The sequence below is a fragment of the Doryrhamphus excisus genome, chromosome 16, assembly GCF_030265055.1.
Source record: "Doryrhamphus excisus isolate RoL2022-K1 chromosome 16, RoL_Dexc_1.0, whole genome shotgun sequence".
Classification (NCBI taxonomy): Eukaryota; Metazoa; Chordata; class Actinopteri; order Syngnathiformes; family Syngnathidae; genus Doryrhamphus; species Doryrhamphus excisus.
The window spans coordinates 9,357,649-9,429,737 of NC_080481.1; the positions used below are offsets into that span (position 1 = coordinate 9,357,649).

At 41.5% G+C, this 72,089-nt stretch overlaps 3 protein-coding genes across 12 annotated transcripts in view; 2 read left to right on the forward strand and 1 right to left on the reverse strand.

Moving 5' to 3' along the window:
- Positions 1 to 368: 368 nt before the first annotated feature.
- Positions 369 to 7,501, reverse strand: LOC131103957 (male-specific lethal 3 homolog). Of its 3 annotated transcripts, none has more exons than XM_058050544.1 (14): positions 7,057 to 7,501; positions 6,529 to 6,611; positions 6,360 to 6,455; positions 6,169 to 6,263; positions 5,993 to 6,090; positions 5,636 to 5,761; positions 5,103 to 5,260; positions 4,867 to 5,025; positions 4,559 to 4,788; positions 4,396 to 4,485; positions 4,012 to 4,121; positions 3,333 to 3,432; positions 3,138 to 3,222; positions 369 to 579 (listed from the first exon to the last, which is right to left on the reverse strand). In XM_058050544.1, exons 1-14 carry the CDS (start codon positions 7,153 to 7,155, stop codon positions 480 to 482), a joined length of 1,629 nt encoding a protein of 542 aa, XP_057906527.1. In that variant the 5' UTR covers positions 7,156 to 7,501; the 3' UTR covers positions 369 to 479. The 3 variants fall into 3 exon arrangements, with proteins under 3 accessions (XP_057906527.1, XP_057906526.1, XP_057906528.1); XM_058050543.1 differs by having other exon boundaries at positions 5,636 to 5,764; positions 7,057 to 7,495; XM_058050545.1 differs by lacking the exon at positions 7,057 to 7,501 and adding an exon at positions 6,771 to 6,926 and having other exon boundaries at positions 5,636 to 5,764.
- A 928-nt stretch (positions 7,502 to 8,429) lies between these two features.
- Positions 8,430 to 50,153, forward strand: LOC131103955 (rho GTPase-activating protein 6). Of its 7 annotated transcripts, none has more exons than XM_058050536.1 (15): positions 8,443 to 8,552; positions 10,859 to 11,371; positions 39,422 to 39,581; positions 41,573 to 41,644; positions 43,273 to 43,421; positions 43,507 to 43,635; positions 43,723 to 43,918; positions 44,038 to 44,093; positions 44,525 to 44,675; positions 44,740 to 44,888; positions 45,127 to 45,306; positions 45,920 to 46,011; positions 46,084 to 46,259; positions 46,353 to 46,436; positions 46,851 to 50,153. In XM_058050536.1, exons 2-15 carry the CDS (start codon positions 10,922 to 10,924, stop codon positions 47,420 to 47,422), a joined length of 2,616 nt encoding a protein of 871 aa, XP_057906519.1. In that variant the 5' UTR covers positions 8,443 to 8,552; positions 10,859 to 10,921; the 3' UTR covers positions 47,423 to 50,153. The 7 variants fall into 7 exon arrangements, with proteins under 7 accessions (XP_057906516.1, XP_057906519.1, XP_057906520.1 ...); XM_058050540.1 differs by lacking the exons at positions 8,443 to 8,552; positions 10,859 to 11,371 and adding exons at positions 25,864 to 25,921; positions 26,010 to 26,093; XM_058050533.1 differs by having other exon boundaries at positions 8,430 to 8,552; positions 46,084 to 46,436.
- Positions 50,154 to 57,234: 7,081 nt separating this feature from the next.
- The window catches only part of LOC131103956 (E3 ubiquitin-protein ligase Midline-1-like), a 21,656-nt gene continuing 6,801 nt past the window's right edge, over positions 57,235 to 72,089 (forward strand). The window contains exons 1-3 of one of the 2 annotated variants that reach the window (XM_058050542.1): positions 57,235 to 57,391; positions 66,713 to 67,506; positions 70,935 to 71,030. In XM_058050542.1, coding sequence (XP_057906525.1) covers positions 66,781 to 67,506; positions 70,935 to 71,030 — 822 coding nt within the window. In that variant the 5' untranslated portion in view covers positions 57,235 to 57,391; positions 66,713 to 66,780. Of the gene's footprint in view, positions 57,392 to 61,544; positions 61,780 to 66,712; positions 67,507 to 70,934; positions 71,031 to 72,089 lie in introns of those variants that run through there. The other variant, XM_058050541.1, reaches the window with a different exon arrangement.

The window sequence follows — 72,089 nt, forward strand, 5'->3', positions numbered from 1 at the left end:
CGGAATGCTTCCAGCAACCAAAACGGATTCAGTGTGAGCCCGGGTAAGACCATCTGGATTCTGGTGTGTAACAACTTCAAAGACTAATTGGTATGGACAAACAGATTCTAAGCCAGACCTCTCACCTCATGCTTTACTCAAATTCCCCCAGAGAAAAAAATGTAGTGGAAGCTGTTAAAAATGCATAAGGTACCAACCTCTATAATCTTGCTTATATTTTCACTTCCTGAAGGTGCAACGGGTTGGCCAAACGTGGCAATATTTTTGCTGATATGCTGAAGCACTTCTGAGGATCAATGCATGATGTACATGATAAATACAACACATAGTTGAGCAGCTACCTGAACAAAGAGATTTAACATTACAAGGAAGATAGGTATTTTTTATTCCTATGGTTATAACAACCAACGTCATGCTGAGAGGGTACAGTATGTTGGTGTGACGACAAGAAAAAGATGGGCAAAGAACATTCGCCACCTTCAGTAAGTAGGCCTTGGTTGCTTCATGTTATAGTGAGCCTCAGATGCCGACACATAAGCAGACTCGGGAAAGAAATCCTCGTGGAACTCAGCCAGAAACCTACATGACAGAGAAGAGTAAGAGAAGAATAAGGAGTGAGGTATTTGTAGCGATTGAACATGGGTTGTTGTTGCTGAGATTCAGAGGGGTCACAGAAATATTTCAAAAGCAACAATCTAAAACCTTTGGTAACCTTTTCCCTCTATATGTCTCATTACACAGAAATCCCAGACCCAATGCCCTCCATCTGGATATACATGTCAAAGACACAGCCTCCTAAACCATATCCATACCACTGGCAGAAACATAATACACAATGCGTCAAAGAAAGACGGAACATGACTGACCAGCAGTCAGCATAACCCCACCCTTTCCCCAGCCCTCCTCCCTTCCATCTAATCATTTGCGGGGAAAACTAATCCGGAATCTTCTTAGTATCCGCTACTCGGCCAAATCCTCTAAATCTTGCCATCTCATCTTAACTCCACCGTTCCTCCTAATCTCAATGCAAACAAATTATACTTATCAGAAAGAAACTGAAGGCCGCTTTGACAACGACAAGGCAAGCAAATGATGAGGATAGGATGGCAAATGCACACAAGACCTCACCCCATTTGAAAAAAGGGAACCCCTTTAAAAAGTCTCTTTGATATAACAAGAATTCTTGCAATTACTTACTCTGACAACCCCCAAACTTTTGACACTGAGTGATGAGTTTTACCAAGAACCACTAATGCAACGTAACCTCTTAAGAAACAGTGTTTAATATGGTGACTGTCACAATCTCATAATGAGAATGCTACATTTGAGTCCTTCCATCCTGTAAATGAGGAGGTACATGCTCGAGATGTAATCCTTTCATGTTGCACAATACTGTCAGCTTAAGCGCTGGCTATTTTGAGACCACCCATCTTTTAACAGTCTGGTTCATTCTAATCTAACATCTTTATTGTTCAATTGGGGACCAGTGCAATCTTTGTGGGTTTTGGTAGTGCTCCACAGCACAACATGGCGGCAGAAAGCAGTACTGCGTGGGTTTGATTAGAGACCGAGGACCAAATCCCTCAGGTTTGGGAGCGGCTCAACTGAAGATCGCTAGGGAGGATTTAAAGATTAGACTCCCGCGCTTGTGTAACACCCACTCATCTCCCTCCCGCTAACACATGCTCTCTCTCTCCCTCCCGACGAACCACTCATGTTCTCATTTACTTATTCCTCCTTGACATTTTTGTCATGTTTCAAAGCTTTTTTCTATTGCTTTACTGATTATTTCCCAATGATTCAAATATGCTCCTTTTTACATCTGGATTCACTGGTTGTTTCATGAATAGAGACCAGCCTGTCATTGTGGTCTGTGACCACCAACCCCATAGAAATGTCATCACTATGGCTGTACTCAACCCCTCAAAATTAATTTGCCCCTGTAGTAGTCTCACATTTATAGCGTTTGCTCCCATTTAATGATATTGTCTGACTCAGTACTAGGGATCGACATATGTTTTTTTTCGGGCTGATGACGATTTTTTCCATCACCCTTAGCCGATGGCCGATTTTGCTTGGGCCGATACTGCTTTTGCTGCCTCAATTTACATGAAAAAATGACAATGATAACAAATCTTACAGGTCTGAAGTTTAAACAAATATTTATTTAAATGTAAACACAGAAGGATTCAGCTTTCTTAAACACACATATAAACGGCATTAACAACTTTAAAAGGAATAAATATTCAACCATGTGCAACATTTCTGTCGTAGTTTAAGTTTTATCTAGCATCAATGATCGATGACTGCTCCTCCGTAGTGAGATGCACCCCCCACCTCGCCTCCACACACACAAACACATCACACTGACACAATTTAGTACGATATATAAAACATTTCTCTCATCATTAAAGTTTGTGTTGTGCACGCTAAAGACCTCTAATAGCACACACGGCTGCTCCTGTCCGCTTTGTGTGCGCGCATGCTCAGAGAGAGCGCGCACACATAACGCGACACGCATTTCACCTCAGCTCGGCGTTCGCTGAATAAAATTCCTACAAACACCATGGGACTGAATTGACAACGTTGACATTAAACCTGTGTTGGTAACAGCTGTACATATTAGCCTCCAACTACATCAACAGCTCCCTAATTACAACGGTAGGCACTTTTAAAGATGAAGCATTCAGCAGCATTCCTGGTTTTCAGACCCACAAACTAAACTATATTTTCAAGCACGTATATTGCATGCACTTGCCGTTCATGTTTCCTATTTCAATGCAGGTGGAAATATTTCAACCAAGTTTAACTGTTAGAGGCTAATTAAAAGTTGAACACGGACCCTTGTTGTGATTCACCACTGTTGCGGTGTGGGAGGGGTACCGCGTCTGCGTGTGTTGCAGGGTCCTCCGGCAACACAAAGCTGCCTGGCGGATGCCTGTGTGTAAATCATGCGGCGGAAAAACACATCGGCGAAACCCTGCGTATACCGGCCAATACCGATTCAAGTAAAGAACGCAAATATCGGCCCGATATATCGGCCGTCCAACGTATCGGCCGTCCCTTACTCCTTACATTGTGAAGCACTTGCTTTGGGTCAGTTCACACCAGTAAAATAATTTGGTTGTGTCTATCACCTGAGAAAAAGCTCCAAATGTTTCACCAAAGCTCTGAGATTTCTTTCAGGGATCTGCATCTTTCCAAGGATCTCGGGAAGCTTCACTGGTTGAGTAAATGAGAACAGAGACACGCGATAAACATGTCAGTCAAGCATCTGGAATCATATTATTGCTGCATGGATTCACCTATTTATGTAGGAAGAAGTAACTCACCAAAAAGCCGAAGAAGGTGCTGCACACCATAAAGGTAGGAAGGTGGAGGAGGCTGGTCATTCAAAGGATAGTTATCAGGGGTCAGCTTCCAACTGAGGACCTGACAATCAGGATGGAGGAAAGGGTCTTACTGTATGTAACAGCAAATAAGAGTAATATTCTCACCCAATAAAAAAATTCTGGCTCCGCCACTGCATAAAACTAACATATTGTTAGCTGATGTTCATGAATCCACCTCTCTGTGAACATTGAATGTTGCCAGACCTGTGTGTATGAGCAGTGTTGGAGCTGAGTTCTACTGTTCAAATTTAGCTTGGTAATAGAACTGCAAAAATAGTTATCGGGATGCTCTAGTATTACATAGGTGTTCATATTGACAAACTTTTCAGTGAGACAGTCTTCAACTTGCTCAGTTTCTTTTGTGTGGGACTTTATGGTGCTGGTACTAGAGGGAAAAAAACTGAAATGTACAAAGGAAAAACAATCACAGTTCTGTTGTCTGTGTCACCGCTGATGTTAGAATTTCCTGGAAGGGCACATCCGGGCACAGGAGCATAATTCAGACTTTACACGACAATTGTGTCTCACACAAGCTAATACATCTTTCATTTCATTATACCATTTGTGCAGTAACAATTAATTTCTATTTCATGCTAAAACAAACACACTGGTTTGTCACCTCATTGAGCTCGTTGTTTCGCCGGCTCTCAAGTCCATGAAAAGGTCCGCTTCTTTCTTTACTTGGAGTCAAGGGCAATGGGGAGGATGAGCCGCTGTGAACTGGAGTTTCTGTACAGAGACGATAAGAGATTCCTTTGGAGCTCATCTCAAACAGAACAGGTTAAGCGAACAAAGCAAAACTTAATTCTACTGACACACCCACAAAGGGAGCAGCAGTATGTACTATAGAAATGTGGCAACAAAAGCTTTCTTGCCCCATCTACTGGACCAGACATGTTATTACTCTATCAAATCAATTAACTCTTTAAATATGCAGAGTTTCTTAAACTTGGAAAATAAATCTTTCGTTAAAAAATATATCAAAAAAAGACTTGACCCTGACTTCTGTCGAGGTTGAGGATGAACTTTGACTGGGATGCGGTGTCGATCAAGCCGCGTTTAAGCTGTGGCGACGCCGTGGCACTGCCTCCACCTGTCAAAAAGCATTCATTTGGAGAAAATGTACAACAATCAATGCTACTAAGTCTCAACTAAAACCCCTTTACCGCAGCTGCTGCCTTCAGCTGGGCGCTCCCCGCCGGGTGTGTTCCTTGTGGAGCGCCTGAGAGACTGTGACTGGTATGAGATACAGTCCATGTCAGGGTGTCGGCGCCGTTTCGGTGTGGGGGCAGTGGGCGTCGCAGCAGAAACGTCACTCAGGGCAGGTTGGCTGTCGGTTGATTGAGGTGTCGGAGGGTTGTGACCCACTGGGCTGGGACTGCGTTCTCGCTGGGCACTGAAAGGACAGACAAAACGCCTCACATGAAACTGATCCTGCAGATCTGTGTACAGACCCTTAGTCATTTCCACTTACTTGCTGGGGCAGGGGGATTCTTCATTGATGGCCAAGAAAAGCCGAGAAGAGCTGACCTTCTTGAACTGAGCTTGTTCACACGGGTAGAGGAGGATCATGGGTAAAGTGAAGTCAAAGGTGATCCTCAGGCCATCCGCCATTTCCTTACACAACTCCTCACTTTAATTCAAAGACAACAGTTAACGCTTACTGCTTTAGGCAGCTGATGCTGTTTTTCTTCCTTTTAACATACTCACTTCTTCTCTGGAGGGATAGGCTGAGGGCTGCTGCTCTGTGTCGTATTCTGTTGACGCCTATACCGCTCGTTGGCCATAAAGGCCTTGTTGATGGCAAAATGCTTCACATAGGATTCCAGGATGTGCACAACATTCATCTGACAAGGAACCATCACCAACTAGAAAGAAATAAAATGGTCATAATGGAAGCTAAGGAAAGGGAGGAGGTACAATTTAAAGTTCCACACTCAACAGCATAAACACAACAAAAGCTGCTCAAGAGGATGAGGAGTAGAAAATGAATATTAATAGATGTAATGTCTGCATGTTTTACTATAGCCTATACAATACTCCATTGCCACTTCACTGCCGCCCTAATAAACTAACACAGGCTACTGTTGCGCCCCAAACCACACCAAGCTATAACTGAATGCTGAACCACATTTTTGGTGTGAAACAAACTCATAAGCTTAAACCAAAACATAATATTTAAAAAATGTCAAGCACCCTCCTTTTCAAATACAAATATTTCCTTCATCATAGCATCAAAATACCTTCTTCCTTTTATTGATGTAAAAGCAGTCATCCTCCAACTTCTTCTTGAGAATGTCCGGGATACTGATGTCGACGTGGACAATTTTGTCCTCATTCTCCCTCTTGACATTGATATCTGGCTCAACCTTCTGCAACAAATACATATTTTACAAAGAAAGCTCTCTGTGGAAACTATATGCCGAAATCACTGATAAATATGTGCAACCAGACAAAGTGAGGAATGTTTACAACCTTATTTTGACTATAAGCAGCTATAAGCAATTTAGACCAAACATTGTGCTCATTATTATGGCCATGGATGTGCAATGTTTGTGCCAAGCTAAGGTCAGTGGAGTTACCAATGGAGGATCGCTCACCATTTTGTTGACGTCCTCAGAGAAGGTGCTGTCTCCGCTATTCGAAGATTCTGCTTCAGAGTCCTCGCCCTCGCTGCTGCCAGAAGATGAAATCAAGCCTAATGACAAAATATGCAGGAGAATATTATTTCATGACTACCTGCAATGACAGAAAACACAAATAGAAGATTCCTCACATGTGTCATCACTGTCATCCTCCTTAGGAAGAATCTTCACAGAGGGTTTAGTACCAGAATGACGACGCCGTCTCTTTGCCCATCCCTTTTTCTTCCTATCACAGGGAAACGAGACACATGCTTCATGCACTTTATCATCAACCATATGCCCTCAAGTGAGAGACTTGAATGTGCCTCCAATATCAACTCACATGCGACCAAGAGCTTCACGCGCCAGTTTACGTTGCAATTTACGGCTTTCCTTAGTGTCCCTTAGGACATGGTCCTCTGCTGCCCAACGATCCCAGCTGCACATACACATCCAAAAACAATAAACTGAATACACCATACAATGTTAGCACACGTCTGCAATATGCTTACCTTCGGCTCCAACCGTTAAAATGAATCAAGTACTTCGGGATTCGTCTTCCATGTTCATCTTTGCCTATCAATACATCAAGGACCTGCAATGAAACATACAAACGTGGAGTGGACTCAACAAACTGATTTAGGGTTAGTTTGTAGAGCGCTAACCAATATGGCATAGACACAATGCTGACATCTGGGTGCGCAGTATGCGTTTAAAACGATATTGCCATTGTTTTGGGTTACAATGGTAATACCTCATGCTAATACTCAGCAAGCTGTCCGTGCATATCACAGTCAGCACGTTAGCAAATTGATGGTGGTAATTTAAGATAACGGTCTTCGTAGCTTCACACCACAACTACTGATAAGACGACACATTCATTAAACACAAGTTGTACGCAGCGCATGCTAACCGGAAGTCTTAGCTAGCGCTAGCAAAGACAGAACACCTCGATATAAGTACGCGTGCAAAGAAATGTGTCCATTTCTACCAGATGTTCTTTGCTGTAAAATCACTACTATGAAGATGAAGATGGTTACCTTTGCGTCATACAACACTTTAGCCTTGGAGGGATCTGGTTCGAAGCACAGGACTCGTTCTCCTTTATGGAATTTAAATTTAATACCCCGCGAATTCATTTGTTCATGGCTACGTGTGTGAGGGGTATCAATCTAAACTGCAACATATTTATCAACCGCCTCTTAAAAAAAACTCCCGGGGGATTCCGTTCCCTTTCGGAAGTCCTTTATAAAAACAAATATGCTTGGCGTGGATGGCTGGCGTTGTTAACTCCTTGTGTCTTCACCAATCCTTGGACTTCACAACTCCCCATCGTCACTTCCGCTCTCATGACCTGGGCTGTTGCGTTTCAATTCGTGCACTTCACACCTACACTTTCAGTGCGTGTGTGCGTTCCATTGTGAAGTACGGCGAAATTAAGTCAGCAGCCAGTACCCGGATGTATGTTGCACTCTTGAGTGCATGAGTGTTTTTCATTATGAAGTACGGTAAAACGAAGTGAACAGTCAGTACCCGGATGTTGCATTCACTGTTCCAAATAGCGAGTGTGCAGGGATCCTGACCACCCTCAGTCACCGCCATCTTGGTTACGTAGCGGGAAATGCGGAACTGAATGGTTGCGATTCACTAATGAAAAGGGAATTAAGAGGAAGAAAGTGGCTAACTATTACGGTCGTCATTTCTGACACGTGCGCAATGACTGTAATAAATTTTGGACTCTACACTGCCAAAATGTGCGCCTTCACTCTAAGTACGCAGTGCTCATCCATATGTATGTGTGAGTACAGCCAGAGCCCGGGAATGGTGCACAGCCTGTATTTTCTAATTCTGCCTCAACGTTTCTATTAACTGTCAGTATATTTTCAATTGGACCCTGCCTGCAGAGGTATATGTCACAACAGTCCTTGTATGACCACTCGGCGCGTTGGTCTTATATTTGAATGTTTGCTGGAGGAATAAGCACTCTGAGACATCACTCAACTGGAAGAAATGCTTCTTGAGCCGAACAAAAGGAAAACCCCTCCCCTCAAAAACAAGCCAATACTACCAATTAGTGGCCAAAACCAGGTACTGCATGCCAGAGCACACGATGACAGGATTTTTCATGTGAACATTAAAAATATCACTTTTTGAGGCCAGGATTTTCAGATGGAAAGATCAGCCTATGTTACTGTAGACAATAAAATGATGTTCATAATAAAAATAATGTATTAGCCATACATAAGCGTGTAATGTACGTGGTATTTTATACGTTTTATTTTAGAAGTTAGAGCAATGGGGACTGTTCAGTTGCATCATAGTGTGCTGTTGCTTATTGTAACTCGCAGTAGCCACTAGTAGGCAGTGTGGCCTTGTTTTTGTGAAGAGTTTGTCCCTTTTTGACAAGTTTTCCTTTGATTCCTCAGAGTGCTTTTGCTTCAGCAAATATAAAACTTTGAAGAAGACAGACAGGCTGGGGAATGCTCATGCAAGGAGTGCTGCGACACATACCTCTGCAAACAGACCCAATATACAGGTACTATGAATCACTGATGGTCTAGTATAATGGTTGACTACCTGTTACTTGTATCCGCTAGAATGTTTGCTTTAACAAATGGAACAAGGCAATGGACTACACAGTTTCATGTTCATAAAGTAGGTCAATCAGTAATTTGATTTGTTTTGTTTCGAACCTTGTGACCCTTGCACATTCATATCTGTCAAACGATGCAGAGTTAGACTGACCCCAGGGTAGGAAAGCATGCCTGCACAGCTGTAACTGAATAGCGCATTGGCTTGAAGCAATTTCACACTGTCTAATATTGTAATACCAAATATGGTCAGTGTATATATCATACTCAACAAAACTGGCATGAGAGGCAGCCCTGAATACCTATTCCCTCCACACAGGCGGTGCTTGATATACTTTGCATTGTGTGTTTTCCAGTGTCACACATGAGTAACATGAGGATTCTCAGTTAGTTTCAGCAGGAGGTTGGGCAGAGAAAGAACACCTTTATTTATTCACACGAACAGCTGTATTGTAACATTTAGCAATTCTGTCTACAGTATATGGTAATGTGCTTTAAATTTTCAGAGGCAACATGTCTCCATTTCCATGCACTTTGTTTTCCTTCTCTGTTTTCTCACGGTCTCCTTCTGCCTGCCTGCAGACTGTTTTTAGACAGGTCAAATCTGTCTCAGCTGTTATCAGTGTCATGCTGTGTGTGTGTGTGTGTGCAGTGGCGCTTCATGCACTCCATTATCACAAATCCAGCACCCTCCTCCAAACCGTCCTCTACTGTCGCTTCATTTTCTCCACTTCCATTTTCACCATACATTCATACACATATGACCACTTCCATTTCCCCACTCACAAATGACCTACTGATGAAACACACATGGTAGATCAGGGGTGTCCAAACTTTTTCTACCGAGGCCCACATACTGAAAAAAGAAAGGATGTAAGGTCCACTTTGATGTTGTGTAATACACAGAGAAGTTCTATTTTAAAAAAAAAATGCCTCTCATCTGAAAGTCTATTATTAGTATGAACTTTTTTGTACTTACTCTAAATATTTCAACTTTCTTTGTAAATGTTCTTCTTTGTAATATTACGACTTTATTCCTATGTGTTCTATTGTTGTTGACCACAAAGGACGATCACGGCAAAAGCTTTGAACTATTATGGCACTCTCTGACCACACGTCGGTTTCACAAGATCAGTACAGGTTGCTGACACATTCGACTTGAACTTGGACCGGTGGTAGGTACGGATGCCTTGAAGCAAGGCACTACTGCAGGGAGCCGCGAGCGCTTCAAGACAATTGGCTATGATTTCAGGCCTTAGACATCCGGGTCCACAATCAAAAACCAGACCAAACCATTGAAGTAATGAAAGAGAAACTGGAAGTGCTACATGAGGTAGTAGCGACGGTGAGATCTAAGCTTGCAGATTGACAGCCTCAAGGGAAGCTTCTCTGAGAAAGTCAAGAACCTTAACCTTAGGGAGGAAAATACAGTGTCATTCCACTACACTGACATATCAATTTATATCGATTTATATTCCTATGGCCCTATACATTGGACTGTGTTCAAGTCGCCATTCCAGACGACATATATCGTTCTAACATTACTTGAATGGCAACTAATCAATTGCATCGATACTCGGACATAAAGCATCGGATATAACCATGACAGACGGATATTGAAAAATCAACGCAAAAAGTTACGTATAGCTTTGAACATTATTCTTGTGAAATGATTAAGTGAATTTTCCTCAACCTAGTGTTCCAAAAACTGCAACTTTATTCACTTCTTGAATCGTTTTTTTCCCATCTTATGACTTATGTCTTGTAAAACTCCAACTTCTTTCTCGTAAGATTACAACCGTTTTCTCTTAATATTATGACTTTATTCTGCTGATATTTTCACTTTATGCTCATGAGAAATTATTCTTTTTTCCGTGTTACTGTTGTTTTCTTAAGTTTTGCTTTGTTTGGTTTTTGAATGTGCAGGGCCAAGAAAAATAGTTGTGGGCCATAAATGCCCCCCTGGACAGTACTTTGGACACACCTGCATTAAAACATTGCCTCTAAAACACAAACCAACTGATAAATTAAATGTAAAGGACTGAGGACTCAGCATGCCAAAGATGAAGGTTTTCTGGCCCCCGCCCACACAACTATGAAACGCACGTCCCTAAATTGTCTTCTCTCCCCACTCCAGTTTGGGCCTGACCGTCTTGCAGATGAACTCGCACCGCACTGGCGCCACTTCTGCAGCCAAATGTGGCGCAATCAATGTTTTTCTCGTTTCACATCCAGCGCTTTTCTCTCCAAGGTTCATCGTTTTAGTTGGGTGGCTCCAGGAAGACGCACTGGTCGGATCTAAAAAGAAAGAGCCATGTCTGCAGCCCAGGGACTTCTCAACAGCGTCTTCTGGTGCTCATCTCCAGCCTCCAAAGCGTTAACGAAACGGAGGTTACGGCAGACCAGGAGTCTGGACCCCGCCATCATCAGACACTGCAGCACCGGGACCGAAGGAGCGGTGCCACAGGACGCCTGTGCGCCTTTGAAACCGGCTACGCGCGCCAAGACTTTAACATTGAAAGAACCCATCGCAGCATCCATCTCCTCTCCCTCCATACCTCTGGACCTATCCCCTTGTTCTAACTTTCACTTTGACTATGAGATCGTTAAGCGCTCCAAACGCAACACGACCGGCGATTTACCACTGCTTCTGCGGGGGTCCGTTCCATCTGGGAGCACCGGATCACTCTTCTCACCCCGGAGGTGGCTCCAGAGGAGGACCCAGGCACCCATCAGTCATGCTGACGTCGTGTGGAAGTCAGAGGTAATTTTAATCATAATAACTTATTTTCTTTCTGTTTTCCATCGACTTGGATATGATTTTTTTCAACAAGTGAAATAGTTCCACTATTCCTTGGCATCTGCCGGGACGCTGCTTCACAGCAGTTGTCTTGACCAGGGGTACAATGCTTATTATATGGGTCACGGGGAGGTGGTTCTCAGAACCTCATAGAAAGAAATCTCTTAAGGCGAGCTAAATAAGATCTTATGATGCTTTTTGGATTAAATAATTCTAACAAAAGGTGCATTCAAGTGCACAGATAGATTTTCCACCGGTGCTGCCCTCATGTAGGCGATTGGGCCTCAAGCAGGCTTGAAATTGAGTGAGGCTAAGTATGAAATCTTTACCAAAACATACTTTGGAGACTTATTTTTAGCAGGGGGGCTTTATAGGGTGCATAGTTGGCACAAGTCCACACGCACTAGTGGGAATGTATGATGATTTCCCACTTGTTTTGTCGACTCTTGCTGGGTTGGTGTGTGTTTTTCCTCTTTTGTTTGCTGCTTTACAGTGTGTGTGAGGATTTTTAAAGGACTCGGTTCTCACGCTTCGGAGAGGGTGCAGGGTCAAAAACCAGGCGGCCCTTGAACAGTTCTTGCATCACTTCCTGTTCAAGGGAGCTGCTCCTCTACTCCTCTTGGAGCTCGTCTCACACTCATTCCCAACAACAAAACTAAATTTTCCATGTTATTCGCAACCCCATCTTCGTCCTACCCTGCAACAGATCCACTGAGGATTACATGAGGCCATCAGTTTGGCGTCATTAGTCTAGCCTGAACCATGAAGTTATTGCATCTCACGGCGTATGTGAAAATATTTCAGTTGCAGAGCGGTGAATATGTAAGGGTTTATAGCTTTGAATTGGAATAGAATAGCCCATTTGTCTGAGCAAAAACTCAGTAATTACGACAGACCAAAAATCTTACAAACTCATATTACGAGAATAAAGTTGTAAATCTATGAGAATGAAGTGGTCAATTTCCCCAGAAAGTTTATGAGGAAAAACGTTTTCTGAAAATAAAGTGGTACATTTACAAGATAAAGTAAATATTTACATAGTAAAATTTGCAATATTACGATAATAGTCATTGATTTATTTGAATAACGTAAATTTCAGAGAAATCATAATTTTACTCGAATAAAGTCAATAATTCATGAGAAAAACTCATATCATGAGAATAAAGTTGTACATTTACGAGCCATAACTCATATTACAAGAATAAAATCGTAAATGTACGAGAAAAAACTTGATATTATAAGAGAAAGTAAGAAATAGTCGTAAATGTACAAGTGTAATACTTGTCAGAGGGAAATTTGTGCAAAGATTGGAACAACTAGCACCACCTGTCAATGTCTAGATACATTTGTATAGCAAAACCAACTAAAAATGTCCAAAAAAATATGCACCGCCGTTTTTCAGAAGTAATTGTTAGCAAAGCAAGCAAGCAAGAAGGCAGACGGCCTGTGCACAATGCTGCATGTCAATTATGCTTTGCAGGTTTTTCATTGTTTATGCTGCACGGCAAACAAACTGAAGGGCATTAAAATGGCTCATCTGCAACTCTTTGAGTTTTGTTTTTCGGCCCAATATGGTCAGTCTAGTGATCCAAGCACAGGTATTGCATACAGCAAGTTTGTAGCAGTTTGGGGAGGGGGGTACTTTACGTGCTTGGTTTGGATTCCTTGGTAGAGGTAGTTTCTGAAGCACTTTATTTCCATCAACAACAACTTAAAATTATTGCTAAGAGCAGCTGGAGTGTAAACTGAGTCTTGCACTCTTGAACATGCTTGTTTCACCATTCCTCCTGCCGAGTTCCTCCCTGAGATCTAAAGTGAGGAGGTTGGAGGCAAATGACCATGAAAGTCTGACATTGGTGGAATGCTGATATTAAAGTTCTAGATGAAACAGAGCAAAGAGAAACGGGCTCCTCGTGGTACCACTCGAGGAAGGGTGCCGACCTGCTTGCAACACTATAGAAGGTCATGTGGATGAAAATACAGGATGCCATCAAGCTGTTGCAAAAGGCCTGCAGCATTTTTATCTGCCCAGCGGTCAACCTTTTAAGATTTAAAGAGTAGCAGTGTTGTAGAAAACTAGACATTAATACAAACACTACTGTTAGTATTTTATGCTTTCTGAGATTTTGTTGTTCCTTGTTGCCAAGCATCACCGGTTGTGTTGGACAGTCCCCTGGGAGATTGGGTCTGCTCTGACTCTTGTCTGATTATGGTCTTTTATTCAGTTTAACTGGCCTCTGGTAACCAGCATGTCCAGCCTAATTACAGATCAGTATGTTGGTCTCAAAGGAGATACTGTATATACATATGCCTCTGCAACGTATGTTGCTGAAGTTTTTTTCCTGAAATGAAGGTTACATATTGTGTGACCTCGTCATTCATACCTTTGATCTTATACATTAAAAGCACAAGTAACTCTGCAAGAAATTATTTGGTCATACAAAATAACACAAATATGTTGTTTCTCTGCAGACTTCTCTGATGATTGCTGTTGTAGTTCCTAATGTAAAACGACATCATGCTGAATATAGAGTCAAGTATAGTTGTCTGAATACACTATTGGAAGTATATTGGGCAGAGTCCCAGCTTGGGTGATCTCAGGTCCCCTTTGGGTTGTTTTCTCAACAACAAGTGAAAAGATCCCTGCTTGAAATAGAGACTGGCCCAATGTAAACATTAATTTCCGCACACAGAATCTCAAGCCTGTTGCCGATTAAAGCTCCCCTCCAACAAGCGTGCAGTGGTATTGAGTTTCATTATGGATGCAGAAGGCAGGGATAGTGTGCTTTTTTAAAAGTCGTTCAGGTCAAATGTGTACCCGTTGCATATTTATATGTGTTACAGTGACCTAGTTCTGTTTCATGCGGTTTGTCACGGGTCAGCGAGAAAACATATAATATGATATAACACACATCGATTTCATAGTCTTGATCTGTGTCAACTTCCCAATGACTGAAATCCCATCAATCACACACTGCAGAGTTCCCTCCTTGCAGCTTCAAAACGTCCTGCTGCTGAACACAACTGGATGAAATGTAATCAAAATCGCCTTAGGATACTCGTTCATTCATCATTTACTTCTTGTGTGGATTAACTAATTGTGCAAACTAATCCAAGCAGGATTCAGCCTATAGTTGGTGTACAAAACAAAGGGATTACTGTGCAGTGAGAATTTACTCTTACGTGATGATTACTACATTTGAATTAAGGCATGTGTTGACAAATAATTTTAGGTAAAGGTATCAGGAAGAGGTGTAAAAGCTCCACAGGCCAAATTTAATACTTACAGTAAAACCACTTTGACTGTACTTTCATACCTGCCATCTCTGTGTTCTCCTCCATATACTGTTTAAACTCTGTATCTATAGCAACCATTGAAAACATGTTTAAAATGCAGTCAAAACTCATTCAAACAGTACCTCTGCGTCAGTGCAATATTGTTTTACCCATTGCTACAAGTTGAGAGGAACACCAACTAGAGATTTGCTCCTTGTAAATGTTTGTTAGCCCCAAGAAGCCATTATTACGTGCCCACACGTATGTCCTTGTTTGGACATGAACACTCTTGTAACCATTTCAAAAGCTCCTTAAATGCATCAATTGTTGGTGACTGTGAAGATATTTATATACATTTATAGTGGTGGGCCCACGACAGAATTTTGGGCGATATGTTTATATAAAAATACATTGGTGTAAAGCTGTTTTTTTCTTACACAAAACAACGAGTTGGTACAGTTTCCAGGTACAAAGAGAGGCAAAGTGATGTAAACCTGAGGACCTCTCTAATTCCCCCTCCTCATGAATCTGCCAGACAGCGAGAAAGCAAAACATAGTGAGACAGGCTGCAGCTATAAATAGAGAAATAGCTGGGTGTTGGAATGGGTCATGCCACTGAAGTGAATTTGCAGGGTGTTGTGTGGATTGTTTATTCATACTTTGCATTTGTAGTTTATTGGTGGGTCAGAGAACTAAATTAGCTCATCACAAAGGCATTATTTTGAGGCCACTTATGGACGGGTTTCATCAGCAAGTTATTGCCCTCTTCTGGACACTTTCTGCTACTGGTCATTTTGATATCACTAGCAAGACTAGGGTGTTCAAAGTGGCCAGTGGTTCACTGGACCAAATTACCACTGCGTGAAACAGCAGTAATGTAATGGTGGCAAGTAAACATTAAGACCAAGACTTAAAATCAGATGCGTGGGAGTACTTCAACTTTAAAAAGCCGGCTCTTTAGATAGATGTATGGCGGTTTGAAAGGTGTATTCTTTGAATGTACCGCCAACCCCTGCCCAGATCCAAAACAGACCACACTTGTCACTTGTGACCTGAAGTACGAGACACTTTGGACAAGCAATGGAACACCTGGTGACCCATTAGTGTGACCTTCACTTTTTTATTCCTGTAATCTCTCACACACACACCGAAACTCCTGCCTTTAAGTACACATGTTTTATATGAAATATTGTTTTCAAAAAACGTCTGATTCCTCTGGAGTATCAGCCAAACATGGGATGGATGGAAGCATTGCCTCAGGGCCCAGGTCTATCCATCCAGACTCAGTCGATGTATCCAGTCAGCAGCAAAGTTTTTGTAAAAGGTGGATTTGACCAGTAGGAGGCGCCAATCAGCTTCACATCACTTTTGCATTCCTTTGACTGACCCCAGATATTGTCTGCATCATCTGGACACATGTGCACGCACGCGCACGTGCCTTGCAAATGATGAATCACGCTGAAAATATGGGCGGGCCAGTTAGGACTGTACACATCTGTGTGCACGACCTCTTTGTCCCAAAAATCTGCCACACAAACATTGCAACAGCTGTGCAGCACAGGCTTTATGGCCAAATAAATCCCCATTTTACGGCACTTTGGAATTAAATAAACCCCAAATTATTTGATTGTAGACGCTAGAATGATTTAACTTACTTTGGACATTGGCTAAAACACTACACAAACATTTACGTGCAATCCTTTCCAGGCCTCACACACATGCGCGCACACACACACACACACACACACACACACACACACACACACACACACACACACACACACACACACACAAGGATAACAACGTGTGTTTGTGTTGCTTTGGGAGGGAACAGCGTCACTTCCAAGCACAGATCCTATTCTCCCCTGCTAAGTACCTTCCCATAAATTTTCCTGTGTGCCTGTGATGACTGTTTGTAGATTCACTGATCTGTAAAATATTTCAAAATACTATATCCTTGGCCCAACTTTACTGGGCTGGACTTCAACCTTTTAATTATTGTTCTTAATGAATTTCAATTTCCTTTGCAGGAAATGATGAGGTATACTGTACGACTGCAGCAGTGACTATGACCTGCTGACATTGACAACAGAAACAGAACTGTGCCACGTCATGCAGCATCATTAATGCAATGCAAACCAGATGCTTTAGCTTGTCTGAAGAGAACCTTAAAAACTACATATAAGCCCCAAATCCACGCAATTCTGCACACAGGGAGGTGAGATTCAAGACTCGAACCAGAATCATCTAGCTGTGAGACAGATGTCCAAACCGGTATTGCTGTCTTCTCAAGGTACAATCCACAATTACTGTATGTATGACATAGATTTAGTTCTTGGGGGGAGCAGTATAGGTCAGTTCATGAGCCCTTCAGCAGTTTGAATCGTACCTGGATGTTGGAGAGATGCAATTCTGCTTCCTGAGCACCGTTGAGGTGGCCTTCAGCAATGCACCAAACCCCCCGGACTCATCTCAGAGCGCGATTTTGTGTGAATGTGTGTGCCTTCACAGATGGCCCGCGTTTGCGATGGTTTACTGCGTTTCGCATGTACTTTCATAAATGAATTAAAAATATCATTTTGGTCTGTAAACACAAGAACTAGAGACAGCGTATATGTGCTCAACATTGTGTCGCACTTGTCTCAATGGCTTGGCGTGTGACCATCATTACGTTTGTTAATGTCTGCCTGGATGGACGACCAAACAAAACAAGCTGCTGTCGGACAAACCACTTCAGCACCCTAAACTGTCCTCCCTGCGTTATAGTTAAGTTGTAAGATATGACTGACACCAAAACGTGAATATCAGTGGCAGTGGCAAATGATTCTCACAGTGACACAAGCAATCGTCCCAATCAGAGAAGCTGGAGGTGTGGCCAACCTCATCCAGGCTTGTGTTGTTGTGATGTACATGGAAGGGTGAAGGAGAAGTTGTGCTTCACAAACATACACCTGGATTGGATTAGCTCAAATTTGCAGGGAGTCTGTGTGTTAATGGGGATTTAATCGGCTCTGAAATGACTTATCACAGTCACAGCAAGTGTGCTCGTGCAGACGTCTTCATTCCTTCTGACTTTATAGACTTATTAAATCTTTCCATGTTTTTTCCTGCTGACTGTTGGCTGCCATTCAGAGGCAGTCAGAGCCATGGGTTTAGTTGTAGTGGTTGTTAGTTGTGTATCAGCCTCCGTGTTGGGAGTGGCGGCATTAAAACGCCTTATTGTTTTCCAGAAATTTAATTACTATTTCAGATGTTAATTAATCAATTATTAGCAATGTGATAAATGTTTTCCATGGGATACAGAATTCCTGGCTGCACCCCTGCTACTAAACCTTACTTTACTTACTTTTTGAAGACAACTGCTTTGCACATTGACATTTTCTTCTATGTTTGCGAGACATAAATCCCTTTCTGAGCAGCACGGCTCAGTTGCATGGTGTTGATGCTAATCGTCTAAGTTGTATAAAAAAAAAACCCTCTCAACTCTGCAGCCTCCTCTGGCTGCGAAGGTCGGTCTGTTGCCTCGGCAACAACTCAGTGATGTAAACAGTGGCTGTAGGAGTGAGAACAAATAATGCGTTCCTCTTCTAACGTAATGGAGGGACAGTTTACATGATGAAAAGGCTCTGGCGCAGTTTGTGCAAATTGTCAGCAATGGGGGAATCAGACACTTAACAGGTGACTATGACCAATCCATATAAATAGCAAAGAGACCTACGGGCACAAAACATCCTCTTGAGGTGAGCACAAAGTGACATTTTTACAGTACAAAGTTGCGTAAAGGAGCAATTATGGAGGGTTGAAACTGGAGGGGAGCACTTACTGTACACGTCTCAGCAGAAAAAGCACACATTTATGTGCACAAATTGGTAACCAGTAGCTCTTGTACATATTATTGTAGCCCATAGACCAGAGGTAGGGAACCTATGGCTCGGGAGCCAGGTAGGGCTCTTTTGATGACTGTATCTGGCTCTCAAGTATTTACCACAATAAAAATGTATGTTTGCTAACATTTAAAAGTAAACATCACAGAAATCACTGTTAAAAATATTAAAAATCAACAACTTTCTTATGAATTTTAATCCGTCCATCTATTTTCTACTGCAATACGGCCGACCATATCTATCTTTCCTGATGATATTTTCCAGGTCAAACACCAAAACTCGATTATTACTGGGTAATGCGGTAGTGTACCTCGGTCATTAAGATGTAAATGTGAACTTTCCTCCTTTAGTCAAATAATCACCTAGCTAAAGCTGCAGAACCAAGCCTTCTGGCAAAGATGGCCAAAAGAATGAAATTGTCAGGCTAGGGCGCGTGCGCGGCGGTTTGATCCCCAGATGCAGGACACAGCAGTCTCAGGTAAGGTCTTTAAAGTCTTTAATTGTCCAGTGAGTGAGGTACGAGTAACGAAAAACGACGGAGCACAAAAGAGGGGGCTCCGTGACCAAGTGCCGGCAGGCACAACACAAATTACCTCAAAAGACAATACGCAGTCCTATAGGCATGCGGGCTACCGGACGGGTAGGAGGGTGCGTGGCAGAGGCGTAAGCAGTGCTGACTTGGTACAGGAGCACGGCAACAGCTCAGAGCTGGTCTGTCACGTCCACAAAGGAATAATCCAGCACCCTCCTGCCGCAGCTCAGTGCCTAATGAGGGAGACCGGAAATTGGGATGAATTGGCAGCAGCTGCGCCCGTCTGGTAGCTCCGCCCAACTCAGGGGAGGTCCGCGTCTGCAAAAGCATAAGGAGAGCAGTAAGGGTTCAAATAACACGAAGCCCAGACGTACCCCCAAACAGCAACACAAGGTAGAAGCACATGTCACAGCGCAGCGTGACAGAAATATACTGAGTACGGTGCAAAACCATGCAGCAGCAGAAGTTGCATTAATGGCAGCAAGTATTTGATTTATTATTGGACACTGCGCTGCTCACAAAAGTGTGCTGGCCACACCCCCTTGGCGTGGGGTAGTGTGCCTGGTCTACGTAATTAGAGCCCATTATATCTAAAACTGTTGGTCTTACATAAAAATGCACACATTTTATTGCATTCAATGTTTAAAAAAATGTATATGGCTCTCACAGATACACATTTTAAAATATCTGGTCTTCATGGCTCTTGTAGCCAAAAAGGTTCCCGACCCCTGCTATAGACTTTGCAAAGTAGGTCATGTTTCAAAAAAATAAAGATAAAATATATGTGTATTTAAATTAATTCTGTCTACACTCATGCAAGTATAGACCGGACTTTATCTCCCCAAACATTTGAGCATGAGAAGAAATGGATGGGAGCTGACTATTTTCTGGAGGCGTCATGTAAGCCTCACGGGTCAGAACAGGACACTTTTCCTGGTTTAAAATGACCCAACAGAAGACATAACTGGTGCGAGTGGAGCCTTAATGTAATGTAATGTGTGTGTGTTGGATGATATGAGGTAGTGGGAGTGTCACTGAACTGAGGAGTCGAGCTTGGATTCCAGCTGCATTCCAGTGAGAGAAAGATTGAGAGGGATCTGTCAACCCCCAACATTTCTTTCTTTACTCTTATAGTTAACATGAACAAAAACGAGCAATTAATACATCCAGATGTATTCAGAGAATTAAATTATTAATATAATTAGAATCAAATAATTAAACCCCTTTTATTAAATTTCCACCCAATTACTACAAATGAGGCAAGCAGAATTGAAGATGAAAACACCTCAGCAATAGACAGTATTGATTAGATCTTGTTAGTGCTTCAGTAGGCCTGGCATAATGCAGCTGCACGTGTTGGCTATCCCCCACTCACATTATCTACAGAGAGCATGGGCAGAGCATTCCTAGAAGGTCACTGTGTTTACAGTGGAGACTAAATATTTGAGTCGACAAAAACTCTGGATGTACTGGATACATGCACGTCCGTTTGCAGCGTAAAGCTATGCAAACACACGTAGTTAAACTGCACATAGACGTAAGAAAGAACAACACTCGCATTACATCATTTGGTGGGCATCTTATTTAGTTGTCCCCTGAGAGCCTTCTGCTGCAGCTCGCTGACTCATTTTGCACAATTTGTGTCCAACTATTCTTTTTTTCATTTATTGGAATAGTTTGGGTAAGGCCCTTTACTGTTCCAGCATGTTTAAGTTCCATAAAGGAACACTCGGATGAATTTGATGTGGACGAACTTCAGAGGTCTGACCTTAGCCCCATTAAACACTTTTGAGATGAGCTACAACATAGATTGTGAAGCTGTTGAGTAAGTGTTATTGCTGCAGAAGTGAGAATAATACACCAATACTATTTCATCCATCCATTTTCTATTGTTTATCCTGTTCACAGTCGTGAGGAGCGAAGTCACACTCACATTCACAACAAGCCAGATTAATAGAGCAACCCCAACTAGGGCTGCAACAAACAACATCAGCGGATATTTAAATTTTAAAATCAAGTAAAGATGAATCCATCTTTCTTTCCATTCATTTTCTTTCGCTTATTCAGGGGTTTCGGGTTGCGGGGGCAGCAGTCTCAGTAGCGAAGCCCAGACTTCCTGGTCCCCAGCCACCTCTTCCAGTTCCACCAGTAGGACACCAAGGTGTTCCCAAGCCAGGTCTGAGACAATCTCTGAAACACCTCACTCTCGATCTGAAGGAGCAATGGCTCTATTCTGAGCTTCTCCCAGACGACTGAGCTCCTCACCCTATCTCTTAGGGTGAGTCCAGCCACTCTACGGAGTAAACTAATTTCAGCCGCTTATATCCACGCTTGTATGCTTGTTCTTTTGGTCACAACCCAAAGCTTTGGACAATAGGTGAGGGTGGGAACATAGATTGACCGGCTCAACTCTCTTTTTACTATGATGGTCCGGTACAGCAACTGCATTACTGCAGATGCTGCGCCAATCCGCCTGCCGACCTCATGCTCCAACCTTCCCTCTCTTCTGAACAAGACCCCAAGATACTTGAATTCCTCCACTTGGTGCATTCCCAACCACGAGGTTGCAATCCACCCTTTTTTCAACTGAGAACTATGGCCTCGGATTTGGAGGTGCTCAGTCTCGAAGTGGACTCCTTCAACATCTTGGCTGCATCTCAGTTCTGTCCATGAAATCAAATTTTCAATTTTTTTAAACAAAATAGCTGCAGCTCGAACCTCAAATCTTGTTGACAAGCTTGTTGACAGCTCCGCAATTCAATTTGCGGCATTGTTTTTTTTTTGGTGCTTTTAGAAATGACAGGAAAAAGAAAAAAGCCGGCCAATCATACCTCTGCGTTGACTAACTGTTGACTTGAGGATAGAAGGTTTTGGAAGGACAAGGTCAAGCTCCATCGAATGGTTTGGAGAGGGAGGAGCTTGCCAGGGGTGCAGTGACACTGTAGTATAATGAAGCCATTAGTGTTTCACAGTATCCTTATTATGCAATGCTCCTTCATGGAACCAACACTAAGAAGAACAACTTTCATCCAGACGGTAAGTGCAGTCCAGTGGAAGTGTCTTGTATATACAGCATTCCTTTCTACATCCTGCCCCTCTTGCTCTCGTTGGCTATGGTATAGAAAATTAGGACAGGCATTCAGATTGAATCCAGACCATACTAGTGTGTGTGTGTGTGTGTGTATCCTATGAGCTCATTTTTGCAATTATACATATATACAGTACTGCCCTTTTTAGATTGTTTTCAGGAGTGCTATAATGACTGTACGCTATGGTGTCATTAGAAGGGCGCAGACCTCTGCCAAGGCAGAACTGTTAAAGGGAAAAAAGGCAAATTTAATGATTGTTATGATTGTAATGATGACAAACTCTTACAAGATGCAGAATAAGTATTTAAAAATGATGTCCATCTATCCATCTAATCCGTCCACTTTCCCAGAGATGGGTCATGGGGGAAGGAGATTAAGCATAGAAAGCTAGACTTTCCTCTCCCTGGCTATATCACCTAGCTTTTCTCGGGGGATTTTGAGGTGTTCCCAAGCCAGTTGACAGACATAGTCTCGCCAACGTGTCTTGGGTCTTCCTCAAGGCCTGCTGCCGGCTGGACGTGCCCTGAAGATCTTCCCATGAAGACATTCAGGAGGCATCTTGACAGGAAGCCAAGCCACTTCCATTTTGCTCCTGCCAATGTCGAAGAGCAGCAGTTGAACGCTAGAATTTCTCCCGGATAACACAGGTTTTTACCCTATCACTAAGAGAAATAGAAATTTGATGCTGAAGTACACTTCAGTCACATCTTGATCGCTTTATTTCCAATCCACTGTGGTGTCATGGAAAGTGAAAATCATAGAAACTCTGTCTCTGTCCAAATACATCTGGACATACTTTACAATTATGCACTGTATATACAATAAGTACTGTACACATTTCAGCTCATTTCCAGAGGGAAATTGTGGTCTGATGCCACTGACAATAAATTTGTTTGTTCACAAATTGTGTTTACACCCTAAGCAAAAAAGGGAACCCGCATATTTTCTCTTGCACACACACACACGTGCACTACACACACACACATTCCGCAGTTCTGAGGTCATCCCCAGCAGCTGCTTTGTTCTGTGTCTGCTGTATATGCGTTTATGTGCACCCCCTTTATATTCCCTACGATGTCCACACGCCCTCTTGCACACACGAAAAAGCAATTGAGGAGGTGAATTGTGAATAGATCTACAATCCAATTTATTGATTTTTTTGTATCAGGTGTAGCATTTTTTCACACGCTTTTGTATTAGAAGAGTGTGGGAAAGAATACAATTCATTTTTTCAGCTGTTCCATCTCAAGAGGGATCCTCCCAAGTGCGGTTATGAGGTTTGTTCTATGACCCTCCACACCCTGCGTCCTCTGTGTGAGGGAGGTTTGCTTGCGCTGCTTGACGCAACACAAGCGAATGCCTCCATAGTACTTGAAACATCTATTCAGGCTGTTTACTAAACACATCGAAGGCCTTTTCCCTGTTGCCCAGTGGAGCATCTTTCAGGACTTCAAACGGCATACTTTCCACTCCACTTGTGGTGTCACACCATACAGGTTGGCATCAAGTTACATAATGTTTTACATATTCATTTCGACCTTAGTCTTTCAGTCTTGGCAAAGTATTTGGCTAAAAGTTTTTCTTGCATCACATGGGGGCTGCATGTCCATACGACACCATGCCTCCCCTCCATCACACCATTTTTGGACAGCATGAGCACCTCCCATTGAAGCATAAAACAACAATCTTCTGCCTTGCAAATGAACTTCAGTGAAAATTTCCTCTCCATCATCCTCAAGAATGCCTGATTTAATTTTGTCTAGACCTATTTATTAAAGTCATGTTTTCTTAAGGCTAGACTTCGTAATTCCCACTCTTTGACTGACGTCGGAGCGTTATGGTACTGCAATAATAACCTCAAGTTACGCAGTAGTATAATCAAAAATGGTTAAACAAAAAAAGGAACATATGGAGCTGCCAAAATAATGCACCATACAAATATTACATGGCCAGAAGGAGGGGGAACACATGCGTCAGGGGAACATTCACTATCAGTTTGTATGAGATGCACAGTGACTGGTTTACAATTCCACTCAGGATTTTATCTCATCTAAAGATATCAGTGCAAAGAAAGTGTTCCGCTCCAAAGATCTTGGAATTCTTCAAATGTTTGAAGCACTATCTGATAAGGAGGTATTCGGCATGATGCTTGACGAGGTACTTCTCCGTGTAGCCCCTCTCCTTGTACACAATATCTAAGAAGCAATGTCTCAATTGCTCTGCATGTTTCTGTTTTTACAAGCTATAACCGCCAGCAAAGACTTTGACATATTGCCCAACATCGGTTCCACATTAAGAATTGCATAAACCCAAGCAATGCACTCCCCCTTGTCTAAAGCCCTCCAGTTGTGTGCTGCACTTGTGGCCCTTTTTAAGAGCACATTTGAAAGTGATATGTGCTTAAATTCATTCATGCATTTCTTTATTTTTTCCTGCTTATGTTGTAGATCACATGTGAACTGGGGTTTATCGTACACCCTGGACTGGTCAATCAGAGGGCACTGACAGACATACAACCATTTACACTCATATTTACACTGGAAAGCCCTTTTTATGTCGCCTACCCGTCTATTTCGGATAGGTCACTACTACCAGTCATAAGTACAAAAGCTTGTAGGATTCAGTTTTCTATGAAAATGATTGCCAAACTGGACTATCTTGGATATTGTACTGCCAAACATTGTACTTCACAAACCCACGTAACACTCCGGACAATCAAGTGCACAAACAAAGAATCCCACGCGTTGGTGACTCATTGTTGTTGTGTTATTAATATACTGTGTTAGTCCATCTGTGTTCGCAACATGTCATCATTACAAAACGTACCTGGAAGCCTGCTCTCAGCTCCCACCCAGAAGTCATTCTCCGCCACTCTAAACTGTGCATAGTTCTGAATGTGAGTGTGTATGGTGATTTGTCAATATGTTTCCTGTCACTTGACTAGTGACCACTCCATGATGCATCCGCCTCTGGCCTTAAGTCAGCTGCCATAGCTCCTACTCACCCCTGACCCTAAAGAGGACATGTTGCATAGAAAATACATAGATGGAATTATAGAAACTAATGATTGACTTGAATTGTTGACGGTTGTTATCTATGGATTTTCAAAACATTTGAACAGCTCCTGCAAACTTCCGCCCCTTTTTGTCTGCCACATTGCTATATTAACTCCTGTCTGATGCTAAGAAAAGCATGAAACATACACGGAAATATAGTTATACCTACCCAATAAAAGCATGAAGCGTATGTGATTAAATGAGCTGTATAAAACTATTGTCTTCATTAGGTGTGTATGCTTAATATTGATTGTGACGTAATTCCATTTTTGGTGGTATGGCAAATGGGTAGAACTGCACTGAATCATAAGAATAATTATTTCAGTTCAGGCATACGCAGCAGTGGAGAGAATAGCCTGTGTTTTTTTTATTGAATTGATCATATTTGAGCGGTATAACGTTTGCAGATGAGTGTTAAAGTGACGAAAATTGCAGCGGCGTTTGAGTACTTTTAATTTGAAAACGTGAAGCGGAAGTTGCTTGTGTAGTCACCGTGGGATTCACTGCTCTATGCCTGCCTCTCCACGCTTGGTTCAGCATCTTGTCCTCATCCGGACCCACCGAGCGCGCAGTATGGATCCGTTACGCACGACGCACGATGGTGTTGTGGACAGCTTTCTGACACAACCATCTGACGGGTAGAGAAACATCAACACGAACCTCGGCGGCGCTTTACAGTGAGAGAGAGAGGTCTTTTTAGATCCTGTCTGCAACACGGACACTTTTTGGACTTAATACTGTTAAACGGGATCTCGTCTGTTTCAGTCACATTTTGGAGTGTTTATTTGTGGATATTTGTCCATGGCCATGGGAGACGCCGTGTTCCTCGATAGGCAAAATTCCTACCTCGTAAGTCTTTCTATCAATTTTATCAAACTATGTAGTTTTGCGGGCTCATGCAGTGTGTTGGCTGCATCTGGACTGCCTTTCGCTCTGTTGTGGCCGAGCATCATGCATTTTCCTAACTAAATAATAATACACGTGTATTGGATTGTGATTTGCTGTTATAACCCCAAAACAGCAGGAGGACACTGCACACAGTCTTTGTGGTGGAATGTTTCACGTGTCATGTGGTGTGTACAACACTTACACAAGACCACGCATCATTTCCTGGTTTCAGTGCAGCCAAGAGCTGCAAGTAGCGGTGTTTGAAAAGATGAGGGCAAAACAACCAATATGGGTCAAGGCCAATGAGATCATTTGAAAGTTGCAGAGGGGAGTGCAAAAGATTAAATGTAGTATTCTGCACTGGTCACTGGTAGGCATGGGGCATTCAGGGGTTTCAAGGTACAGTGGTGTGAAAGAGTGTTTGCCCTCTTACTGGTTTCTCAGTTTTTGTTTTTGTCACACTTAAACGTTTCACATCATGAAACAAATTTAAATATTACTCAACGACAACACAATTGAACATTGTTTTTAAATGAAACTTTAAAAAATTATTAAGGGAATAAAAATAAAATGTAATCTACATGGCTCTGTGTGAAAAATGATTGCCTCCTTGTGAAAACATAACTGAGATTAATTGGGATCTATCAGTCTGGAAAAGCTTATAAAGCCATTTCTAAAGCTTTGGGACTCCAGCAAACCACAGTGAGAGCCATTATCTACAAATGGCGAAAACATGGAACAGTCATGAACCTTCCCAGGAATATGCTTGAACTACCATTACTTCTGGTGTTATTGTAACGCCACCTTTCAGAAAAAGAACATCATACCCCCAGTAAAATATGGTGGTAGTAGTGTGATGATGTGGGGCTGCTTTGCTGCTTCGGGACCTGGAAGACTAAAAAATGGAACCATGAATTCTATGCTTTAACCACGGAAATGTTCAATTTATAAATAAGGATTCCTACTTCGTAGAAATTCACTCATCACGGTCGGGTCTGGTACCAATTAATTAAGATGACCGAGGGATTACTGGATTTTTAAAAATTAAATCTAATCTAATCTTGTATTTAGTGACCTTCACAGATGGATGATTTTATTGCCCGCAAGAGATCTTATAAATCAAATGCCATTGGTTGGCCACTAAGGCCCTTGTAAAGCTCAATTAATTGCTTATTTTGAAAACACTGCTTGCGTCTTTTGACTTGCTAGAACCAGTGTTGGGCATGTTACTTTAAACAAGTCATTAGTTATAGTTATTAGTTACTTCTCAAAAAAAGTAACTGAGTTACTCCACTATACAAAAGTAACTAGTTACCAGTAAAAGTAGCTATTGGCCCCCCCAAAAGGCGGGTACCATTACAGAGGTTTGCATTTTTTGCCGTCGACAGGTGTTTCTGTGGGTTTGAGTTGCTCACACAAGACGTGGACAGTGGAAGTTTTTTTCTCTCGCTATGCTGTATCGCACTTTGGACGTGCTCTAAACACCTGCCCACCCAAGTTCTCTGATTGGCCGAAGACTCAATTTTACTAAAACCTGAGCCAATCCTCATTGCTTATGTGGTTATCTCACCCCCTCCCTTGTCACTCTGCAACACTCTCACACTCTCACTGCACTGCAGATTAGTTATGAAGTCGGTGATATATTTTTAGGCAGCTTCAGTAACGTGCAGTAATGGGGTGTCAAAAATGGTAACGGCATTATGCTGACAGTAAAAGTAATTAGTTAGATTACCCGTTACTGAAAAAAGTAACGGCGTTACTAACGGTGTTACTTTTAAACACCGTTATTCCCATCACTGGCTTGAACAGAGTTAATTTGGCGTTGTGAAATAAAATAAAACATGGCGTAATCTGAACTTTTGGGGCAGAATTCTGAGGTTTCATATGATTGGTTCAGACAATGTTCACAAGCAAAGACAGTGTGCGACATTGTGCAACTGTCAGCCAGCGACTTTTTGCTGTCTCATAAATAAGTCTGTGAACTCATCTGAACGAGGTGCAAGAATGTAATTGAAAGCAGCAGGTCAGGAAAAGGGGGATTTTGTGTTAATGTGGTGTTCTGCGCCCTTCGTAGTACGACAGTAAATAAACTCCTACAGGGGCGGATAAATATTTAGGATTCTAGGTTACCGGAGCGGAGTAGCCACGGGTGGTTGGGAGTCAAAGAGTGAGCGTGGGATGCACAGCACCACATCACGGTTGCCAGTGTGTAACTGGTAATACACACTTGCTAGTGTGATGTATGTTAATATGATTCCTTTGGGGACATTTCAATTCGGATTACTTAAGTTTACCACTATGGTTGTGCTTATATTTAGGGTGTGCCTGTGAATATTCTGATTCATCCAGGTCATTGTATTCTTGGGGCATTAAATCCATCACAACTGGACGAGAAATTGAAAATGGATTACAAAAATGTGTTTGTAGCACAATTATTGACCAGCAAAAGTTGGAATCGTAACACCAGTCACCTGTCACATTCCATAGCATCGCATTCAGAGGTGGCTGTGCCTTGTTAGAAGCTAAATAACTTAATCTATTAGGAAGTATATTTACAGTGGATTGGACAATGATATAGTAATTGGTCATGTGTCATATGTAGTACAGGGTAGTCCAAGATCAAGAGCAGCAACAACAACATTCTACTGTATAATCCTGCAACCCTAATGAGGATAAGTGGCATAGAAATTGGATGGATGGATAATTATAAATAAATAATTGACAGCGATGGCTCGGCGACGTCATTTTCCATACAGAAAGGGCAAGATGAGGTTTTCAGATTTTCCCTCTCTGCAAGCTGTGATCATATAATACAGTTTAGTAGAACTTTGCCGTTTTGACCTGAAAATGTTTCTGTGTGGATAGCCCCTGGTTGCGCACCCGCAAATCCTGTTAGCCTGGGGGAAAAGCACTGAGCTCGGTGGAGTATGTGGTTAGCACCTCTGGGTTCAAATCAGGGTAACTAAAATGAATGGTTATCCATCGAAAACAATTACATTGGATATAATATCCAATGTAATTGTCATATTTACATATTTACAGCAGAATGGAACAAAGTATGTACGTTGATGCAAATATTGATCACCCATTGGAACTAATGCCATATGCACTCCCGTGGTCTTTGTGCATCTGTCGCTCATCAGTAGTCACAGACACCAAATACCTTCTCTTTCTGTGCCGCTTGTGTTAAATAGAAGCCCCCAAATTCTCCCCTGTGTGGCCCATTTTTCTCCTTCTTTGACCTCACGCATTTCATTGCATTGCGCCTTGTCTTCAACTTGATGACACCTCGCTCGTTCCCCTTGCTTGGAGCTAAATATTATAACCCGTCTGTCTTCTCCATACCTGCTGATGTGTGTGTTTGTTTTACTGCACGGCCGATCCCAGCACAAACAGAAAAAGGCTGCACCGCGTGACACACTGTGACAGTTCACATAGCAACACATTTTGGAGTTCTGGGTCGCAGGAAGGAACAAACATCCCAGACGATTCACAACGTACATTGCATACGTATGTAGCATGTAGACTAACCCCCCCCCCACCCGGTCATCAGGTAGATGCACATTGGAAGGTTTTCCAGCATTTTAAGATCATGCCACAGCATCTCAATAGGATTCAGGTCAGCACTTTGACTAGGCCACTTCCAAGTCTTGGTTTTGTTTTTCTTCAGCCATTCAGAGGTGGACTTGCTGGTATGTTTTGGATCATTGTTCTCCTGCAGAACCCAAGTTCATTTCAATGTGTCGTCACAAACAGATGAAATGTGTTCTCTTCAGAATTTTTTTTGGTAGACAGCAGAATTCATAGTTCCATTTATCACAGCAAGTCTTTGGGGTCCTGAAGCAGCAAAACAGCCCCATACCATCACACTACCACCACCATGTTTTACTGTTGGTATGATGTTCTTGTTCTGAAATGCGGCTTGACTTTAATGCCAGATGTAATGGGACACACACGTTCCAAAAAGTTTAACTTTTGTCTTGTCAGACCACAATGTACGTATTTTCCCAAAGGTCTTGGCGATCATCAAGATGTTTTCTGTCAAAATTGAGACAAACCTTAATGTTCTTTTTGTTCAGCAGTGGTTCCAAACAGATAGTTCTCACTGATAGAACTCAGTTACTTTCTTTACATAAGTTTTCTTTTACTTTTTCACACAGGGCCATGGATTTGTTTCTTCCTTAAGAATAAGTTTAATTAAAAAACTGCATTTTGTGTTCAGTTGTGTTGTTGTTGACTAAAATGTAAGTGTGACAAATGTGCCAAAAAGTAAGAAACCAGGAAGGAGGAATTTGTGCATTTGTGTGTGTCAGCAACCAAACATGTGGCGTCTTAGTCATCGCTACAGTTAATTTGCGTTAATTTGCATTAATTTGCATTGATCCTTAGCATACTTGCTTAGAATGCACTGTTCATTCAATCCATTTTGGGAAGAAGTGACATGCTTTTTCAAGAATATGAATGTGACACCCTTTGTTTTTATTGGCTGGGTGTTTGAAGACGTTCTTGCTCTGGTGCAGCTGCGTAACACTGCTTGGGAAGAGTGCCTCTTGGCGTTCCACAGTCGTCACTTCTAGCTTGTCATGACAACACCGCCCATCTCTCGTTTTCCTCAGCAGAACCTGTCGCATGGGGGAGTGCGTTGGGGTGGAGCAGTGCTTGTTTTATTATCAACAACGAAAGAGAAGTCCGCCCGCATTGAGACTTGTCTTTTTATGGAGACGTAGGAAGACTGCAGGACGGGGGGAAAAAAGCAGGATGTAGAAGGTTCTAGAGAGGGTTTACAGAGTACGCTCATACCCAGGCTCCCGAAATAGGTTCCTGTTCTAGCATAGATGCTGGTTTACCACGTTTGAAACAGACATTGTTGCTGTGTCAAATGTTTGAGCCTCATATCATGAGGTTGGTTTATTTTTCTACTATGCACATAATGCGAGGACTTAGCAAAGAAAGGTGCAAGAGTACAAGTACAAACGTACTAGGCTTTGCAAAATACAAGACAGATCACAGCATCCAATGATTCCTGCTAGGGGGAACCATTGTTCGGAGTATAGGCGTTAAGAATAACAGCGTTATTGTTTTTCATTAACACATTACCGTAATGTCATTAACTCATTCACTACCTGACATTTTTCATAAAACATCCCCTCCAGTACCAGCTATTTTAGTTGACTTTGACTGATCTTTCAAGGCACGTAGAATATTGTGTTAAGGGGCTATGTAAACATGGAACATACCAAAACAAAGGTTAGACTCTCATCTGCCATCAGAAATACAAGTTTGTTTCTACCTTTAGTCAGCAGTAGAACATAGTTAAGTTAGGTGTCAGTATCAGTTCTCAACAAAAAAGGGAGGAAAAAATGTATGTGAGTGTGAATGAGTGTCTGTCGAAATGTGCCCTGCCATTGGCTAGCAGGCAGTCCAGGGTGTACACCGCCTCTCGTTTGAAGACAGCTAGGATAGGCTCCTAGTGAAGATAAGCGGCATAGAAAATGGATGGATAAACTAATTGAATTACCTTTCTGAGAAAGCAACTAGTAACTAACTGGGGATGCTCCGATCACAATATCGGCGGATTTCTGTGAAAAGCACACGATAGACATATGAATTTCTTCAAAAATTCCATAACGAAGAGCATCTCATTTTCTTTCTTATTTTCTTTTCTTTTTCTTTTCTTTAAGGGAATTTTCCAGGAAGTCCTGCAGCTCAAAAAGGGCAGGCGTCACGGATCATCAGCCTAACTGCTTCAATGTGTTTGCAGGTCAAAGGTCATTAAGTAAAATATCTGTCATTGCTAATGCACATCTGAAGCTCTTACTGTGTGATCTGTGCAGAGTAAACGGTGATTTTATTATTTTCATAAATCTGCCTTTTAATGAGAGTCGCGTCTTGGCTACCTGCTGCATTCCTTCAGCTTAAGAAGTAATGTATGTGTTCTCACTCCCTCTATCAGCATCACCCAGCAGGGACTGGACGATAATCCAGTCAAGGAATGTGTTTGAGAAAATTTATGTACCTGGCGCTCTCCCTTGCCATGCAGTAGTTGAAATTGCCGAATGTTTCCTTCAATTGTGGCCTGTTAACCTGCTTTTAAGGCATTTTGGGCTTTGTAGAAACCACATTTTAAGAATAAACAGTGTCAAATTTGAACATAGGTATTTAAAGGGACCTAGTTGTATGCTTTTTCCACTTTTCTCACCTATCAAGGCAGCCAGAATTTTCCATTATCGGGTTAAACGATGCCAAAGTTTCAGATAATAAGGTTTGCTCATTTGAAAGTCAGCCCTGAAAGAAGTTTGGAATGGCTCTGAACGCTTGTTTTCAGAGAGTTTTTTTTCTAACACTGGCGTCAGCGATTCCTCGACATAAAAAAAAATATTTTTTGCAATCAGGGTACTTGAATTGTTTAAATAGTCATTGCAGCGCTACATGCCAATGACATTGGAAGCCATCAGGGAGGTCAAGGCTACATTTTTTTTTCATCGGAGAAAACACATTTCTTTCACCTTTCAGTGTCCTTTGGTTCTTATGTGAACATTTTGTGGTGTTAGGAAACATTTTGAAAGATGGTTGAACTGGACTGCACTCAAGACCATTACCAGGATCATCCCGTATCTTGGCAGCCATAGTGGCATTTTTTGGGGTGCATCACATCACTTCTACTCAGAACCTCTTTAAGAAGCAACAGTGCAAAACAGAAATTCTTGCAATTGATCAGCTGGTCTTAAAATTGAACATTGAACAACCACAAGTATAGCGTGTGCCTGGTTGTGTGTGTGTGCCTGGTTGTGTGTGTTGTGTGCGCTCCAGCGTGACCTAAGAGTTCAAGAGGCCATTGACTAAGACTGGATTAGCTGCTCTCAAGGCTTCCACAGGAATGTAAAGATCAACACACAAGCACACACGCGCTCACACACATTCTTTACACTCAGTCACTATTTACATACAAGCCTTAATACAGTCCATTAATGTTGCTCTCGTTGTTTTTAACTTTAGTCCTCGACTGACTGCACAGTCAAAAATGTTTTGAGTTGATGATTTATGGTTGGTTAATTGTTGTGGTTGTAACTTTATGTTACAGATCTTGTATTTGATCACTGAATTGTGAAAGTGTCCCCAATGAGGTGGTTGGTAAAGGCGCTTACATGATGAGAGCATATGTATGTATCATAAAATGCAATATCATCACTTGCAATCACATTGAACTCCCAGCTTCCACTCTTTTAAGTGAGCCAGATTGGGAAGTAAACAATGCGACGTCCTTCCAGGAACTGGTTTGACCGGTCTGAAAGAGCAAATGCACATGGAAGGGGAGAGGTTGCTCTCTCTCCTCTTGGAAATTAATAATAACTGTCTGCATGTACATATGCACACACACACACACACATACAGTACACAGAGAACAAAGCATCGCTGGACATTGTTGGGTGTGGTGATTATTCTCCAGGAAGTTACACTTGACTCAAACCTCCTGCACTTTAACTTGAAGTTTGGACTGTTACTTTGCTCAGTTTAATGAAACAGTGTTAAATACATTATTTGTGCTGGTTGTGTATGAAACACAATCTGATGTCAATTTCAGCCTGTTTGTGCATCATCTGAGGAAATTTGAGGAAAATGTCAGCACTCAATGACAATGTCAGCAATATTATAGATATTACAAGTGTGTTTCACTATATCCTGATCTGCCCAGCACACCGGAACTAATGCTGTTGACGGAAGTAGCAGTTAGTTCCGATCAACAGGTCTCTGAAATCAATGCACCTTGGAAAGACATCCTGGTAATGTTTTAAATAATCACAATACGACAAGCTATTGTAAGTATTACATCATCAATGTACTTCTTTTTGCAGGCAGGACTTTGTAGTCGAAATAGGTTTATCCCAATAACGTGCATTGTTAGCTACCTCATTTTAACTCATTTTTGTGCATTAAAATGTTTCACATAAGGATTGTGAATGATGGGCAAAATTCCAAGAAAAGTGCAGTTCCTCTTTAAGCTGTTCATAGGGGCTGTTGGGTGACCACAACCCAGCTTTAACACTGTCATCTCCACCAAGCGACATCATCTGGATTTGTAGGGGTGGACCTGCTTTAATCCTTCCACTCTACTACTACTACACAGGATTACCAAGAAATTGATTTTTTTGAGGGGGGGATATGGCACCCATGCGGAAAATAGAGTCTTAGAGAGACTTTGCTCTGATCCTGCTGTGTTAAATGGAGATGGTGGGAGAAGATCAGAAGGTGGAACGCAAGGGAATGTGCTTTACTTTTGTTGGCTCATGTTCTTGCCACTGCCGTGAAATATAAACTAACGATTCCTTAATAGGATTAGCATAAGCTTGCATGAGCTTAAATCTGTGAAAAAACACGACTACTGAGATCCGCTATCAGAAGACACAGCCAAGGTACAGCCATACGCTGACGGCGCTCACACTTGACCGCAGAAAAAAAATCAATGCCACCAACCAAACTGCCACTGAAACTTAACTAATAGTTTATGAATACTCACAAAACACTCACGGTCGTGTTATTCTGCAATAAAAAGTGAAATGCTAACCATTTACAGTTGGAATGATGCAGCATTAAGGGGGCAAAGTATTTGATCTGGGGGATTGCCACTGTTGTGCAATAATCAGCACTCTGGCATCTGACATGTATTTCTTTCAAAGGCATATAAGACCATCACCATAACAATTTACATACAGTTTTAGGAATTTATACTGCAATTTCTTGTAAATAGGAAGTGGCTCTCTAAGCGTATGTTAATAAGTGGAGTTAGACAGTCCCATTATAATGTGTTTATGAGAGAGAGTTGTGCTAAATGTACTTGGGGTGGTCCAATTCTTTGCGGTGAACACTGACCAGTGTGTTTTGATGGGAAATGTCTAACATTGGGTATTGCCACTCAAGGTGACAGTGAAACTCAATGCATGACCGCCTAAAGGTCATGCATCACATGAGTGAGTGGACAGGCACATCGTTGTTTTCTGTTTGCTGCTGTGTGCTGTAAGACTGTTTAGAAAATTAAGACTGAATCACAAATAATTTATAAATGAACCCCATGTTATTATGATTTTTAGATGAATTATTTTATTATAAAATTATATTACCACATTGTGACCTAACCTTGTCATTTTCGTATGTATTAACTGGTAAAAAGCACATTTGGAATACATTAAGTGAATAAATATATTGCGATTGATGTGAAACAGATGGGGGATAGGATAAATTCCTACTCCTTCTGGACATGTGGAAGTGCAAATTGCACTATGCAATGTGTTCAATCATAACTTTTAAATTATTACCATTGCCATTACATTAACTGACTTCTCATAAGCAGTTGTGCACATTCTAGATCAAATTGGGAAAAACAAAACAAATCTGACACAGACATAAAGTACTTTATACTTTAAACTATAACATGCTGTTTGCATGTTACGGCGGTATTGGATTGATACAAATAGTCGTGTTTTGAGTTTTATCATGCAAGGTAGCGACTGGAGAGACTGGTGGCGGTGGCTTGTGTTTCTTGTGGAATCTTCCTGAATTTTGCCTTGTGTGTGTGTCTTGCCGCAAGTGATGCAAAAGCCGTGGGGAGTTTAAACCTTCAATTCCATCCTGCTGTTTCAAACCATTCACTGTGGGTGTCTACTGCTAAGGCTGGTGATGACCTTTCTTTGAGTGTCATTCACACGCAACAACAAGTGGTAGCATACAAAAAGCACACACAAGATACCATTATTTTGTCTCAAAATAAACAAACAATACTTGTTTATTATTTGTGGTAAAAGACACATGACTCCCACTCAGTATGGATGCACATGCAAGTGAATCAGTCACACAACTTAGCAGAACATTCATGATTAGAGGCAGAGGGGGATAATACTGCTAACAGTGTGCTATTGAGTTTTTCGTAACATGGACAGAAGAAGGTCAACTCATGGTGTAGGAGAAGAGAGAATGGCTGGGAACACTCAAGGACGAGGATGCTTGTAACAAGGAGCTCATTTTTGGCTGCAATGCACAAAGCAAGATTCGAACCCAGATCTTTCAGACCTCCTGGCTCTGTGGCCACCGTGCGGGAGGGAATGAATCATTCATTTGATTTGTTTCACAATTTGTCAAATGTGATTGAATAAGTATTGCAGTTGTTGAGAAAAACAAGGAGAAAACAGATGTCCACTAAGTATGCAAAGTGGTTCATAGTATTTATTTTCAGTTGCATCTGTTTATACTTATCAGCCACAATGCTGCATCTCATGTTGCTACATAAAGCAAAATGCTCAAGAGTAAAAATAAAATAAACTTTGATAGAGCTTGTATCGAATCTCATTACGGTCTTTATTATCCTACAGCTATAGGCCACACGGCCTCACTACTCCCTTCTCAACACGGAGCTTGACGTGCACCTTCAAACAGAAATTCTCACATTGCTGTGATTGGTTATCCATTTTTATGCACATAAGTTTCGGTATAGCGATCTGGCTATTGCTTCAGTTGCCATCATTCACTACTACCACACAGAAAGCTGAATAGCTAGTCAACGAGTATTATGGACAAATTACCTCAACCAATCAAAATATACAGCAAATTAATTTCATTCCGCCTAAAAAGGCACAGCCATGACTATGTTGCTGTACTTGGGCACTGTGCAACTGGTGGTATGATGGCAAGGACCTACTTAGCCGTTTGGCCCAATTTTTCCACAGCAGTAGAAGCAAGATCAAATCCTGGACACACACGGACAGCGCGATTATGTCAAACTGAAAGCTGATACCCAATGAGTAGTAGGGTTCATTAAATTACATTTACGTTTAGTTATGTAACTTTGGTAGTTGGTTTTCCCTCAAGCTGAATTGAGGACAACTTCAACTGGTGGGGAAGCTCATTACTCCTCCAGACAGGTACATGTACAAACACACACACACACACACAGAAGAGTGTTGGCTGATGAGTCAAGGTGGTCAGTAATTGCAAACAGATGTTAACCATAAGATGGTTTCATGTCAGTAAAAGGAATCTATGACATGCACAACGGAAACCTAGAAAAGACATACAAAAAAAAAGAACATATTTTTTCCACTTCAACTTGTAGGACAGGAACTCTGCTCGGGGGTCATTTCAAGGTAGTGGAAAAATAAAATGAAAACTTGATGAAAAGCACATCGAGAATTTCCCAAACCTTCCTCGGGTATCTGTTTCCACAATCTGGGCCTCTTGTACCTGCCTGGAATATCACAGCACACGCTGTACGCAATTGTGTCTAAAGCTGGCCAGAAAGACAATTTGGACTTGACCAGATGTGCAAGTGTTTTTTTCATATTTTTGACTGCAGTTACATCCCATAGGTACAATGCAGTCACATGATAAGTTTGTGGTCCTACTAATGACACCATGGATTAGTTAATCCATCTTGGTGTGTCTGCATAGAGAAACAACATAGTAAAACACAGTAGTTTATACGCACCAACTGCATTGTTTGGATAAAAATGTGAATACAATGGAGGTTTTTATTGTCTTTACACCAGGGGTTGTCATTGAAACTCTGATGTTTACTTACACACATGCATTTACTGATAGAGTGAATGCATATAGGCGCTTGTAATACATTGCATTCAATACATACTGCTTCAGGCACAGAGGACAATACTGATGGAAAAGATTGAGTGGAAGTGTGTGTGTCCAACGTTGATGAAAAACTACAGTATACTGTACATTTTGTGTTACTGTAGTGATCCATTAAGGACAGATTCAACTTCGTCACATTGAGAGACCTTCCGATTGAGAATAATTTATGCAGCGCATCATAGCAACAAGTGCTCACTGCTGGTGTGTTGCAGATGTGTTGCCATAGCAATATTTCTTTCACTCCCTGGCCCTTTGGGCTGTCTCTGTATTGCCACGGAAACAAGTATATTCTTTCATCCCTTTGTCTGAAAATAGAACACGCAATTACATGCTACAGCTCACCGTATGCGTGAGTCATTTGACTGCATGGTGAAGATTCAGTCAACACAGCACTTTTTCCACTGTGACATCCATCAGCTGCCAATGCAAAACAGGAACAAGTGCAGAAAAGCAACCTAAATTGTGACAAATAGACAACTCGATGGATGCAGATGATGGTGCCTCACACCATACAGAACAGCAACATGTTGCTGCATTGACACTATTGGTTGAATGCCGTCAATCGAAAGAGCAGAGCACTGAAGCAGCTTGAGCTGGACGTGTGACTGTGCCTGCAGTTCAACAGCGACCAGTCCAGATTGTACCACACCTCTCGTCTGAAGTCAGCTGGTATAGGCTCCAGCCTACCCCCTGCGACCCTAATGAGGATACGCTATATAGTAAAAAAGTAAAGAAAAGAAAATGGATGGGATTTCAAGAAGTGGGAAGGAAAAGGCTGCATTTAACACAACAAACGATACCTCAAAAACAAACACCCAACATCATACAGCCAGTTTATCCAGGCAACCTAGCCGAAAGACGAAGTAGCCGACGCTGACTTTAATGTATGATAGAAATATTGGATCGGCCGATACTCAAAATCATATGCAAAAAAACCCTGATTGGAACACCCCTAGTTTTGGACCCCACTCAGTGTGCAGTGCAGTCACAAATACTCTCACAAGTACTGCCAAAAAAGGTGACAAAATAGTTGAGAAAGACATGGAAAAAGAGGCCCCTTCTCAGTCAAACTGGTCCTGCTCAGCAGGATCCCTGATTGGGATGGATAAGCTTGAGTTCTCATGAATCAACCTATGAAACCTGTGGTATGTTGACATATTGGTGGGTGGTGATCAGACAAAATTTTGCAATCGCTACTGGACGATGGCAACAGAGGGCTGTGTGCCAGCATTCTAAAACCAAACGCTTCACAAGATCAGAGACGAAAAACACCTGTAAGAAGGCTTTTCATAAATATGAAAGTGACATGAGTTTCCAATAGTCTGAGTCATCATCCTCATTTTTCTGCAGCAGCCAGGTTTATATTGCAGCTTATTCTGTCATACAAATGTCATTGAATTTTAATATATTTCTGGTAGCCCACAGACCCAGTTGGCTTCCATGAATCACTCTCTGGTCATGAATTCCTTTGTGTCCTCTGAGAGGAGTGGTAATGGGGAGCCTTGACAGACGCACCAATTATCCGAATGCCTTATCCAGACAAAGTGCTGACAAGTGTCCTCAAATGTGTTTATATCACCTTTATTGTGGTTCCAGGGCTAGCAAGGAGGAACCAAGGTGACTCTGACAAGATATGTTTTGTCTCCCCATCCCAGGGTGACTTCACATGGAGCAGTCTGTCTGGCCAGAGTGTACGTCTGACTTCGGTCGCCATTCAGAGTCTTTCAGAACTGGAGAGAGCCAGACTCCAGGAAGTGGCCTTCACCCGCTTGCACCAAGACTATGATGTTGGATGCCAGATAACTTTGCCAAAAGGTGGGATCACATGCGTTTGTCCTGCACACTTGGATAGCTTTTCAAGTGGACCTGTGCATTTTAAATGACACTGACGATTACGCACATATCCAGACTAAAAATATACATGAAAAACACAATGAAGCGCTTCAATACTTCAGCATTTTATTTTATAGTCACGAAAATATCATGTATTTGATTATTATTAATTATATTAAACATCAGGTCATCAGGGCCGTGTGCATAATGTTCCTCTTAATTTCCTAAATAATTGGCTTTTCTTTTGTGGTGCTTTGAAATCCTATACATTGGTTCCTCATAAAATAACTATAATATAGCTCATATTTTGATGGCGTTGACGTTATCATGAAGCTAAATATGTTTCAACTATCTGTCTGGAATTGCAGCAATACATTTTCAACATAACGGCATCCTCGTTTTGAGTCATTGCGTCCACCTTTAAATGAAACTGATTTTGCTGAGCTCATATTCGTCTAAAATGTGCTATCAATTAGGACAAATTTTGAAATGTAAAATGTAAATGTTATTCCAAAGCTTGAGAAAACACAATATTGACTGCTCGGAGACCTACTGAATGGATCTCCAAAGTTTGGAAGATTTCTGTTTGGCTTTGCAAACCATCTGTCAAAAATCAAAAGCATTTCCCATCTATACTCCAATTCTCCTTTTTGCTGCCTTTTACATCTTCCTTCTCTTCTTTTACACACCAATTCCTCTCTGCGTCCTACCTACTCTTCTCTCAATTCTCCTTTTACCTCCACTTTGTTGTTTGTCGGAAAAAGAACGTGGTGAAAATCAACCACTGGTAATGTTGAAGCTTTGCAGATTTGCCAGTAATGCCTGGAGACTTGGGAAACTGAAACCGTATGACATAAGTGGCTAATGCTACTCTGGCATGTTTAGTGGGAGATAGATGAGTGACTCATTCAATACAGGAGAACATCTGGGGTTCAAACCGGGGTTGCGTCGTCAGGATATAGGACGGCACAGTGACCCAACAATAAAACAAAGAGTTGCTGCAGCTTGCATAAGAGAATTCCAACTTTTAAAACATCTATGTGTCACAACTCTCATCTTCAACAATTTTTTGTCATTTATCATGTTGACAGCTGACTGTGGTGCCCCCTTCCCCCCTTTCTAAAGACTGTAGGAGAGTACTCACATGTACTGGTGTCTCATATTGAATACTAGTAGCCCAGAAAGTTCATGATCTATTTATGACCTATTATTATTATAATAAAATCTATTATGACTATGAACTGGAAATGGTAGGCACAACAACCCATGAAACCCCTTAACTGTTCAAATGATATACCCATTATTTTTTGAAGTGTTCGAATGCCATGGAGCTGTGTTTGCATGAGTGAGTTAAAACTTTGACAAAGGGTGACTAATAGTCTCCAACTTGAACACATTAGGAATGTCAGATCCCTAACTTTAGGAAAATCTATGTAAAGTACTAAATTCTTATATCATTGGCAATTTTGAAATGGGATTAGGTAAAAACTCAAGCTATGGCCCCTTTTGTTTTCTAGTATGCAACACCAAACTAGTTATTGTCACGGCACAAAAAAAATCCAGACAAACCTTAAAAAAAACAAAACTATTGTTCTCAATGTATTCAAACTCCTTGTAATCAGCAGCACATTTTCTGAGTGTGGATAACATCACAGCTTGTTAGCTTTCAAAAGAGCCCAGAGCCATGTTGTACTCCTGACAGACTTACATTTATTTAGGGTATGCATTTTTGTGTGATTGAGACAAATAAATCCTGGAATGTTAGGGGCTTTACTCTTCAACAACATGTTCAAATTAAAGCTTTGAAATTTTAATCTGTGTCGGGAAGACTAATGCTACAATTGCAGATTTTTGTGCATCCTCCGGGTTACGTCTGCATTCTTTAGTCATTTTACAAATAACTGAAGAAACAACATTGGAAAAAGATATCTTGTTGTCCAGATGGTTAGTTATTGTCTTTTGTTCCTGCACAGATGGACAGAAAAGGAAAAAGTCGCTCAGGAGGAAGCTGGATTCTTTAGCCAAAGAGAAGAGTAAGGACAAAGGTATGCCATGGTCTTTTTTAACATGTATTTTAACATCTATTTGTCTGCTTTAACGTGTATTTGTCCCCTTGCTGCCACAAGTCAGCCCCTCCTCTGGCGAGACAGTCTTCAGGCGCAAGTGAACAGGGAGGCTATAAAAATTAAGTGTCTGTTTACAGTTTTGTATTCCTATTAAGTGAACAGACTGCATGCTGAGAACAGCATATTTGGCTGCAGAACATACTACTGGTCTTTTAGGGTGGAGATGATGTGAAACAGGATTTTCTTATCTAAGTTGTCAGTCTGTGCCCTGATCTTAGTAAAGACGCATTGAAATTTAAGAATGAGCTGATGCTCTCAGGCATCTTCGCAGGACAGTGTCAGGTTCTTCACGCTCGCTGGCATTGCACAATCACAGGCTGCGACCACCCTTAATTTATCACCTGAAAGGGAAAAGCAGTAACTTCACTCAGGTATAGAGTACATTTACACAACAATCAAAGTGTAAAAACAGCCAAGTGTTACATACAGGTCATTGTTTTCAGTGTTGAGATGGAAAGACTAGGGATGTTGCCGCACCGTGGGCAAGTGCTTAGCATTTTGGCCACACTGTCAGGAGATCTGTGTTTGAATCACTATTGGGCATTTCTGTCATCTCTGTGTGGAGTTGACATATTCTCCCTGTCCGGGTGGTTTTTTACCGGGTACTCCGGTTACCTCCCGCATTCCAAAAACATGCATTTTAGATTAATTGGTGACTTTAAACTGCCCATAGGTATGGATGTGAGTGTGGATGGTTGAAACACAAGCAGATCAAAGTTGACTGTTCGGATCTTTACTTTGTCAAGTTTAACTGTGCACTGCTCTGCAGACTTCTTCAGGAAGAATAGGAAGAAAAAAATGAAGTGATAATAATAATGGATTGGATTTATATAGTGCAAAAGGGAACATTCGGGGAGTTATGACTCATGGGCTTTTGAACAACTGGCAAATTTACATCAAGAAAGGCAAAACCTGACTTATTCCCTCTCAAGTTTTAGAACACTTGTCAGTGAAGACATTGCCTCTGAGGAGACTCTGACATGGTTTGATGGATGTGGTCTTGGCATGGATGGATCATGCAGCCCAGATGGTGCCCCTGTGCAGACGTGCAGATCTGCATGTGACAGACCTTGTGTTTACCAGATGTTCATGCTGCTGTGGTGTGCAGAGTACAGCCATGTTTGTGGTCATGTTGAACCACAAGCCTTTCAGTTGTGGTTATGGGATGCAGCTCTGTCTTTCCTTTCCTTATTTTCTGGCATGTCCTGCAAAAGTCAAAAAGAAAATGACCTTCATGCAGAATATGACATTGATTGTTGGTGAGGGCCAATAAAGTTTTGTTATTGTGGTCGAAGGCACAACAATTAGTGTGAATCATATTGTCATTTTTTTCAATCCAAATAACATTCTGTGACGTCTTTACATTTCACATCTGTGGTAGTACTGTTGTAGGATTTTACAAGTAGCACATAAAAAAGCTTTTACGTAGCCAATAGATTGTTCCAGCAGAGTTTGTTTTTTGTCCTTTCCAGCTGCTAAAGCATTGCATGATTTTAGTTCTGAGCCCTTGTAATATATCTTCACTTCTTTTTTTTTTAATCTTCCAGAGGGTGTCCCTCAAGCCTTTAGTATACCCCTCTCGCAGGTCATTGCGAACGACAGGACGCACAGGCAGCGCCAGGACAGCTATCGTCAGGATCCGCCACAGCGAGAGGAGCACAAGGACTCCTCTGACCTCGTCTCCTCCATCCTACAGGTCAATATGCATGCACAGCTAACACCTAACAATGTACGTTTATTCAAAAGCAGGTTGCCAAGTCAAACTGTTGCATCATCAACAGTTTGCCACCAAGCGGCCGTCAAATAAGGAACTCTCAAGCAGCAACTCCTCATTGAGCTCCACATCAGAAACAGCCAATGAGTCAACATCGCCCAACACACCTGAAGCTGCACCACGAGTGCGCAGACGGGTGAGACGGCCGAGCATAATTTAAACAGGGTTAGATGTGTTGTCTGTCTGTATAGTTCTAGACTGAAAATGCTCGCTTTGGCCTCAGGGTGGGATGTCAGTGGATTCGATCACTGACCTGGACGACAACCAGTCTCGTCTGCTGGAGGCGCTACAGCTTTCGCTGCCTGCAGAGACACCAAATAAAAAGGAGAAACAAAGGGACAAACGTTTGAGCCTCAACCCTATATACCGCCAGGTGCCCCGTGTGGTCGACAGCTGTTGCCAACACATTGAGAAATACGGTAGGCTGTGCAGTTTCACTCACTGTTGTGTCATAGGCAGAAGTTTCATGTCTACAATAACTTGAATCATTCTGCATTTAGAGTAATGTGTTGGCTTTTATCCCCTTTTTGATACTTAGGTTTGCACACTGTCGGAATTTTCAGAGTTGGAAGTTCCAAGAAAAGAGTTCGACAGGTGTGTGTTGCGTTATGCATGATTTTGTTATTTCACATGTAATCATTTTCTTATTTGTAATTAATGCTAAAGGTGTTCGAAAAATGACTTTACAATGAAGAGGCTCAGTTTTGTTTGGTATTGCCAGAAAGGTACTCCAATTTGGGCTGTCAAATTATTATTTTTTTATTAATTTTATTTTTTAATAAATCAGTTTGCAAATTAATTAACCACAATGAATCACCATTTGCAACTATGTGTAAAAGGAGTAATTTTCACTGTATTTCATTAACAGAAACATAAATTACAGGACACGGTATTAAACATATTGTGTGTTTGCTAACATCTCCAAATGAAGTGAAAATTAAAATCAAGCAAAAACACACTACACACAACAATGTACAGTTACACACTTTACAAAAATCCATCATATCCTTTTTGTTCTGCTTCAGTTGCGTGAGGAGTTTGACCGCGGCTTTGATGTCCAATTAGATGAGGAGCACAGCGTCCACGACGTGGCCGCCTTGCTGAAGGAGTTCCTCAGGGACATGCCTGACCCACTCCTCACCAAGGAGCTGTACACTGCCTTCATAAATACTACATGTACGCTTTAATGTGCGCTTTAATGGACACCTCCGCTTGTTATCTGACCGTCTTGCTGTTACAGTGTTGGATCCAGATGAGCAGCACAATGTCACCCAGCTATTGGTCTACCTGCTCCCAGTATGCAACAGTGACACTCTTCATCGCCTGCTGGAATTCCTGTCCACTGTGGCTGACCACGCCCATGACCAGCAGGACAAGGATGGACAAGAGGTGAGGTCATCACTCACAATGAGTGTTTATGTGTCTTTTGAGTGACTTTCCATGTCTTATTTGGGTGGAAAAGAGAAAGGGAGGAACATCAGGTTTGACAGCTTAAATAATGAATCTTAAAACCTGGCATGATCATTGTGCCATCGTCTCATCAATCACCCATACCCGTTCAGGGTGTGATACCACGCTAGACAACTCGAACCAAGCTGCGCCAACCAGTTTGTCTTGCTCATTACAGATCACAGGAAACAAGATGACTTCCTTGAACCTTGCCACCATCTTTGGTCCCAACCTACTCCATAAACTAAAATCCTCAGACAAGGAGTTCAGTGTCCAAAGCTTTGCACGAGCCGAGGAAAGCACCGCCGTCATTGCAGCGCTGCAGCGGATGATCGCCAGCTACCAGACACTCTTCATGGTCAGTCAACTCTCATCTTCACTTTTTATGTCAGCTGATGCACTTTCACATTTTTGTGTAGACAGAAACAGACTTGTTTTGTCAGTGGTGTGCGTGGTGCCAAATGTCTGAAAAAAACATCAAGAAACGTTCGCCCAGACACTTGAACGGCTTCTTTCCAAAGTAAAAGGGAAAATTCAGGCATGAAATCCCTCGTGTTGAGTCAAGAGAGGTCACGATTTTGCACGGATTACCTTCTTCTTCGCTTGCTTTGTTCCTGTCTTTTCTCAAGATTCTCCAACGGTGCAGACAAGCAGGCTTGGGTCATTTCAGGTCCAAAACTTTAAACCATAATGTTTTGTAATCTGCCACTGCCACTCCCCTGAGGCTTACATTCCTACAGTAAGCCAATTAATCACATCAAACTTCTTTGTGTCTTGGTAAGAGTAAGGGTCTTATTAGAATGAAATGGAAAGATGACATCTGTAAGGTCTTTTGTAAATCATCCTGTTTGTGTATTGATTAAAAATCTATCAACAAAGCATGAAATGAAGACAGATCTGCTTCAGTTTGCAAAATGACCTGGGAGATTTTACATTTTGAAGTCATTAATCCAAATTGTTTTTTTGTTTAGGTCCCACCTGACCTCCAAAATGAAGTTTTGATGAGTCTACTGGAGACCGATCCAGATGTAGTGGACTACCTCCTGAGGCGAAAAGCATCACAGTGAGTTCTGCATAAAACATTTTGTCATTCTGTTTCATCCACTCTTTCAGCCTGATTTTGTCTTCCTTGCAGGAGTCCTGATCTCCACCAGTCTGAGGATCCGTTCACTCTGAGTGAGCGCCACTCCTCCAGCGACTCCAACAAAGTGTCCAGCGGGGAAGTGTCCCCCTATGACAACAATTCCCCCATCCTGCGTGAACGGCGAGGGGAGGCAGGAAAGCCGGGAGCTGACAGCTGGTCTGCACCAGGTGATCTATTCTTGGACCAAACGTCTGACTTGCTTTTCATGCAAGGGGCGTCATGTCCATCATTCGACCTTGTTTCTTGTTTACTTCCTTTAGACAGTATATCGGAGGAGCATGCAAACATCTGGGGAACATGGCACGCAACTCTCAAACCAACACTGAAAGACCAAACATACACAGGTGGGCAGATTTCATTGTAACCATGGTCTTAGCCTCGGTGCTTCAACCTGTCAACCTTGGCGGTGAATATCACATTTTTTGTTCTGGACGCACACCTACTAACAAACACACAAAACAACATACAGTATTTGCTGGCATTGTGCAAAATAATAACATCAGCAAACATTGCACATTGAACAAAATAAAAAGGAATAATTGATCCGAGAGGAATACACTCATGCAATACACTTCATGCAAAACACAAATCAAACCAGAGTTTGTGGCCTACAAACAGTTTAGAAATGGAAAAAATTAAAACATTGAAATAAAATATAAAATCACAAAAATGCTATGCTGTGGTAAACAGTATCTATCCACACAGTATCCTGTACAAGACACTTTTGAATTAACTTCACTAATATATTGTGTTACTAGGTTCCCATGGCAACGTGTCAGAAGGAAGCTCCCGCAGCTCACAGGAGGGACTTGATGGACTCCATGGTGACAGCAGACACCAGCCGATGGCGCAAATGACGAGAACAGCGCCTTGCATTGCTGAGTGCAGACCCCACCCGCCGGTAACCCGCATGTGCACCAGCCCTCATGTGAGCACGAGGCGCCCGCACCTGCAGCCGGGCATCGGTGTTGCATCAGCATCATCGCTTGTGAACCGAACAGTGGGGGCCCAGCATGGAGCCACACCGACGTCTGGCCCGAAGGGCAGGGTGAACACTAACGAGGGCAGCTCTGCCGTTCTCACCGGAAGCCGTTGCCCTCCTCCTTATAACGCTCATCACCGACTGGCCGCTTGTCAAAGTTCACCTCAGCTTGCGTCAGCTCAGCAGCACCCTCTGCAGCACAGAAAGCCAAGTGCAGAGCAGAAAAACTCAGATGGGGCGATGACGCCGCACACCTCAGAGTGGCAGGAATGGCAGAGGGACCGTTGGCAAATCTGGCAGCTGCTATCTTCAGAAAATGCAGACACATTGCCAGAGACTCTGGTGTGAGATCAAGTCCAGCTTCATGCCAGATTTGACTCACCCATGACAATCACACGGCATCATCTTTCCATCTAGTCCGTATCTGGATCCGCCAGCATGTTCACGCCACGGCATTGTTGTTTACATGTTAAGCTGCTGCCTTCTATGAACTTTGAACCATCCATGAGCCACCACACTCTTTTCTATGTTTGCATATAGTTTCTGCCCGACATGTGGAAAATGCCCACCAGAAATACCTCAAAAATCACCACAACTCTTCAGAGCATTGCCATGAATACCATTCTGGTGCCGTGTAGCCATTTACAGTTTCTCTCAGTGGCGAACAATAGCTGTTAAGCTAGTAAAAGAGCAACTTTTGCAACTGCTATAAACCGAATTCTTATATGTGCCACGAAAGGAGCTCTTCAAACTGATGAAATGTTTCATTCGCCAAAACTAGCTCAACTCATTCTTCAAGCCTTTAATATAAATGTTGTCCTCAGTGTTGAATGTAATCGTAATATCAAAGCACTCAGCTGTAAGTATACCACTTGTTGCACTATAAGGTAAGTGCCAAATACGTATTGATTTTTACTTAAAGATATTTGTTGGTTTCCTTTTATGTATTTGTTCAGAGGTTACCAGGCAGGCCGAGAACATTTGCATAGTATTTCCGAAAGTATCCATTTTAGCTCCTGGCTTAAAATACACAAACTGTGCTGTGACAGACGAAACATAATATTCTAACTGTATATGACATAGTCGATGAAATACACACACACATACACACACATATTTGTTGAAACCAGGCAACAATGATGAAACCTTGTTTTTTGTCATTCAATTTATTAACCAAAACGTACGAAAACTAAGGCAATTTTTCCAGTTGGAATGTAGGTCCACTTCATCAAAAACAACAAAAAATTTGTTTGATCAAGAATAAGTACAATTTTACGTGTCTTTCTTCGGCCTCACAGCGGGTTATTCAGCACACAGACAGTGAGGGGCTGTCCACACGGAAATGTTTTTTCGCTCGAACCTTTCATCCACACGGAAACTGTTCTGGCAAACTGTATTTTAAAATAAATTCTTCCACAGGTACGACAAAATATCTGAATACTTGAACTGACATAACTCACCCCGGTCGACATTCTCCTGATATTTTCTTTTTTTTTTTGTCTTACACTCCAAAATGACTCACCAAAGTAATTCCACTTGGGCATCAATTTAGACGAGCCCTGGAAAGTGGACGATGACAGACTTTATGCCCTTTTCTTGTATGGTTTTCGACTCACGTGGTTCTGTGTGTCAGTTTACAGCGCCACATGTGTGTCTTACATATTACATCATTTTCACCCAGCAATCCATTCCGTGTGCATGCAACTATTTACTAATCAGGAAGAAAAAAACAGGAACTTTTCCGTGTGGACCGGGTCAGAGTCCGCTGTGCATAGGGTGCTTTGTTTGGGCCCTTGATTTTGCGGAACAATACAATACAATACAATATATGCCTTTATTCGTCCCTCAGTGGGGAAATTTGTAACAAGTCCAACAGACTAAGTGTAATGTTGTATGAAACCTGAGGCATACAAAACCTGAGGTTCGGGTGTATAGTCACATGACTCCAATTTGCAAAACAAGGGGGTTAAACAGATAATGGCTAAAATGCCCATTTAATCTGATAAGAAACTAGCAATCCAATTATTAATCTGCTTTCTCGATACACGATACACCCCAGGTGTAGAAAGGTGTCTTTTTGTCTTTCCAATCGACCTACATAACCCCTCCAAATACATTTAAACACAACAAGAAATGGGAACCTTTATTATTAACATTAGAATGGTTAATGCCAAGTTGGTGAGGGTTAAGAGTGTGTTAGCGTGAAACAGCACTTCTAATTGAAACACAAAAGCCAAGCTGGACAAGAGCTCTCCAAAGATTTAATCTGGTGGATATTTGCTGGCAAATAATTCACAAATTCTGAAATGATGTATTTGTATTTCTTTGAAGGGCTAAGAAAATATCAGGAAGTAGTCCATAAAATGTGGTTAGAATCTGGCGCCATCTAGTGTCGGTTCTTTTGCTGCTTAGGTGAACAGGTTCTACGGTGTTAAAGGGACTAATTACAACTGGCTCAAGATTACAGTGTTTTCAACACAATATATAAATAGAACACCACCTGCTAGTATATGTTTCCAATGGTTGTTTAAAAGAACAAAGTGTCAGTACTTTTCACAATAACGAGGTAAACTGCATGAATATTTGTGTACATTTTTTTGGTGTACAAATAATTGGACGGTTACTCAAGGGTACGTTTAGTGCTTTAGTACTCAAAGCAGGAAGAAGTTTCGCTATACTGCTTTCAAAAACAGACTATCCCCTCTAGGCAGCTGGAGAAATCTGCTGCTTTAAGAGAAATACCCATTTAAGGTAGGAATTTAACAGGCCTTATGTTATGCTCCACTCCACAAAAGGTTTATATTTTGTTAAATGTTTAGCAAATGTGCTTCTATGAGTGTAATGATATACCGAATGTATGTTTTTTTATTGGAAAATGTAAAAGTGGAAAATGTATATATATATATTATATGCATACAAATGGTTCTAGTGTTGTGTTCCTGGTTTTAAATACCAGCGTGCCATTTTTTTGGACATGAGTGGAGTTGTCCAGTTGTAATGCCATTTTTTGCTAATTGGCCTTTTTTGTACCATGTGTCATCGGTATGCTACAGTGGAATTAAATATGGTTTATAGTTCATATCTCGTGTTGGGGTGATTTATTTTGGCAAAGCAAAATGACCAATTTGACCATTTAGCTGCATTAAATGTAAATGTGCCTTTACATCACCAGTGATGCTGTTTTGATTGCGCGTTCAAAAATAAATATTTCCTCATACGATTTCATGCTCAATAAAATGGCAGCTTTTTTCTTGTTGCAATCCAACTTTTTTCTCAACTATTTCAACTTTTTTCTTGTAAATTTCTTTTCAAAATGACAACCACTTATATATCACATATTAACTTTCCCCATAACCTAATTTCCAAAAAGAACAACTTTAATTTATTTTGTTCATACTGATATTGATTCTCAGACAAAACAGGCGTCCACCATCCCTAGTTTATTTCTCCTAATATTAATCTTAGTCTTTTGAAAGTCATCCTTTCAACATTATGCTACTAAAATGATTTTTCCTCCTAATGTAAAATCATTCTTATAAAATTATGAATTTAGGATGTTAGATTACAACTTTTACATCTTGTAAAATTGTAACAAAAAAGGTGCCCTCATGTTTGCATGGTTTTAATAAACTAAAACATACAACTGCTCAAAAGTATTACTTATGAATGTATGTATATGTATTAATTTCCCTGTTTCACTTGACTAGTAAATCAATGAAGTATGAGAGTTGCCTCTGACTGCGGCTACATGGTCACCAGCTCATTTTCGTGCTCACGTTAGTCACGGAGATAGTCATTTGCTGCACCGCCATCTTTGCTGGAACCCCTTCTGATTAATTGTGATGACTGAAGCTTTGGACACTATGCACTGACTGTGCCTCTTTACTTCTCTTTTGTTATAATGTTCAAATTTCTCTGGAAGCAAGCCCACTTGGGAATGGAACTTTGTGGAACTTGGCATCTTAACAAAGTTACTTTATTGCAACAAGTTTGTTTCTATTAAAAGAATGAAAAAAGTGAATGAGTCCAAAAAATGCTAATTTGGAGCATCACCATACTCCTTCATGATCGCCCATCTGCGATGCCTTCAGTTTTCATCAAGTATTATTCACAGAGAAATCAAAGAACACCTTGAGCTTATTCCATCATGCTAAAAACACAGTCACGATACCCGCCATGTTTTTACGTTGTCCTTTGCACAAAACTTGGAGAAACTGAAAGCCTTTCTGTAATCATGCTACAATGATAAGTCCAATTGCGTAACCAGTATGATGATGAGATCAAATAGATACTGGAGCTCCACAGAATAAATCTCCATGATAACCTATGTATATTGTAACATATCCCACTCTCTCTACTATCTGACTTTTGTGCAACTGGATCATGGATAAATTGAGCCAGAATAACCAAGATATCCTGGCTTAATCCCTTATCTTTGTGCAATGGTACCCTGCAGGGAATAAGGTGTTCATGCATGTCAGGAAACAAAAACAATCAAATTTCAGCATCCCATTGCATCTGCGAAAGGCTTGCTTACTTAGAAACACATGGTTGCACTCATGATGAAAGGAATGTGCTCACACAAGGACTTCATTAGTCGCTTCACTCGTTGGTGTTGCTTTATGAATGCCCCCCCACCCCACCCCCCAAACTGGCCTGCAGTTTGAAATGTTGAGGAATCTTACAGTCTCTTACTTTCATTCTATATTTACACAATATTTGAAAGATTCAGATATTATATGATAGCTATCAATAGATTTTACTGTATTATACAAATTGCCCTCAGAACTGTTTGCGGCCGAACTTGAGATCCACCTTCTACCACTTAGGGGGTTAAAAGGAGGATGAAGGCTATCCCAGTTGACTTTAGGTGAAAGAAAGGAAGAGTCACTGTGGTTACTGAGAGGCAATGGATCCCAACATTTTTGGACTTAAGTCTGTTTTTCTCAGTTGTTGTTTTCCAAGCTGCATTAAAATGGATGCCATACTGCAACAGAAAGAGTAATCACTGTGGCCAGCAGAGGCTGCCATTCACCCTACTTCTCAGCCCCTCCCCTGGAACAAACCACTCACGCCAAATCACTGCCACTACATTGTAACCGTGTAATCGTGTGTCACCAAAACTCGACTCAGCACAGGAATGGAACTTATACATAACCCGAGGATTCACAGTTGGTCACCAGGTTTACGCACATCTCAGGAGGGTTTTGTTCCACTCCTCTTTACAGGCACTCTCCAAAACCCTGATGGTTTTGAAGCTGTTACTTGGCGAGTCAATGATTCACTTCCCAGCTCATATTTTCTATGGGATTAAGGTCCAGAGACTGGCAACACCACTCCGTATCTTAATGTTCTTCTTCTTGAGACACTCTTTTGTTGACTTACTTATCCCCACATCATCCTGTTTCACACTTGTGTGGGTTATCCACGCTCCATGCCGAACAGTGAAGACATACTGCCACAGTTTGATAATGTATAAACACCACACTTATTCATGCTTATTTGAATAGCAAGCCTTGATAATTAGCCTTAAATAAATCAATTACCCATGCCCGCAAGGGGATTTGGACCTATTACACATACATGATGCGTGTTTATGTTGAGAAACCAGCAAGAGAAGGAAGATTTTTGGTAATTCCAAACCAAACAGCTTCTGGCATTTTGAGCTGTTTAATGAGTAATGCATTATTCAGTGACGTTTACCTAATTAGAAGATAGTGCTGGATCAAGTCAATGCATCCGAGGATGGGGAGGATATTTGGAAATGTTCCCTTTCTCTCTCAGAGTAAGACACTGGTGAATGTGTAATGGATGAATAATGCAGATTCTATTGTTTGATGCTTCGTATGCTGCAGGCCAGCGCAACAGGCTTTGTAAAATATTAATACTTAAAGGTTGTTGTGTGCATGCTGCTTCATGTCATGTGGAGGATGTGGCAGGAACACAGAAGACGCAGAGTTGGGTATTTTGTCATTGTAATATTAGTCCTTGGCAGCATGATCAATCACATCAGGCTGACAGCAAGGTGGGTCGGAATCTTGAATTAGACTTCTCTGTGTGATTTTGTTTTGTTGTACCTATGCTTGCTAAGGGAAGTTGTACCAAGGTTTTCTGACATGTAGGCCTAAGAATGTGAAAATTCACAAAGACTAACAAAGGGTTACCCGTACCGACACAGCAGCCATATTAATCTTTGATTGTCAAGGCTCTTGGTTGTTCTCCCGTGCTGTCTTTCTTCCTCTTTTCCATTTGATTTTTCAAAGAAAAGAATGTTTCATGAATTACTTAACAGCAGGGCACATGAGTCTACAGCAGAGCTCTTTGGATATGGCACCAAGTTGTCATGGGGATGCCCCTCTGGCATATGACCTTTTTCATGAGCGCTATGGTAATGGCTGTAAATTAAAGGGATAGTTCAGATTTTTTGACTTGAACCTTTATGGCGTCCCCATCAACAGTGTGGTGCATCAACAGTAACCTACCCCCAATCCAGTGAGCTGAGTTCTGGTCGGATTTCGGTGATGAGTTGGTGGGGCCACTTAAGTAAAGAGTTTGACTTCTGAAAACAATATGCATTCATAAAAATAATAAATTTGCATCACAAGTGAACACTGGAACACAACAATGGACAGACGATAGTCGATGGGAGACAAGGTAACGCTGAGCAATTCTCAGGTCAGATTTTTTTAGAGGAGGCATTTTTGTGATGCAAATACATTGAAACCATGGGAATGCCTACTGTTACAACCCAGCATCATGCAGCTATCTGTTCCTTTAAGTAGGGATCCTACAAATTACAGAAATGACTCTGACTATGTATAAGACATTGAAGGGAAAATTCAACTCAAAGCATTTTTAAAGAGCGGCGACTCCTGGAAAATTGTAGCTCAATAAGATGCCAAAAGAAGGCCACAGGCTGCTGGCAAGAGAGTGGAAAAAGTGACTAAGAGAGAGGGTGTGTGTGTGTTGAGTAAAGTCTTGTCCATAAACACAAGGATCTGAGTCCCATATTAGGCTGTCTATTTCAAAATAGCCCCCTGACCATATTAAAACTCTTCAACTTTGTTTGTGTTGTACATTAACGTATGCGTGTGTGTGGGTGTGTGCGCCACATCTGCCAAAGACATCTACGTATCGCGTGAAACAGCTGGAAATGTAAGCTCATTAAATGTTACATACTTTTTCAGGTTCGACTAAATTGCCCTTTGCATGACCTGCTGGCTTCTCTGACGTTTGGTTGGATTTAGCTGTTCTGAAAAAGAGTATCTCTGACAGTTCTTGGAGTTCTAAACCTTTAAGCATTCTAATGATCACTGATAAAAAAAAAAGCATGATGAGTTCACTGTAGCTGTTGAATAATCCTTTGCTTTCATATAAAAATACAGCTAAACTCATACTTTCCACACACTGCTCTAGGTTTTGGCGTGTCAACTCAAACAAGCTACAAATGGAACAAAAGTGTTGCATACCACCGAGTGAAACCCATGAGCTTGTTTAGCGCGACTGCCAGTGCCGCCTCTCGGATAAAAGGCGCTGAAAAACTGTTTAACATTTCATGGGAGGTTTTGAGAGCCTCACATCTCCTCTTGAGATTATCTTCCCCTCTGACGGATTCATCTTAATGCTTCTTGAGAGCCAAGAGGCTGCATTGTCCAGAGGTAAAAGTAAAAATAAAGACTTCTACAGAAGTAGAAATACATCACTGCAATCGGAGTGCATTAAAAAATCATGTCAGGAAGTGGATGGTGTTTTTTTTTTTTTTTTGAAGCTCTCAACATGATCTCAATTGGGAATTGCCGGGAGATGATGAAGCAAATATAGAGATTTTTTGCCTAGAGATGACACCTTTTATCAACAAGCATCTTTTCAGACTAATTGTTGAATGTCGGGCAACCACAGTATACACGCTATACAATGGAGGCTATAACTTTGTGGTAAAGAGAAAATGGCAAATCGAATGACCACTTTGAAACCCTGTGAGCCAGTCATAGTAAGACATCCTTTTCCATGTCATCCGCCACACTTGCATTTCACATATCGGTCTCGCAACTCTAAGCCTGTCATGTATATTATCATTAACTGCAGTTTAAGAGTCTAGAGAGTGGGACAGAAAAAGCTGGCGAGCATGAGTTCACCATCATGACATGCCTGCCCTTCCCTGCATGCATGCGCCAAGGTCTTTCAGCCCGGCCTGAGGTTATGAAGGCTTACAGAAGAGCTGGATGCACACTGAGTAATACGGCGAGTGGAATCCATTCATGACATTCCAGCATCAGAGCAGACAAGGGAATAACACTCCAGATAACACAGAGATTGAGTCTACATTCTTCGCAGCAAAGGGACTGTCAATGTCACTATCGCCATATATTGTGCAACTAGATTAGGATCGCCAACAGACTGGAAAGCCGCGAACAGCGTCGTACTAACAGGGGCAAAATAGGTCAACCGTGTTTCCGTTACACGGGCTAGAGGCGACGCAGTCAGATGAATTTCTGGCAAGGCCGTCTGCCGTTATATACTTGCCACAGTTCATCCCTAAGGACATTACAACCTCTCCACTTTGCCTCCATACACTGCTGATTTATTCAAGTGGTAAACAGAAGCAGCTATTTATTGTTCCCGTTGACTAATGCACTGCATGAAAGATGCGACGCTGTCATGTCAGACCTTTTACAATCATAAAATAATTCTGAATGCGGAAGCCAATTCTGTAGTACCACTTTCACAGAAAAATGCCCTAAATCATGAAACCTTGATGTTAGCACATGTTATTGATTTTTATTCCAGCACTGGTCCTAAAAGGAAATGCTGAATGTAAATAACTTGCCTTTTTCTGCTGTGCAGATGGGCTAAATGGGTCGACAGCCGGCGGATGTGTGTCAGTGATTCCCTCATGGTACCAATCTGACCTTCTGTTTGTGGAGACCCAGCAAAGAAGAAAGTACAAGAAAATAATAAAGTTTGAGCCTTGACCTGTTTGGTTCATTTTTATACTGTGAACACTGAACAGCTGGACATAGAAAAGCCATTATCACCTTCTCGCTTTGGGACATGCTGATCTTATTAAACATTGTCCCTAAAGCACACTGGAACTTCTTAAATACATTTTGGCAGCTAGTTCATGTTATTTATAATACAGTAAAACCTCATATTTTATCATCAATCCATTCCAAAAGGTCAGTTAAAAACCGAAACTTTCGAAAAAGTAAGGAATTTTTCAAAAAGTAAGGATTTTTTTCTGTGGAAGTGGGACATTTTTAAAGGCCGCAAAAAATGGCCCCAAGGTTAAAATGCATCGTAACTTGCACGAATGAGGTTGTAATGAGCATTAGTAATGCCTTACATCACTGCTTGACAGTAAAAGGTAAAGTTTCTGTATTTGTGCGATTTGTTGTCAAGAAAAAACTAAATGAAGACTTTGTGAGTGGCCGAGTCAAAGTCTTGACCAGAATCCTATTGAGATGCTGTGGCATGACCTTAAAAAAAGGTGGAAAACCATCCAATGTGGCTGAATGACACCAATTTGGCAAAGATGAGTGGACCAAAATTCTTCCACAGAGCTGTAAGACCCATATTACAAATTATCGCGGCCCAACCAGTTATTAGGTTTAGTGGGCAATCACTTTTTCCACACAAGGCCTTCTAGGTATGAATTTTTGTCCCTTAATAATAAAAAGTTTCACTTAAAATTGCATTTCTGTGTTCGGTTCTGATGTCATTCATTAATATTTAAATTTGATTATTTGAAACACTTAAATGTGACATATGTGTAAAAAACATAAAAAAATCATGAAGGGGCAAAGCCTTTTACACAACACTGTATAATGTATTTCAACTCATCATCCCACGCTTGGAGATACCACAAAGAAAAACATATTTGTAAGGGGCTAGGAATGAAAGTTCAAATGCCAATAAGTGCCTAGTACACAGGAGGCACAGCGAAGCTCAATGTTCCTCGTAAACGAAGCAAAGAGTTTCCAAACTGCAAGACAAAGCACTTGGAGGGATGGTTGCCTCCACCCGTTTTACGCTTCCCTGAGCCTGAACACATGACAAGCAAAGCCCGAAGGCTTGAAGGGGAGGCTGGAGGGAGGGGAGCCAATGCTGTGAACTGTAGGAGGAGGAAGGGGAGACATGCAGGAATAGGTCCTCATTGTTTAGATTTGTGCGTACGCTGAGTGTGGATGTAAGACTCCTCTACTTGCAACTCCTGCTCTCCATCGTTAATGCTACAGTTCCACTCTGTTGTCTCTTCAGACAGAACTGGGGGTGCACCTCTCCCCTTTTGTGTTGGCGGACCATGTGAGGCTCCTGAATGTAAGTACCTCTTTTGTTGTTTCATTCATTTTCAATGTGAGTACTCCTTTAGAAGTAATGAAGTGTGGTTATGTACATGTTTGTCATGCACCGGCGGCGTGGAGAGGTCTATACTGCACCATGTGGTCCAAGGAGTGGGTTTTAATGCATGTGCACCAGTCTGTCATTAATCTCTGTTTTGTATTCACTTTTGAGTTTGAATCTGCAGCAAGTGTGTTAATTGACTTTTGTCATGCTTCTTAAGAGATACGGTCTTCGCTTTGAATATTATGCAAATGAACTGTTATGAGATAAAATGTAAAATCTGCCTGCAGAGGCTGTTTGTTTCTACATGTGCCAACAGCTCAATAGGCATTTTGGTTTTTTTAGGCAACTCATTGCTTTTCTTCCAAGTAATGAATACAGAAGGTTATTCAACACCTAAATTCACACCTTTAGTTTGTTTTAGTTTGTTTTTACAGCACTTCAAATTTTATAACTTCTCTATCAGTTACTGATAGTTAGAACATACAGTTAGAACATACAGTTACTGGTATGTTCAATGAGGCATTTTAGGTGAAAGAAAGGAAGAGTCACTGTGGTTACTGAGAGGCAATGGATCCCAACATTTGAGTGTAACATGAGTGTAAAGGTGACTATAGCTGTGGTATTTCATGCACATTAGGCTGTAATAATGTTAACATTTGTATTTAGAACGTTGTAAACAGGTTTTCTAGGCTCCAACTACAAAAATGCGTTGGCCTAATCCATGTGATGGTGCATCGCATCTGATGGGAATTGCATCTGACATGGTCAATGAATAATAAAAACAGAGTATGTACACTGTTATCAATTATGTAGAACAAAGCTGTGTGTATTGTTCGTGTATGCAGGTATACTAGTAGTAGTTGTCAAAGGTCCCGTTTAGGCCCTGTCCACATGAGAACGTTCTTGGGATATCTTGGGATCTACATGGCAATAACAAGCCACTTTGGAAGCTGTTTTCAACAACAGTTTCAGGTAATCGATAACGCCGTTCCCGTGTGGATGGGAGGCTGAAACAGAAACGGCTGAAATGGATAGCCCCTTCATTGGATGAGACATTTTGTCAAAATACTTGTGTGCATACTTGTTATAGCTGAAAACAAGGTGTGCAGAATGACATTCGTAATAGCCGTCGAGCAAAAAGCCCAGACTATCAACTTGATGTGCCACTCTTATGGTATGAGAGAGCGAGATTCAACAACCTACATCTGCATAGCTGCACATATCACACTACCTATATTTGGCAATCGCGTCAAATAAAACAAAAATGGCCATTCAGTGGTTGTCTTTGAGCCTTTAAACTGGGAAATGGCAGCCAGTTCAGCAGTCAGCACTGAAATTTGTGGATTTGTTTCCAGGGAATATGCCTCATGCGCTCGAAGAAACATATTTCTCCAATGTGATAAAAAACCTTTCTGAATTTATTGGCATTTGAGAATGCCAATTTAGTGTTGTTTGCTTAAAAACACACATTTTGCCATATTTGGTGCCCAGCAGGGTTTTCATGCTTAGAGGCCTTGGCAGCCTCAACAGCCACTGGGTCCAATCGCTTTCATTCCTCGCCAAAGTTCCCCCCGAGGACTCTCACGCTCTGCTGTGGATTCAAGTGCTTGGCATTCAAATTTCAGGTCTTTTTATAACAGAACGCTGGCTCTTTGCCACCTCGCAATGAGTTTGAATAGAAGGAGAGGATAGGGTGAGTTTAAGTCAGAACAGAACCTTTACATCCACCATTTATCTGGCCTGTGGGCATTGAACTACATCAATGAGCTGATTGGTTCTACAAGTGACCCAACATTCTACTAATCACCAAGACGAAGGCTGAGAACCAAAGGCACTCAGTGCTGAGATCATCTGTGAGCTAATCAAGCAACCAGTGCAGGATTGTGAAAGCTAGACAACAAAGTGCAACAACAAGGTATTACTTTTGTTAGATGGAGATGCCTATGCTGCTCAGTGGTTTGCAATGCTGCCTCAGCAGCAAAATGCTCATTTAAATCTACTTGTGTGTCACTGCATTATCCCACAGTTAACAAAAAACCTAAGATAGATCAAGAGGAATTCCCATTTCGAAGCAGCTCTTTGGAAGTGAGCGTGTGTGTCTGTGTGTGTTGTCTGTTTTTGAGGAGGAAAAATTGACAAAGCTTACACGCACGAATCTGTGGGGTACAAATTAGGAAAAAAAAGTTGCTGAATTGATGATTTTAAGATCACTAATGTGATATATGATTAAAAATTCAAACTGTTAATGAGTCAACTGAGACCATCATTTATTCAATTAATAATTCATGGCTGCCCTACTGCCATCACACCATAACCTGACACCTCTCTGCCATCATAAAAAATTCACATACATTGATTAATGTCACAGCCTTCCATCATTTAGACTCCTGCTTGTCATCATCCCTGATTCTTTTAATAGCCAAAGTGAAATCATAGCTCTCATACTAGGGAATCCTTATTTTTCGAGGTACTCTCCCTGTCATGAGCAAAAGTGAGCTCATAAATTCTTTTTTTTTGCTGCCCAGGTAGGGCCCGGCACATTATCACTACACTACATTATCTGCACATCTGCACATCTGTACTGCTGAAGCAAGAGAAGCCAAGGTAGAACAGCCTGACTTTCTACTATAAGTTATTGATGCCCCCATTTGGCACGTCATATTGCCATAAGATGGGGGGGGCGACTTATCTGAACAAGGTGCGTATGGCACGGTTCCATGTGCCGCTCCCTTGCTCAAAGGTTGCTTTTTTGCAGTTTCTGCTTGCCATCATTTCATTCAAGTGTAAACAATGCGTAAAGAGAAGTATGCATCCTGCCAATCGGAGATCTTAGGTCATAACCCCATCACAGTTTGTCCCTGTTACTGGTCTCACACAGCCAGACTCCACATTCCATTCATTCCTGGTTGCTTAAAAAGGAGACCTTACTTACTCAAGTTAAAGTGGAGGTCATCTTTTTCAATTTAGGGGATTAAGAGAAAAGGCCCCTGTGACAAAAATCATATAAATTAATTGAAAGTGTCATTTATTTTAACAGGAACTAATAATAATATCCAGACAAAACACTGATCAGATCTAGATGTTTTCCACATATATTTGTACTGCAATTCCTGCTGTAAGCCGTTTGTTGTGTAATGGTTCACATAGTTGATCTATCTGCATCTGGTGTATCTGGTGTCCTCCCACCTCCCTGTGATAATCTCCATGTTTCTTCTAACAGTGGGCAGGTAAAGTGGTTTTAGATGAATGGTGGGTTAAATTACGATTGTTTAGCCTTGGAAGACGTCTATTCTCCCCTCAATAGGTTTTGCCTTTCATTTTAAGGAGCAGCCAAAAGTCTTCACCACAGCGAACGTGTCACGGCATAAAGCAGAACCATGCATGCCACGTACACAAACAGAGATTATAGCTGCAAACCCACAAAGAGAACACTGAAATGACCACTTATAGGGTTCCTAAAATCACACTATCCAAAAGGAATCTGGCGGTGGTCTGCGATCCTGTGGTACATTTTGGCTGGAACTGAACACACCCCTCCTTTGCACACTATTGCTTTACAAAACTCAGCAGTCTCAGTGAGTCAGCTGCACATACTGGATGGATTGGTTTTCACAGTTATGATAGCGTTTGTGTGGGCTGAGTTGTATCTTGGAGATTAATCTAAGCTTCCTTCCATCGGGTTTCCCTTTAAGGGGACTGCTACAAAAACAACTGCACTTCTAACATGGCTGATGCAAATGCTACATTGTATAGCGTGAAGTCATTACTGAGAATGTGCTAAACCTCACAACTTCCAGGTGGTTTTTGACGGCTTGGATGCACATTCAAAGAGATACACATGCACATATGAGGATGCATGACCGCATATATGTATGCACAGCGGCATGCAGACACAAAGATTGCCACAACATGCTTTCCTTCTGACACATCTGACGAGAACTTGTAGAGCCTTCTTGGACTCCACCCTGAGTGGTCAAGCTATTGGCCTAGTTAGAGTCAGGGCAGCCCACTGGCAGATTTGAATAGGAAAGCAGGGTGGGAGGAGGAGGAGGATGGGGAGGGATGGAGGCGGTGCACTACTTTGTGCCTGCTTTCTCTCTCTCTTTCTCTTTCTCTGTGTAGGGTCAGGATGCTCAAGCTCACACGGGCAAGGGAGGAAGCGTGTCATGAGAGGTGATGACACAACCGTGGAGCCGTGGCCACATCCTCGCTGACTATCATTTGGCTACCGGTGACTGTTTTTGGCCTCCTCCACTGCACCACAGGAAAGAGAGTCAGAGATAGCTTACCTTCAGCTTATCTATCTCTTCCTGTCGTTTTTCACTTTGTTTGTGGATGATGGGATTTTAGCCATGTGGAAGGTAAGAAGAGCAGGAGACCTTCTTGTTATTTTCATCTATAGAAGTTGCCTGTCTCACCAGGAGTTTGCTCTGTGTTACTTTACTCCAGCCTGAAAATCTCTAGAAAAATCGTGACTACCTTGACAGTCACACTTTTTTCACAGTTTGACTGGTGCTGCGACTTGCGACTTGACATATAAGTCAGGTGTGACTTATATGTCAAAATATACTGTATTTAATTGAACATGTTTTGAAACGTTTATTCTGACTGACCAGAATTACAGTCACCGCCCGTAAGAGGGCACTCTTGTGACAACTATGTGCTGTTTATGCCATTCAGTGATGTGGAATGAGATCGTGAGTTTGGTGAACTTCCGTCTCGCTCACTAGCCTATTCCGCCTCCCACATATGTTCTTTATGCTAATAAGTTATTTTAACCTACCAGACACCTATTCAACTTGTTGACAGATTAAATGTTTGTTCTTAGGCTTGAATTTTGTAAAATACATTTCTAAATAAATGTGACTTATAGTCCGGATATGGTATATAGACAAAGTATTGCAACACCTGCGACCACCTACAGTGAGCAAATGTAGAGGGAAATAGGGAGATGGTCCTCCGTTTGGAGCTGCAACAGCTTCCACGCCTCTGGGAAAGAGTTTGAAAGAGTTTGAGGAGGCCAGAGGTCACTGATGTTGGCTCAGCCTGGTTTGAGTGCATACTGAAAGTGTTTGATGGGGTCAAGGTCAGGGCTTTCTAGTACTTCCCATCTTCCCACCAAAGTCTCCCAGTCATGCCTTTATGTACGTCAGAACAGAGAAAAGGACATCCCTAAATTCTTGTTATAATTGTGAAAGTTGTGTTGCAATGTTTTCCCATATTATGTCTGTTGCATTTTGGCTTTTTTAGTGGGAATGATGGGTGGGAACAGTGAGTGCCGGCAGCGGTGGAATGATAATGACAGAGCTGCGGTACTTGGGAAGCAACCAATGAATTCTGTGGGGCCATCTGTGTCCTGGACTAGGGGATACTTTTGCAGTTGTTGTTAATCTCGTTAGAGCAGCTGCAGTACTTTACTTTTACTGAGTTGCAGGCATGTGTTGTTTTTTGGATGCAATGTTCGGGACGCTGGCTTGCGTGTGAGACTCTCTTTAAGTGTGACCCACTTTTACTGAGCAACTGTGTTTTTTTTTGGTGCTTGAAGGCCAAAGCACTTAATGATAGGAGACATTTCTTGAGGGATGATTAAAAGGAAGTCTGTGTATGTTGATTAAACACCTTTTATCTCATGCTTAAAGTGTGTGTCTCTGGATACAATAAAGCATGTGGTGTGACGGATCGCAAACATGGTAGCATGTGTTTGCGTGTGTATTAAGTCACGTGAGAGACAGTTGGGCCCTGACACCCATCACCCCACCCCTAGACTTAACCTGTCCAGGTCTCAGGGCAACAAGGAACTATGATGTGAAATTTAATGTGGCTCATACAGAGAAACCAAAAGTGAGACATATCAGTGGTTGATATATCACGGCAGTTTTGTTGTTGCTGTTTCCTGTTTCCCACGCATGATTTGGTGCCATTGTGAAATGAGTCAGGAATGGGGAAAAGCATCCCAGCTGTCACACAGACCCTGGATGTCGGAGATAAATATAGCCTAGCCGAGGTTGTATTGTCATGCCTTTTCCTGCACAACCGTTTTCTCACGGTTTGTTGATGTAAATTGGTTATTTTTAAGAATATTTAATGTGGTGTTTAAGCAGTTGTGTGTAAAAGGATGGTTGATATTGTTTCTTCTGGAGAGAGTGAAAAAATGTTGCCATGCAACCATGACACAATGTTTTACAATGATACAATTACATGTAGTCATGTAGTAAGCATACGTAAATGATTGGCCAAATGCATGCACATTCCTAATCATGTGTGTGTGAGTTAGTGAGATTTTTTATAATTTAGGTTGAACGTAAGCACGTTCTCAGTTTAAACAACATACATTTTTGGTTTTGCTCCCATTTTTTTTTAAATGAACTCAAAGGTCTGGCAGATATTAATATTATTATTACATAGAGTCCACCGCTGTAACCAAATATATTGCTCTTGATTTTTTCCTACAATCTGAAAACTATTTAAATTGAAAACTATTTAAATTCTCCAGTATATCTATCACATTTTGTTTCCAAATATGTCTAAATCTGTTCGTGAACAATTAAGTCAATAATTTATAATCATTTATGCACCTTGCTGGTGTGTCATTTCTAGAGGCTGATTAGAGAGCATAATTATTGCACAGTTGTGCCTCAGGTTGGCCCCAATAAAAGGTCACTCCAAAAAGCATTTTTATTGATGGCATTTTGAATGCACAGAAACACTATGACAATATTATTTATATTTTTGCTGAATGTAAGTAGACACACTTTTCACTTCTGTGTATTTTGAACCGTAATTGCCCCTCAATCCTAAATAGCTCTGACTGTAACCATGACATCCAAGGCACAGTATCTCTGGCCAAATCCAAATCAGGAGACCAGATCGCTGTGGGGGGCATCATGTTCATCAATCAGAACATTGGGTACACATTCCGATCTTCTAAAATATACTCGCTACACAACAGTCAAAATTGGAGTTAACACTTTTTTTTCCAAAACTGAATTTTTGTAAAGGTAATTTCTTGGATACAGTTTATGTATTTGTATCCAAGCCTAAGCATGTGAACTCAGTGATGAGCATCAGTATCTCCTTCTGTCTCCCATCAACATCATCAGCATCGGACTTGTTTTGGCTCATGTCACATATAATTTTATAAAAATTGTCACCACCAATCTGGGTCACATTAGTAACACACACATAACACGTCATCATATACTCAACTGGTACGGGTAAATCCTGTGACAGACGATGATTGGTTCCAGTCCAGCGTGGGTGGAAGCGGATTATGGATCAACATGGTGTCTGGAATCACACAAAAGGCAATGTGTATTCATGTGTGTGTTTGTGTAAAGTGTGACACTCACTTGTTGAATTATCAGACACAACCTTGTGCAAAGGAACAGGAAGTGTAGACGGAAGGGGAATCGGACGTAGGTACAGATACATATTAGGCCTCACTTCGATGCATTCTGGCACTGTGGCCCACATTAGGCAGCATGTCTGCTCTGCAAGATTTATCACATGCTTCCTACTTTGCTGCACGTGGAAGTGTGCAGAGGGCAAAAATAATAATGTCCGACTTTACAGAGGAAATGTGCATGCGACTTTGGCCCAGACAGAATGACCTTTAAAAGCACATGACACAAAGTTCATTTCCTAGTTGTGAACCATCCATTACTTTTGAAGCAGATTGCTTGTGATGCTTGTGTCTCATCATACATACTTCTCCTGTGTGCATGAGACATTATTTAAGAGGAAAAAAATAGGAAAGAATAGCGGCAGTAATTGTAGTTCAGATCTTGTGTTAACCTGAATGCTGTCATTAAGGCTAATGAAAAAAAGAAAACCGTTTACAAAAGTAAAGAATCTCTATCTAAACCCAGTGATGTTTTCCTTGCTCATGCCCTTACAGAACTGTTTTTGGAAAATTATTGTAAAATAGTGTTAAAAGTCATTAATTGTAGATATCAGCTTTTCTTCTTCCCCCTTATCAGCATTGCACCTCCTTACTGCCGTGAGGTATGGAGCACCAAGACAGCCAGAGGCAGGAGACAAAAAAAAGAGATGGGTGACACTGTGTCATAATGATTGACATCACACAACAGAATAAAATGGCAGAATTGACTCAATCATTTGTCAGTCAGCTGTAATGGTACAGCTGCTGATGGCGCTGGTTCAATCCCAGTCCTGAATTTTTTTAAAATTATTTTTTCTACTACTTTAATACATTTCTTAACAAATCTATGGTGATTAAATAGATACTTTAAATGTTATCAAACACCATGTTCAATTTAATGTGAGGTATTGTTAATTTATAAGCTAAACAAAGATGCCGACATACTTCTTTGGCTTGAAAGCTGGTGTGTGCCCTCTGGGCTTTTTTTTTGCTATATTCGTGTATTTGCTGTGTCCCGAGTGACACACACATATAAACACATTGGGGGCTGATTACAGTGTGTGCACCAGGTCAGCAGGGATGACCTACTTCTCAGATCTGCCACAGCCGCTCACCAAATGGTGAGGGCTCTATTCTCTTCAATGTGTGTGTTGCTTTTCAATAAGATTATTTCTGATTATACGCTTGGGGTCTTTTCAAGTAAAATAATGCTCATGGAAAATGATAAGGTGTGGATAAGAGGACATAAAGGGACACAAAGGTGCAGTGGAAGGATTTGAATGCTTTTAAAATTATCTTTCTTTCAACCATGATTCTGAGGTTTATGTCGCTCCCTAGTGACAAATTGTGGTACTGGCATGCTAGTATTAAACAGAAACCACCCTAGATTAGTAATCTTTTCCTTCCATCCAATCTCTCTGTCCAGTTTTTATGTCTTGTGCTTTGTTGTGTTGGTTATGCCCTAGTACATGCACAATACAGTCACACTATGAAGCACATCTGGCCTCCCCAGAATAGCTGTTGATGACGCAACCATGCCTCTTGTGTCAGTGCACATGAGTGCTTCACTGCAAACGAATCATGCAAAACACAATCATAAAGAAGGTTTGAAAGAAGGCTGCTGTGGCTCTCGACTACCTGCCCATTTCTTTTTACGGCATTTCAGTGTAAAATTAAGGGCTCAGACTACACTGACTAGTCAACCATTAAAGTATGCTTTTTTGAAAAACTGTTGTCAGTATCCTATCAAGCTTGATTCTGCTGCCCCCCAGAGACCACCAGACACCAGGCAGGCTTGAGCAATCAAAAAATGCCAGTTTGCATCAACCACATGGAGATGTCCATGTATGTTCATGTTTATGAGACATTGCAGTAGTTCTCAGACATTTCAAACTTCTTTTTCTGGTCCACAGGTATCTGAGCCGGTCCCCTGGATTTTGCTGACACTGTGCCTTGTCCCGCCTGGCCTTCCCTGAGCAGGATGGACACTCTGGAATCAGAGTTGACCTGCCCAATCTGCTTGGAGCTCTTTGAGGACCCGCTGCTGCTCCCTTGCGCCCACAGCCTGTGTTTTGGCTGTGCTCACCGCATCCTCATCTCACACTGCTCCACCAACGAATCGGTTCAAAGCATCGGCGCTTTCCAGTGCCCCACATGTAGATATGTCATTTCCCTGAGCCCTGAGCGTGGACTTGAAGGACTCAAGAGAAACGTGACCTTGCAGAACATAATTGACAGAGTTCAGCGGGCCTCATCTTCAGCTGGGCTTCCTCTCCCATTGCCCCTCCCGGCACCCCAAAGCGGACCTAACTCTCCCGTCGAGGAAGATAACGACCGATTGGCCTTGGTGCCCCTCAGCGCTGCCATGTCCAACCCAGGCACCCCACCAGAGCCGGTCCAGTGCCAGTTCTGCGAGCAAGACCCTCCACAGGAAGCAGTTAAGACATGCGTGACGTGCGAAGTTTCTTACTGCGAGGAGTGCCTCAGGGCCACTCACCCCAACAAGAAGCCATTTACTGGACATCGGCTCATTGAACCTATGCCGGGATCCCACCTACGAGGGCTCCAGTGCTTGGAGCATGAGGAGGAAAAAGTCAACATGTACTGTGTAACTGACGACCAGCTCATCTGCTCCCTGTGCAAACTGGTGGGAAGGCACAGAGACCATCAGGTGGCAGCACTGAGTGAGCGTTTTGAAAAACTCAGGGTGAGTGTATCATTATTTATTTTCTTCCATCAAGCAGTATGGTGCTTTGTACATGACACTGTATTCAACTGAAAAGGATGTTGTTGGCTGATTTTGGCATAAAAATGTGATCGGTTGATATCAGTATGGGTTCTGATATTGGCACACGCTTGCTATTTCAGAGTTTCATAAGGTGTGTGTTTGTTGCAGCATTTGTGAGCAATTACCATCGTATATCTCCATCTGACTTTTTCTGGAACAAAATCACAGGCAGGATCATAGAAGAGTAATTATGTGCATTATAGTTATGCGTGGCCTCGGAGCATCACATTCATTTAATGTCACTCCTATGCCGCGCCTAACCCTGAGGGTTATTACCATTCTACTACTATTTCTCAGAATTCACATGCAAATTTTCAGAGAGTTGGCATTTCTTGTTCCAATCATTGATGACCATATTGATGACAAAGATTTAATTATCCGGTAATTTAAACCCTCTCAGCGGAAGAACAATTCTTAACTCAATTATCAGGTTCTATTGTATCATTTTATAATGAGTCATTATATTGGCAGAATTATTTGACAATTAGCACAATCACTAAGCCATGCTGGTGTACCAGGGGTGTGCACAGTCATGGTGTAAATGTGTGCTTGTGTGGGGAGGGGGCCCCATAATTAATGAAAAGACATGGCAATTTTCAGCAAGGTTGCAGGTTAATGAGCACCAATTACCTGCTGGGTTGAGACGGGCCTAATGGAGCACGGCTATATTAGTGTGTTGCTGCCATGGCTGTGAGAGAAACTCCAATGTTGGATGAAATTTAAAATTATGTTGGTAATTTCATAGCCCAAAGATGACATCTGAATATAAATACAGCATTTTGTGGGTTGACCCCCTAACAAAGACAAACATCCCATCAAACCTTGGTTTTTGTTCACCCCAAAATGCTTTTTTGCTTTTTTTACTGCATTGTACAGTGGAACCTTGGTTAGCATCATTAATCCATTACAAAAAGTTCAAATCTAACTGAAACATACTCTAACCAAATAATTTCGTCCGTTCCAGCCAAAACAGGTTCACGCAAAAATATTATTATAGTCTCATAATAATAGTTTTACATATACATATTCAAAAAGCATATACGTATATTTTGAGCCATCCCAAACTTCTTTCAGGGCTCACTTCTAAATGTACAAAACTCATTATCTGAAACTTTGGCATCGTTTAACACGAGAATACAACATTCTAACTACATTTATAGGTCAGAAAAGTGGAAAAAGCACAATATGTCCCCTTGAATGTGTTGTTTAAGCTTTCACACTTGTATCATCTTCATTAGAAGTGCAATTTACCATTTCTACAGTTTGAGCAAACAAGAATAGTTTTAGCTGAGCTGAGGAGTTGAATAAATAATGACACACCTGCTTCTTTATAGGTTAAACTCTATTTGATATGAACATTTAACTTATGGTTAAAAAAAACAAAACATGTACTCTTCATTCCTTGACCTTTCGCTTGTATTTTTTTCCCCTTCTATTATGTGCAAGCCATTTCACACCTTTCACTTTTTGTTGTGATGGTCTGTGAATTTAAGATTTCCTCACATTTCTCTCTCTCGCACACAAACACCTGCACACACGCTCACAATAGAAATACCAGATAACAGGAATGGTTTCCTTTTTCAGTGCAGAGCGTCTGATAAGAACCATAGAGGTTATTGTGGGAACACTCATCCTTTTTCAGAGATAAAATTACCCACGGGTGCTTAGAAATATACTTTGAAAGTACCCCCAACATAAAAGATGGCCCTTACACCTCACAAGCACATGAACATTAGCTTTATAGTGTTTGTTCAGTAATCCTTTAGCTTTTATCAACTGTCCCTCACCAGACAGGATCGTTTGGTTGATCATTAAGTACCATCATAAAATAAGGAAGTTCGGTTCACAGTTTCCCTGCTGAATGTTTAATTACCTATCCATTTCCTATGACTCTAACCCATATCTTCCTAATTTCCTGACTGTGAGACCTGCATTTTCTTAAAATCGTATTTGTAATTGAGCAAAGATACAGATATGTATACATGGCATAGAATGTAGACAAACAAACAACATACTGTAACTGGCGGGTTGGTGAGCACTTCAGTCCCAAGAGGAAAATACAATAAGTAAGAATTCATAAATCATCATAAATTTGCACAAATCACCCCCTGCAATGTCTCCTGCTGTTAATACGGTTCCGGCTGTTTGCTATGGTATGCATTGTTTATGTTCAAATAGTGGACTTGAGGTCAATACAAGCACATGAATACAAGCATGAGAAGAGAAACAAAACAGGATTTGTAGAAGGTCAGAGCATTACTGTGCTTCCATTCATGTGAAAAGTATCCTTTAGATCAACAAGATGACTGACAGCTGGGCGAGCAGTTCAGCCCTAGAGGATTAATATGAAAACATGCTGTACATGTGAGGACGTCATTTAATCACACGCACACACAGACACAGAAAATGCAATGACAAGGCACTATGCAACCACATCACATGACTAGAAGATCTTTGTACTGCTTTTACATTTTTGTGCCAGCATTGTATTAAGGCCATCCTTTAAGCTCCCGATGGCATGATGACATCTCAATCTGTGTTTACCCTTTGAGATTAGAACGGATGGACACAGAGGCAATATTATATCAAAACACAAGGAATGTAACTGTGTTTGCTAGTAAAGATTTGCACTTTAGTTTCATTAGGAAAGCATGAGTTCTCTTCTAAAAATAGCATATTTGAGCAAGCAATGCTCAGCTTAGATTAATTTTTCGGGGGAAAAGTGGAGATGCTGCATTAGATCGGCTTAAGCATGCATGGTTTGGCAATTAGGCGATGGTTGCGGAAGTAAAAGGGACATAGTGTGCCCCATCTGAGGACAAGAGGAGAGAAGATATTAAAACAAGAGAGCAGTTGGCAAAGTAAAGGGAAAAAGGAAGGGCAGAGGACAGCGTTGATGTGCTGTCACCTGTTCAACGGTTTGTTAGCCGCAAGCGCGGCTTGCTCTCATAGGAAGGAGAAAAAAGCTTTTGATGCCCAATTTTCTGCTTGGATGGGTTTGCGCAGGGCTTAGTGCTCAGTGGAGTGGCTGTCCCACTCACATTCTCTGCTAGTGGAGGACTGTGTTTGAGGCTCGGACGGGACAGGATGAGGAGGCAGTGCAGGGATGAGGGGTATCGCCCTCGTGCTGAGGTATGGAAATACTTATCATGTGCTCGTTTCATAGAGCCTGTCTGGTCCAGAGGTGCCAAAGGTGGTCTCAAAACTTCCTTGGTTTATGTGAGCCAGGGAATGAAAATGAATCTGTGGCATTGTGCTTTGATTTAAGGTTTAGTTCTTGTTTCAGATTTTTTTGTTGGGTGGATTCTCATTTAAGCTCACACCTTCATTATCTTGTATTTTTCCAGCAAGCCTTGGATTCTAATCTAAGCAATCTTATCAAGAGGAACAACGAGCTGGAGTCGCTAATGGGGAAACTGATTCAGACTTGTCAACACGTGGAGGTGAGTGGTGCCCTGAGGTCACATGAGACCCGCATTTCTTTTACTTGCCACATATATTTACAATTACTCAACCATAATATGCAAAGATTAGTTATGTAAATGTTGAGTTACGCATAAATGCTCAAAGGATTCAAAGTCATTCAGAAAATAAATTGTAGCGCTTGAGTAGATGACCTTTTTACTCAATGCACACACAAACATTGGACCTTTTCTGTAAGAAAACAAACAGATGTTGACATTTACTAGTCATTTACTAAGCTTCACAAGGTTCTGATGTCATCCCTATACTGTCACGGGGCATATTTGTTGTTTGACTCGCTCTTTCGCCAGCATCCATGAATTATTTATCATTGAGTAACCTTTTAAATGTGTCTAAACATAGAGGCAAGTCGTTAGTAGTAGTTAACTGTAGAATAATTGGAGCAGGCCCTACTGTTGGGTTCAAGAGTGAGTGAATAGTCATGAATTTTCTTCAAGGTTGGCAGGTCTTTATTTGTGCTTTAATAATGCTGTTGCCAGTAACTCCAAATAAATCAATCTTACAGATCCACAATACTATTTCAAATAAAGAATGGTGAGGGGTTTGCATTTGCCATTTCTGCATAGAAACAGAGAGCAGTGCATCACTATAGAAGAACATTTTGTTTCAAGGCAATTCTGTTGTTGGCCTGCACATGGGCATTACGCTGGCCTGCTAAGATGCCTTTAAATAAAGCAACGCCTGAGGTTTTGAAACTCTGGAGTTAATGGAGAGCGGCATCTTTCCCTGACATGGCCTTTAGAAAATGCAAGGAGTTCGTATACCAGTATTGTGCTTCATCAAGATGCCATAATGTGTGTATAAGTGTGTGTGCACATCTGCATGTGAGTGTTTTGTTGCGCTGTGATGAGCCTGAGTCAGTTTTTGATGATGCAGGAATTTGACAAAGAAAAACAGCCATGAATAAATGATGTCTAAACCAAGGGGAAAAAAACACTCGTCCTACTTCTCTGTCTCCTCCAACTACATTATTGTTCACAGACTCCTATAATAGCTTGAGTAGAGTCCATGCACAATCC

Bases quoted from the DNA above. Each gene is read 5' to 3' on its own strand.
- LOC131103957 (XM_058050543.1), bottom strand. From the start codon at position 7,155: ATGAATTCGCGGGGTATTAAATTTAAATTCCATAAAGGAGAACGAGTC. The intron at 6,612-7,056 runs GTAACCATCTTC...GTTTCATTGCAG, and splicing joins AAGTGTTGTATGACGCAAAG to GTCCTTGATGTATTGATAGG. The intron at 6,264-6,359 runs GTGAGTTGATAT...TCCCTGTGATAG, and splicing joins CGTGAAGCTCTTGGTCGCAT to GAAGAAAAAGGGATGGGCAA.
- LOC131103955 (XM_058050533.1), top strand. From the start codon at position 10,922: ATGTCTGCAGCCCAGGGACTTCTCAACAGCGTCTTCTGGTGCTCATCT. The intron at 43,919-44,037 runs GTAGGCTGTGCA...TTTGATACTTAG, and splicing joins CCAACACATTGAGAAATACG to GTTTGCACACTGTCGGAATT. The intron at 44,676-44,739 runs GTACGCTTTAAT...TTGCTGTTACAG, and splicing joins TGCCTTCATAAATACTACAT to TGTTGGATCCAGATGAGCAG.